This window comes from Balaenoptera musculus, chromosome 15, assembly GCF_009873245.2.
Source record: "Balaenoptera musculus isolate JJ_BM4_2016_0621 chromosome 15, mBalMus1.pri.v3, whole genome shotgun sequence".
Classification (NCBI taxonomy): Eukaryota; Metazoa; Chordata; class Mammalia; order Artiodactyla; family Balaenopteridae; genus Balaenoptera; species Balaenoptera musculus.
In genome coordinates this window covers 56961839-57033927 of record NC_045799.1, presented here as the reverse complement: position 1 = coordinate 57033927, position 72089 = coordinate 56961839, and the positions used below count along the sequence as shown (strand labels likewise).

The 72089-nt window shown below is 43.7% G+C and overlaps 2 protein-coding genes across 2 annotated transcripts; one reads left to right on the top strand and one right to left on the bottom strand.

The window, feature by feature from the left end:
• Window positions 1–17880: 17880 nt before the first annotated feature.
• Window positions 17881–45367, bottom strand: C15H16orf72 (chromosome 15 C16orf72 homolog). The gene is made up of 4 exons (XM_036825980.1): window positions 44401–45367; window positions 43708–43788; window positions 32952–33227; window positions 17881–20920 (listed from the first exon to the last, which is right to left on the bottom strand). Exons 1-4 carry the CDS (start codon window positions 44624–44626, stop codon window positions 20676–20678), a joined length of 828 nt encoding a protein of 275 aa, XP_036681875.1. The 5' UTR covers window positions 44627–45367; the 3' UTR covers window positions 17881–20675.
• Window positions 45368–70547: 25180 nt separating this feature from the next.
• On the top strand, window positions 70548–71038 carry LOC118881384 (40S ribosomal protein S14-like). The gene is given in 1 exon segment (XM_036826253.1): window positions 70548–71038. A coding segment is annotated over 1 exon segment (456 nt). The 5' UTR covers window positions 70548–70582.
• The last annotated feature ends 1051 nt before the right edge of the window (window positions 71039–72089 follow it).

Genomic DNA, 72089 nt, shown 5'->3' with positions numbered 1-72089 from the left:
CCTTCGTGAACACTCGCTGCTCGCCAGGCCCAGTGCTGAGCACCCTGTAAACGGCCCTTCTTTTTAAAAAAAAAAATTTTTTTTTAAATAGGATAATTATTTTATTTATTTATTTATTTATTTTGGCTGCACCGCATGGCATGTGGGATCCTAGTTCCCCAAACAGGGATGGAACCCGCGCCCCCTGCAGTGGAAGCGCAGAGTCTTAACCACTGGACCGCCAGGGAAGTCCCCAATATGGCCCTTCTTCTGATCCTCGTGATTGTGAGGAAACTGAGGCTCGGAGAGGTCATGCGACCTGCTCAAGGTCACGAAGCTAGCGAGTTCCACAGCGAGATTCCAGCTTAGGCAGGTGGCCCAAGGTTTTCCTTCACAACCTGTGGCTATGGGGCCTCCCAGGCAAAGCCTTTCCCCAGAGTCCTGTTCTGTCCCTGGACCGGGACCTTGGGCAGGTTCCTTGCCCTGGGCTGGCTCACCTGGAAAGGGGGCCGTCTGGATTCTTCAGAAATCCTTCAATGATTCCCACACTAGAGATTTCATAAGATTCACGTGCAGTTAGCAGCCCCCTTTCACATGGGTAAATACGGAGCTCTAGAGCGACGTGATGTGGAACGTGGAAAGTTAGAGAGAGCTGGGAGCTAGTCCCCGCTGGCCAGACATACACTGTGGGACCTCCCTTGAGGAGGGTGGATGCTTGGGCCCCCTCCCCAAAAGATGTCAAAGTCCTCACTTGCAGGACCTTGGAATGTGACCATATTTGAAGATATCAGATTAACTGAGATAATCAATTTTAAGAAAAGCATGGTTATCTCAATAAATGAAGCTAAAGTTTCTCCTGGACCCCAGAACTCGAACCATATTTATAGGTATATAATTCAGCTACCATTTAGTTTAAATGGGTCTGTTGGGCTAGCTTGGGAAATGTTATTATTTTACTATTTTCTACAGAGAAAATAGCTTCCAATTTACCTGTTGAACGATTGATGGGCTGTTAAAATACAACCCATTTAAAAATTGAGTTAACATATAAAATAGTGCTTTCTGCCATAATAAAAATATTAGTACTTACAGGTTTGTTTTAAATTATATCAATGTAGAGTAGTAATAGGCTTTATCCACCCCCCCCCCCCAAATGTTACATTAATATTGTTGATTTTGAAGGTTTTTTTAAACATTAAAGAGTAACCATCTTGGGCTTCCCTGGTGGTGGCAGTGGTTGAGAATCTGCCTGCTAATGCAGGGGACACGGGTTCGAGCCCTGGTCTGGGAAGATCCCACATGCCGCAGAGCAACTAGGCCGTGAGCCACAACTACTGAGCCTGCGCGTCTGGAGCCTGTGCTCCGCAACAAGAGAGGCCACGATAGTGAGAGGCCCGCGCACCGCGATGAAGAGTGGCCCCTGCTTGCCACAACTAGAGAAAAGCCCTCGCACAGAAACGAAGACCAACACAACCAAAAAAAATAATAATAATAAATTAATTAAAAAAAGAAAAGAATAGCTCTTTAAAAAAATTTAAAAAAAAGAGTAACCATCTTGATTTTTATCTTCTCTTTCCTTTCATCCATTGATAACAAACCTTGTAACAATTTTCTTCCTTCAGTTTTACTCTGCTTGTGCTTTATCCCTTGGGATTCCTTAGGAATCAAGGTTTGCATTCTAAAGACTCGCAGTATTTTGCAGAATCAAAATACTGAGAACGTGAGAGCTAAACGGGACCTTAGAAACAGCTGAGTCAAACAAATGTTAATTGGACACAGTAGATATCACTGAATATTTGATAAATAGACCACCCATGGTTACAAAGCGCAAAGCTGAACTGGGGCCATTGACTCTGGGAAAGCGTTCCAACGTGTTTTCTAAAACAGAGAAAGCCAAGGAGAAGAATGCACCTAAATTGTTTTGAAAGGCTGGGTTTCAAATGTGGAACAATGGAGCTATGTGTTTGTAAACACAGCTATTTAAAAGAATGTATGCTGCCTGCCAATGCAGGGGACATGGGTTCGAGCCCTGATCCGGGAAGATCCTGCATGCCGTGAAGCAACTAAGCCCATGCGCCACAACTACTGAAGCTTGCACCCCTAGAGCCTGTGCTCCGCAGCAAAAGAAGCCACCGAAGACCCAATGCAGCCAAAAATAAATAAATAAATAATAAAATTTTTAAAATAAAAGAATGTATGACTTATCTTGCAATTAAAATACCATGCAAACTTGGAAAGCTGAGCTTTGTCAGCTAAAACTAGTAAACAGAAGAGCGCAAATGAAATCATTTCTAACTGAATTCGTTGTTTATGAAGATGATACTGTTGGGGTTCTTTTTGGTTGTTTATTTTTTTTTGTTTTGTTTTTGGCCGTACCACGTGGCTTGCGGGGTCTTAGTTCCCCGACCAGGGATTGAACCCAGGCCCTTCGCAGTGAAAGCGCAGAGTCCTAACTACTAGACCGCCAGGGAATTCCCAGATATTATTTATTGTTTGGAACCAACACAGTCTTGATCATGTTTCTTTCTGGAAGGACTCCCCTCTAGAGCTCTCATTGGAGATGAGGGACAGCTATTATAATTAGATGCTAGAGAAGTTACAACAAGAAGCTAACATTTACTGAGTGTTGATAATGCGCTCGCTAGCTCTTGCAATAAGCAAGTTGTACATAGTCTCTCATTTAATCTTTCCAAGAACTCTATGCGGTCATGCATTTAATAGGCCTAAATTCAGTTACAAGTAACAGAGACCCAAAATGACAGTGGCCTAAATAAGATAGAAGTTTACTTTTCTGTGACATAAAAATCTGTTATGGAGTGGTCCAGGGCTGGTGTGGCAGCTCCACGGTATCAGAGAAACAACTTTCTTCTGTCTTGTCCATCTACTATGCATGCCCTCCACTCTCCATTCCTAAAACGACTTCACGTTCCAGACGGCTGCTCCATCTCCAGCCATTGCACCTGCAGTCCAGCTCAGGGGAAGGAGGAAAGGGGAGGAGAAGGGCAACAGCCCATCTCAGAAGTTCCCCACATCACTTACGCCCTATTGGTCAGAACTTGGTCACAAGGCTAAACGTAGCTGCAAAGGAAACTGAGAAATGTAGTCTTCATTTGGCATAGCCCTGGCTAAAATTCAGGGGGGAAAGGATCTTGGGGGAAAATGAGCAGTCTTTGCCACAGGTAAGATATTCTTGTTAATCCTCTTTCACAGATGAAAAACTTAGAAGTTAGTAGCTTGACCAAGGTCACAGCATTAATAGGTGATGAGCTAGGATTTGCAAAATCCTATTTTGTGACACTTTTTCTCATGTACCTGGCAATGGTAAGGTATTAGTTACTAACGCTACTATGTTGCTCAGAAGAGAGAAGTTATACAAATACAGTACATTTAGAATTTTACGCTATTACACTCAAATCACTGCTTATTTTATCAATCAGAAATTTTTAAAGTGCAGCTATCCCCATGACAGAGAATAGTGAACACACTAACAAAAAATAGGGTTTCCCCCTTCTCCAGGGTATGTGGGTGAAAGAGCCAGCCCCACTCATGCCCCAGAGGGTTTATGAGGAGCAGATCAGCGTTCTCTCTCTCCAGGGCTCACTGTGGCTATGGCTGTAGCATCTTACACCCTTCACAAAAATTAACCCAAAATGGATCATACACCTAAATGTAAAATGTAAAACTCTTTTTTTTTTCACACACACACACTATATTTTATTTTTACAAGAGATAAATAGACTGACACCAAGCATTGTAAATGGATGACCACAACAAAAGCAACAATGATTGCAATTACCCAACACGAAACACACTCATACTATGTCATAATATTGACATTCAGTCCAGTAATCCTCCACTGTAACAGCTCCTTTACTTTGCAGTGAAAATTGATTTGTATAGTAAAATGTAAAACTCTTAAAACTCCTAGAAGATAACACAGGAGAAAACCTAGATAGATAATCTTGGGCATAGTAATAACTTTTTAAATATAACACCAAAGGCACAATCCATGAAAGAAATAATTGATAAGCTGGACTTCATTAAAATTAAAAACTTCTGCTCTACAAAAGACAGTGTCAAGAGAATTAGAAGACAAACCACAGACTGGGAGAAACTGTTTGCAAATGACACATCTGATAAAGGTCTGTTATCCAAAATACACAAAGAATTCTTAAAACTCAGCAATAAGGGGCTTCCCTGGTGGCGCAGTGGTTGAGAATCTGCCTGCCAATGCAGGGGACACGGGTTCGAGCCCTGGTCTGGGAAGACCCCACATGCCGCGGAGCAACTAGGCCCGTGAGCCACGACTACTGAGCCTGCACGTCTGGAGCCTGTGCTCCTCAACAAGAGAGGCCGTGATAGTGAGAGGCACCGCGCACCGCGATTGAAGAGTGGCCCCCCGCTTGCCGCAACTAGAGAAAGCCCTCGCACAGAAACGAAGACCCAACACAGCCAAAAATAAATAAATAAATAAATAAATAATTTTTTAAATAAACAAATAAATAAATAAAACTCAGCAATAAGGAAATAAATAACCTTATTTAAAAATGGGCCAAAGACCTTAATAGACACCTCACCAAAGAAGAAACACAGATGGCAAATAAGCATATGAAAAAATGCTCCACATCATATGTCATCAGGGAAATGCAAATTACAACAACAGTGAATACCATTACATACTTACTTAAATGGCCAAGATCTGAAATATTGACAACACCAAACGCTGGCGAGGATGTGGAGCAACAGGAACTCTCATACATTGCTGGTGGGAATGCAAAATGGTACCGCTACTTTGGAAGACAGTCTGGTGGTTTCTTACAAAACTGAACATACTCTTACCATACAATATCCAGCAATCTTGCTCCTTGGTATTTACCCAAAGGAGCTAAACACTTAGATCCCCACAAAAACCTGCACGTGGATGTTTACAGTAGCTTTATTCGTAAGCTGTGGTACATCCGGACAATAGAATATTATTCAGCACTAAAAAGAAATGAGCTATCAAACCATGAAAAGATATGGAGAAATCTTTAATGCATATTATTAAGTGAAAGGAGCCAGTCTGAAAAGGCTATGTACTATATGATTCTAACTATATGACGTTCTGGAAAAAGCAAAATTAGGGAGACAGTAAAAAGATCAGTGTTTTCCAGGGGTTGTGGTGGAGGGAGGAAGAATAGGTGGACCACAGGGGATTTTGGGGGGCAGCAAAATACTCTGTACGATACTATAATGATGGATACCTGTCATTATTCTTATGTCCAAACCCATAGAATATACACCACCAGATGAACCCTAATGTAAACTATAGACTTTGGACAATTATGATGTGTCAGTCTAAGTTCATAAGATGTACCACTCTGTAGGGGATGTTGATAATGGGAAAGGCTACCTGGTGGTGGTGGGGGCTATAATATGGGAATCTCTGTACTTCCTCTCAATTTTGCTTACCTAAAACTGCTCTTTAAAAAGTCTTAAAATGGAGTCAAGAAACCTCCTAAAATATATCTATCTATATGTATGTTTCTAGGGTCAAAGGCTCTCTGCCAAGCTCTGACCCCCATTAAATTATAAAATATCAATGGCCTATCGATGGCTCTCAAACCTCAATGTGCCACAGACGTAGAGAATAAACGTATGGATACCAAGGGGGAAAGGGGCTGGCGGGATGAATTGGGAGATTGGGACTGACATATATACACTATTGATACTATGTATAAAATAGATAACTAATGAGAACCTACTGTATAGCACGGGGAACTCTACTCAGTGCTCTGTGGTGACCTAAATGGGAAGGAAATCCAAAAAGGAGGGGATATATGTATGCATATAGCTGATTTACTCTGCTGTACAGTAGAAACTAACACAACATTGTAAAGCAACTACACTCTAATAAAAATTAAAAACAAAAGCACACTTCAATGTGCATCAGAATCACCCAAGGAGCATGTTAAAATTCTAGCTATTCAGCAACCCTGCCCACCACCTCCCCCCAGCAAGGTCTGATTCAGGGGGATTGGGATGTACCCTGGATATTTACTATTAAGTCTCCCACCAGCTGACACAGATGCAGGTTCAAGGGCCACATTTTAAGACAACGACGGACCCCAAAGGCTTCCTTGATCCTGTAAGGATCTTGACTTAAGGGTCTCTTTCTAGCATTGACCAAGCAGACTTCCCATGGGGCGGGGTGCAGGGTTGACCGGGCCCTCTCCACCCCTGGCTGGAGCCCAGGGTCAGAGGGAGGGCTGCAAGGGACAGCTGCCCTGTGGGCCAGGGCCTCTAGATGGCAGTGCTCAGCCAGAACAGAGCCAGCTGATGGTCCAGGGACCGCCCCCCCCCAACAGGGGGAAGAGCCTGGGACCACTGCTCTACAAACCTTCCCCAAAGGCTCACACAGGGTGGACCAGGCAAGGAGCCGGAACACTGATACACGTGCAACTGAGCGATGAATGAATGATATGATCATTGGAGGGTTTGACATTATCAATAATGATAGTAGCTCACATTTACTGAAAACTAGCTGCCAGGCACTGTTCTAGCCAAATTAAGATCATGCTGCATACATTTCCCATTATATTATGAGCATTTCCCCATTTCTTGAAATAGTCAAGAGCATGCTTTATAAAGACTTCATAATTTTCCACCTAGTGAAACTAATAAGATGTGTTTATCAGTCCCCTATCACTAGGTTTTTATATTATTTCTTTGTGTCTTCTATTCCAAATAATACTACACTTCATATTGTTGCATAAGAAGCAGTTTCCACAACTCTGATTATTCCCCTCTTGGGGTAAATGTTTAGAAGTGGAATTATAGGATCAAAAGCTAGGACCAATTTTAAAGATCTTGATACAGATGGCCAACTAATTTTTTGGAATATTGGAAGTTTGCCTTCTCAGGAGCAGCATGTATGAAGGTACATCACCCCGGACTTCCCAGTGCTGAGTAGTATCCACTTATCATTTCAAAACTGTATTCAAAACGCAGTATCTCTTTTTAAAATTTGGATTTCACAAAGTAAGGATGAACTTTCTATTCACATATTGATTCGTCATTTGCATTTCTGCCTGTGAATTCCCTGTTCCTATTTTTCCTTTTTGGTGTATTACATGTCACAGTCCCATTTTCCTTTCAATTTTGTTCATATTGGTGATGAACAAGAGTTTAAATTTATGCTCACAATCAATTTTTTATTTTTAAAAAATATTGTCCATATTTTTATTTATTTATTATTACTTATTTAGTAAATAAGTAATAATATTTAGTAAAGTAAATATTTACTTATTTATTAAATATTTTTATATTTAAAAAATATGAAATGATGCTCTAACAATTTTTCCCCCAAATATTGTTTCCCCTGACACCACTTGTTGGCTAATCCATCCTTTCCATCATTTGTGCTATTTTCTGATGATTTCAAAATTTCCTTAGCTAATCTCAGCTGTGAATTCTTTCAGCTGAACTTAAATAGCAATATTTCTGATGCGTTTCCAAAAATCCCTTCAGACTTTTATGAGAACTATAAATTCAACTTTGTACCATAAATTCAAAGTTAATTTGGCAAGATTCAACCTTCAAGTGTGGAGACAATATGGGAAAATGGGTGCTTGCAGACATTGCTGGGGATAGTATAAACTGGGCTTTTAAAAAAATCTTTACTGGAGTATAATTGCTTTACAACGTTGTGTTAGTTTCTGCTGTATAACAAAGTGAATCAGCTAGACGTACACATATATCCCCATATCTCCTCCCTCTTGCATCTCCCTCCCACCCTCCCTATCCCACCCCTCTAGGTGGTCACAAAGCATCGAGCTGATCTCCCTGTGCTATGCAGCAGCTTCCCACTAGCCATCCATTTTACACTTGGTAGTGTATATATGTCAATGCTACTCTCTCACTTCATCCCAGCTTCCCCTTCCCCCCTGTGTCCTCAAGTCTGCTCTCTACGTTTGCGTCTATATTCCTGCCCTGCCCCTAGGTTCATCAGTACCATTTTTTTAGATTCCATATACATGCATTAGTATACGGTATTTGTTTTTCTCTTTCTGACTTACTTCACTCTGTATGACAGACTCTAGGTCCATCCACCTCATTACAAATAACTCAATTTTGTTCCTTTTTATGGCTGAGTAATATTCCACCGTATACACGTGCCACATCTTCTTTATCCATTCATCTGTTGATGGACACTTAGGTTGCTTCCATGTCCTGGCTATTGTAAATAATGCTGCAGTGAACACTGTGGTACATGTATCTTTTTGAATTATGGTAAACTGGCCTTTTGAGAAGAGGATTTGATAGTCTCCATCAAACTCTTAAACGTATGTATGCTTTGACCCAGAATTTCTATTTCTTGGTATCTAGAAATCTCACACATATACACAAAAGGATCACTGCAGCACTTTTTGCAATAGACTACAGGGAAATAAACTAAATGACATCACAGAGATGGGCTAATAAATTATGGGATGGCCAAACTCTGAAATACTAGCAGCAGGCTGGTCTGCGTGTGGAGAGATCTTTTTTTTTCCTTTTTTCTTTTTTTGGCCATGCCACGCGGCTTGAGGGATCTTAGTTCCCCAACCAGGGATTGAACCCAGGCCCTCTGCAGTGAATGCACCGAGTCCCAACCACTGGACCACCAGGGAATTCCCAAGGAGGTCCTTGATTTAATACTAAGTGAAGAAAAGCAAACTGCTAAACAAATGCCTACAATATAATTCCTTTTTTTTTTTTTTTTTTTTTAATGATAAATGGTCTAGAGCAGAGGTCAGCTTTCTGTAAAGGACCAGAGAGTAAACATTTTGGGCTTTGTGAACCACAAGGTCACAACTATTCAACTCTGCAAATGCAGCCCTAGACCATATATAAGCAAACGAATGTAAATAAAACTTTATTCACAAAACCAGGCGGGGGCAGAATTTGGCCCTTAGGCTACATACAGGCTGTAGTTACTGACTCCTGGTCCAGAAAGATAGGTACCAAAATAATGTCAAAACTATTGCCTCTGGGATAAAAGTGGGAGGGGGTGGAGGGGGGTTCTTAGGGAAAAAGAGAAGGACTGCAGGATCTGGTGGCAGACTCCCTGGACCCAAATCCTGACTCCAGGGTCCCTGGGTCCATTCATCAGCACCCACTCACCACCAGGAATCCCCAAGACAAGCCTGCCCTAGGGGTTTGAGGAACCAAGGGGGCTATTAACTCTATCTGTTATGGGTGAGGACCCTTCCTTTTTTGGGGGGGCTATGCCACACGGCTTGTGGGATCTTAGTTTCCCGCCCAGGAATCGAACCTGCCCCCACCCACCGCCCCCCCCCCGCCCCCCCCCCCGCCCCCCCGGCAGTGCTAATGTGAAGCCTCAACCACTGGACCGCCAGGGAATTCCCCCTTCCATAGTATATTTATCCATTCTATCACAGTAAAAAAAACCACTTCTACAGTGCTTACTAAATGGCAAATGCTACTATAAGAACTTTAGATTATTAAGTCATTAACTCCATTTAAGCCTCATAACAACAACTTATCCACATTTTAGATGAGGAAACTGAGGCACAGAGCAGTTAAGTGGGTTTGCTCAAGGTCACACAGCTCAGCAGTGGTGGAGCCAGGATATTCAAATCCTGTGTCCAGAGATCGTACATCAGCATTACTTTTTTTAGTCCTGCTGTGTTGTTCTGTTTCTTTAAATAGTGTGCCAGCCATTCTAATAAAGAATTCCATTTTTATACTAAAGAAAAGGCATGATTGAGTGGAAAAGAAGCTATTCTCTCTCTTTATGCTGAGACCACGAAACATCACCATTTAACTGGAGTGAATATAAAGCAAAGTTAAACACATAAAATGATCCCGAATGACACACTCCCCACCGGATCACAAGTTCCATGACAACAAGGATTGTGCCTTGATCAGGTAAAGGGAAGTCACACAGACAGAGTCTGGACTAGAGAAATGAAATTCCAAGTTTGAGTGCCAGCTGGGTATCCTCAGACAAGTCACTCAACCTTTCTGAGCAGCAGCTTCTCCATTGGCAAAACAGACACATACACATGCCTTAGGGTTGCAAATAACCTTGCAATGGGATTATATGCACGTAAAGCACCCAAGAGACAGTGGAGAAATGGGGTTACCAGCACAACTGGCCTTTCATCTCCCTGGAGGCACAGCACAAATTCCTGCAGGATTGGCGGACTTCCTGTTTGTTTTGGCCAAGAAGCCCAAACCTGCTTTGCCCACAGCCATGTGTTTGTCTCCTGCACAGGCTAATGGAAGGATTACAGCCACAGCTGGGACTAGGAAGGACTTCTGAGGCAAAGCCCTGGAGGGCAGACCTGAGGCACCACCAGAACCCTGGCACAGTCTGGGGATGGGAGGGAGTTTGCGGGGGCGGGGTGGCAGGGGGAGGCGGGTGGTCCAGGAGCAGTGACTAAACCCCGAGAATAAGTAAGTGCGAGTTACAGCTCATGGATTCCTGAGTATCCCAAGCCAGGACCCCAAATCCAGGGCCGGTGAGAGGGCCCATTTTAGAGGTGGGCAAGGTGAGGAGCCTGAAGGAGCCTGGAAAGGCATCCATCCATTCTCCCAGGTGCCCTGACCCAAGGGAGGCCAAAGCCAGCCCCACCCACAGAGGGTGCTCAGTTGGGCCAACAGCCTGTGTTGAACTCAAGCTTCCTTAAACCGTTGTGCACTCTGCAATTCACCTTCATCCTGGGGATGCCAGCTGCACTCATGGATCTGACCCCGTCAGCATCTGAATGGACCACCTCCAGCAAACAGGACTTCATGGAATTTTCACAGCCAGCCTAGGGTACTGTTACCCAGTTTGACAATGAAGGCCCAGACCAAAGTTCAACAGAATTAGGGAGTGAGGTCCTGGCAGTGTGGGTCCCTCCAAAATAGTCCAGCAGTTGGATTGGGCACTGGGAGGTGGTGCAGGGTGGGAGGGGGCTTGGGGCGGTGTCCTTAGGGGAAAAGAGGAGCACTGCGGGATCTGGCGGCAGGCTCCCTGGGCTCAAATCCTGACACCAGGGTCACTGGGCCCATTCATCAGCACCCACTCAGCACCAGGAATCCCCGGTACAAGCCCTGCCCTAGGAGGACTGTCCCTTTAAGGCTCTGGTGGGCGGGCCCAGCCATTTCCAAGGAGCTGACCCTGGCTGTTTTTCAACCTTCCAAACTCCAGGCCCAAACAGGAAGTGAGTCGCTGCAGGAGAATGCCAGCCTCCCGGCCTTAAGGGAGTATTCAAGGACGACCCTAGGTGCCCCCGGGGGAGGGGTGGGGGGCCAGGACTTTGCGGGGTGCAGGCTCTGTGGGTGAGGGGACACGATTTCAGCATCTGCTTGCATCACTGAATGGTGTGCGTCTGCAGGAAGTTCTCAAACTCAGTCCAAGTTCGTCCAGCTGACCAGGTCATGCAGCTCACATGGGCATCCTCCAGTCCCTGGCCAGGCCCCCAAAACACGAAGTTGTTGCCTACAACCCCAGGCGGTAGTTAACCAGTGTCATCCCTATTTTGCATGAGGAAACTGAGGCTCAGGTTAAGGTAACCTGCTCAAGGTCCCAACCCTCTTGAATGTGAACCCGAGCTTCAGCTGGAGAAGGAATGCTCACAAGTACATTCTAGACAGGGCGGAAGCAGACAGATATGGGTTCAGCTCCTGGTTTGGGCACCCCCTTAACCTTTCAGTGCCTCTGTCTTCTCATATGTAAAATGGGGATCCCCTCATCCCATCAAGTATGGTTAAGGACATCCACTCGGTGACAGGCACAATGACAGTGAGTAACATACATGGCTTCCAGGAAAGGCAGACACAACGCAAAAGTAAACCAGTAAATAAAACCACGACAGGATGAGAAAAAAGGGGCAGAGAGGATGATGGGGGAGGGGAGGGTCCTATGAGATGACATGGAAGATGAACCAAAAAGAATAAAGTCACAGCCTTCTCAACAGTGGGTGAAAGGGCACCCCAGGGGGCAGACATAAATCAAAAAAATTCCAGTATTTGCACAACTTTGAGCAAATGTTCACAAGGAGAGGCCTCTGGGGAAGGTTCCAGTGGGGTGGCCCCCGAGCCCTGCTAGGTCATGCCCAAGAAGGGAAACCCTCATCGCTGGCACCTGCTGAGAACACCAGCTGGGGTGACAGCTGACCCCAGCCTCTGACGAGGCCACCTCGGCGCCCAGGGCCTGGAAATAACTCCCTCGGCCTTCAAGCCCCCCACCCCTGCCTGCCGTGAGCCTGTACCGGCGGTGACCCCGCTGGTCGCCTACCCAAGCCGGGACATCTGGAGGGGAGCCCACTATGTGGGGTCGCGGGCAGCCGCCAGGTGCGCAGAGCCAGCCGATTTAAACCGGGTTTCATTGGGCAACTTACTCTCCCGGACGTCAGGTCCCAGGACGTCGAGTCCCAGGCGGGTCCGCAGAGCCCACCTGCCGCGCTCGTGCTGTCCTTGGGTGGAGGCCCAGGCCTTCCCTTCGGGGCGGGTCCGCGTCCCGGTGCCTCTCCCCGCCGACCTCGGCGGCTCCCTCCTCCCCCAGAGCGCCCTCCTCTGGCCTGGGGGCCTCAGCGTCCCCCGCTGTCACCACTTTCCAGCCTCAGGACAGCCGCTCTGGCTCCCCTGGAGAAATGGAGAATGCTCTCCTGCGGCCCCGGTGCCAGGATGAAAAACTCGGTGCTCACTGTGAGGCGGGTATCCTTCCATGTGAGGCATCACCCCATTTCATCCTCCCTTACAGACGGGGAGACCGAGGCAGAGTGGCCAACACTTGCCCAGGTGGGTGGGTGACTGTACCCACGAGGCTCCATGTCGTCCGAGCACAGTGGCCAGAGCAGCCCCGGACCCAGCCCTGCACAGGGCAGTGGCCACAATGCCAGGCACCCAAGCTCTACTCTCCTCATCCGGAAAATGGAGCTGGCGACCTGCCCCACGAGCTGGCAGGTATCTTCACCCTTTTTCATTATAATATTCATTACTAATACAAGGTACAGATCTGTTACAGGGCTGGCACGGGAAGAGGTCCAACTTATTTTTTTTATAAATTTATTTATGGCTGCATTGGGTCTTCGTTGCTGTGTGTGGGCTTCTCATTGCGGTGGCTTCTCTTGTTGCAGAGCACGGGCTCTAGGCGCGCGGCCCTCAGCAGTTGTGGCTTGCTGGTTCTAGAGCGCAGGCTCAGTAGTTGTGGCGCCTGGACTTAGTTGCTCCGCGGCATGTGGGATCTTCCGGGCCAGGATCAACCCATGTGCCCCTGCATTGGCAGGCAGATTCTTAACCATTGCGCCACCAGGGAAGCCCTCCAACTTATTTTAAACTGAAACTGAAAGTGCAGTTGAGAGTGTATGTGACCCCTTTTCGTATAGTTTTTCAGGAATACGTGTATTTAAGTACATGTACAGCAATTATTTTTAAAGTGCGCCAGTTAACTCTTGACAAGGTAGGGAGACCGGGGGTCTGCACAGAAAGAGTGTGGGATGCACCCCACCCTGATTCCTGCAACGGGGAACTGCTCCTTGAAACAGGATTCCAAGCTGAGTGAATGCAATGGCTGGCACACTCTGGACCAAGGTCCTTCATTTCCTGCTGTGCCCATGAGCCCCGGCCTTGGTCCAGCTTCCCTCAGTGGGCAGGAGGGCCGCACAACTCCAGGCTCACCTCCACACATGACAACATCCCGGAGGAGACACTCAGGAAGACTTTCTGTACTATTTTCCCAAGTGCAATGTGTTATCAATGAAATTTTTTAATTTGTAAAATGTAAACAGAAGTAACAGGTAGTAGGACTTAGGACCCACTCTTATTTTTTAATTTGCCTTCTTTTAAGAATAGAAACCCTGTCCCCCACCCCAGACCTTTGGATTCTGTGTGTAGTGGGGAGTCCAGGAATCTGTATTTTTTAACCTCTCCCAAGGTGACACAGCCCCGCCAGGTGCAGGAGAGTCATCTCCTGGGGCAAGGACTGCTGGGTCACTCCTGGTGAGTCATGATTCACAGCACCCTGGGGCCTTGTGGGTGCAGCACCCTGGGGCCTTGTGGGTGCAAACTTCCCCCTGCCACACCCAGTAAAACAGCCTGCCCCAGAAGAATGCGCTGGTCATGTCCAGACTTCCTGAAGGCCTAAGGGAACTGAAGGTGGCTGGGCAGGCAGCTAAGGGGAGGGGCGGGGTCCTCTGACAGGAGGACCAGCTGCCCTCAGCCTCAGGGCTGGCCTTAGAGCCCGGTGCCACTGGCCACCTGCCCAATAAGCAATCTGGAAAGGCCAAAGCACCATTCCCCTCTACATTCTCTGCAGAACGCACCAGAGGTCCTGCGACAGTTTGGTTCTCACTAGATGAGCTTGAAAAATGCTAGTGTGCGTGGGTCCCACCCCAAGGAGTCTCATCTAGTCTCATCTAGTCTGGGGTACACCTGACCATGGCTGATTCTAATGTGCAGGTAAGTTGAGAACCACGGAATTGGAGGGAAGAGAGAAATGCGAAAGGAGCTGGAGGCGAGCGGAGAACCCAGGGGAGACCCTTCTCACTCTCTGGAAGGGGATTTTATCCAGCCAGGTGGACAATGGAGTGCCCATATTGAGCGGCTCCTGGGTGTGCCTCCCACGGGCAGCTGTCATCCCAGGCAACTTCACCTCACCTCGGACAGGAGACAGCGCTCACCTCACTGACCACCATACCCTGGTTCTTGACAGACTGTGAAGGTCCACAGGGAAAAAGAGGGACTTTTCATGAAAACCTAGAAAACTTCAAGCCACCTTTATCTACTCACTCATTCAAGAAATGTCCAAGTTCCTACACTTTGTGCCAGGCGCTGATATCCAGAGCTCCCAGGTTTTCAAACTGGGTGGGAAATCAGTGTAGTAGTTCACAGACAGCATACTGTTTAGAGAAATAGCAAGAAACCATAAAGTCAAGTGCACCACACGCAAAACGGTAACAATTTTCTACTTGTTTCAGTTGGGGGGGGTGCGTGTGTGTGTGTGTGTGTGTGTGTGTGCGCGTGTGTGTCCACACTAGGTCTCGAAGGGAGAGGCGTTTCTTACTGTGGATCGCAGTCCAAACACTTGAGAAACACTGAGATGGGCAAGAGACAAGCCTTAACGTGCCCAATATAATTGTGTAAGCAAACACAGTTCTGTAGACATTTACGTTACCAAAGAAGCACCAAACGCACACGAGAACTTCGTGGTAGTTTACCAACTTGTAGAGTACACCTTGAAATCACACTGCCCTTGTGGTCGTAAGGCTCACTGTAGAAGAGATGGGTGAAAAGAGCAACCAGCCTCCTCCATGATTTGATGAATGTTCTCCTCTCCCCAGGAATTTCAGTCCAGCATCACCACCACCCCTAAGGAACAGGACACACAACGGTCTGAGAATCCTTCACAAATCCCAAAGGTACAGTGCACATACCTTAGGGACTTACGGGGGGCATCTGGATTAGGAGCCCACCGGGCCCGGGGGGCTGAAAAGCACCCCAGGGAAAACCAGTGGGGGCGGGCTGCCCCAGCACCCCCAGCCTTCTTCCTCAGCTGCACGCCTGCCGAGCCTTCCTCATTGCTGCAGCTGGATAAAGCCTAGGGCTCCTGGTGCTCTCGATGACAGCTCCATGAATGATCGGACCCTAAACACTTCAGGCAGCTCAAAGCACACACCCACCAGATCCACAGCAGAGGACTACCCCAGCCCTACCAAGCGCCGCTGTGCTGCAACCCACAACCGGGCCCTGCACTGAACGCAGAGCGGACACGCCCTCCCAGCACCCGGTCCCCTGGGTTCTGAAGGCCTGGCTCCCCAACTCGAGGATTAAGGACTCATAAAGGAAGGTCACCTGTACTTCTTGCTGGCCGGTGGCATCCTAGGTAGGCGTTCAACTTCATTCTTCAAAGTAGGATCTCGCGAACATGTGGACAAGCTTTTGCCCTAAAAACTAATCATTACACAGACCGCAAGCTTCACCTCGTGCTTGGTACCTACCCCTCTGGTCTCAAACTGTCCCAGGACACGGTGAAATCAGCCCATTTTCAAGCCTGGAGCTTCCACGTTCCAGTCTCTCACATCACTCAAGTGTGTGATCCAGCACTAACTCCTACACAGAGTCAGCCAGCACAGCTGAGTGGCCACACGCATGAAGGACTTACAAACCTACAGAAAATTGTTTGGAAGGTTACTCTCCAAAACTATCCAGGTTTTTACCTTTGGAGAGGGCTGAAAAAGGAACACAAGCTGAAAGGGCCTTTACGCTAATGTCTGACATTTAATTTTCTTTATAAAACGCATGTGTTAATCTTTTCAATGGCACATTAAAAAAAAAACAACTATCAGCCACATTCCAGAGTTAATAAGGGCTCCACTGATGGAAGGCAGATTATAAATGCAGATGTAAATGTATCCACAGAATTCAAGTCACTAGCTTCGCATCATTTTTTCTATTTCACAGATGATGAAACTGAGCCCAGAGAGGCAAACTTACCCAGGCTCCCACACCTAGTGAGTGGAGGGGTCAGCATTCAAATCCACATGATTTCAAGCAAAGTTCCTCCTTCATACAAGGGGCAAAAGGCAAATGGAAATCGTGAGATCATTTCTCTCTGCAAGTAGTACAGCTACCCAACACTGGCTAAGATGTAGGGGGAAAGGCACTCTTATAACCATGTTGATAGAAGTATTAGCCGATCCTCCTTCTTTGTTAGGACATATCAATATTTTAATATTGAATTTTAATATGAAATTTAAAATGAATTCCTTTGAACCAACAACTTTACCTGCAGAAATTTATCCCATAGGAACCTAAAAAAAACTTGACTGTTCACTGCTACTAACTATGGAAAAAACTGGGACCCACCATAAAGGCCCAGACATACCATGGAATTCTATTTAGTCACAAAATACCACCATATATATTCTTTCAGAAAGATCTGCATATACTATAAGCTGCTGTGTGGCTGGATTTCTGCAGTTTACAAAAATTTTTTTAAGCATTAACTCAACACAAATAAAATGAGGGGCCATCAGAAATTTGGAATAACATCAATGAAACTTCCCCGTTTTGCCGAGGGCCACAAAATTTGTGCTGGACTCTCAAAACCCTCTTGCATCACAGGCTACTCCGTGCTGGACTCCACAGAGAACATGCAGGTCCCATCACAGGAAGTAAAACCCTGTCAAGTGCATCAGTACAACACAGAGTGACCCCACTAAACATCACACACCCTCACAAACATTCCAGCGTGGGGTGTGGTCATCTGAATTGATCAAAGTTGTAACAGCTTCAAGGAGGGAGCAGGTACTATAACAACATCTGATCAGAATAATCTCCTAAACTTAACTAAATTAAACATATGAATCTTAAGTTTAAAATAAACAAGGGTTTCTTCTGGCGGAAGCTTGCACGTCACTGCACTCCAAGAGTCCAGACCTACCTATGAAAGATTCCCAGCCTCCTAACTAGACACCTAAATAATCAATCTAATGGATGAAGTGGCAGGTAGTAGGCAAGCTATACAAAATAAAATGTAATGAAATTAATCTAACAGTCACTATACCTCTCAAAAAGTTCAGGTAGTAATGGTGCCAAAAACTACTGATCCACTCATAATCATTTTCTGAAATTAACTATGCTGCCTGTGTCCCCAGCTAAAGGCCCATTTCCAAATCATCTCTTGGCATCTTCACCTTCACTGCACTGAGGCTAGCTCACCCTCTTGGCCAGGCCTTGGCGACCCAGCTTTCACTGCTGTATGGCAACCTTAAGGCCCAAAAGCCACCAGTGACTCAAGTTTAATGAGTTCCAGCAGCCCTTGGTGGAAAATATTTCGGCTAGTTATTTTTAAGCCTGAGCTTCATTTGATTATGTCAAAGTTGTTCAGATGTGATGACCAAAACAAAACTGCAGACAAGCCCAAAGTTTTTTGGTTTTTTAAATTATTTATTCATTGAATGATTTAAGGTGTGTACCACTACTCCAGTTGGGTAAACCACATTGAAGAATTTGACTGCAGGTCTTTAGATTCAGCCAAATGCTTTCCATTAATTTTGCTCTATAAAATACCAAACATTATATACTTAAGTTTTTAATGCTTCAGCCATGCTCAGAACACTGCAGTTTAAGGATAACTCAACCCACTCATGCCAAGTTAGGGTGACAGGAACAGAACTCATGAGCTATGACATCTAAAAGAATCAGAATCTAGCTTAAGATGAAAAGAGGTTCTGTTCCCCCAAAGTAAACTGTCAGCCTACACTGTTCTCAAGAGACTGAAAAAAAAAAAAACAACATTAAAAAGTATCACACAAATATGCAATCTTCCATGATTTGTTTTGCATCTAAAATGGCACAAAGAAAGGCTGCAAAAATCTAGCAGTCAGAACTAAGTTTTCCTAAGAGAAATCATTTCCCTTTCTGCTCCTAGGTCTCAGTTTATCCTGTGCTCGGGTGGCACAGGAGAGCAACGGGACGGAGATGGGGGGAAGAGTTACTGCTGGGTGACAGAGCATTTAGAATTAAATGCAGTGGAAAAAAGTTAACAAATGCTTAAGTTTTTAAGAAGTTTAATGGAGCCAATAAGATAATATAAATTGTGTTCTGGCAGACGTGAAGACCTGCTTTCTCTTACCAAAGAAAATGGCACATGTTCTATCAAAATTTGACAATCGAAGAGTAAAGGGTACTGAGATTAAGCTTCAGAGCACCAACTAAAACAAAAACCACCAAAAAAAAAATTTTTTTTTTTGTTATTAACTTGGAAAGAGGACCTAGAACCAAGGCATAAAGGGGAGATTAAATATGTGTTCCTCAGCCTCAAAATCCTTTAGGAAGAGGAGTTCTGGCTGCTTGTGAGCAACGCTTCACACCACCAAACCCAATTCCAGAATCTAAATTTACAATGATAGAAAAACAAAGATAACTCCAGATGCATTTCTTGATATATTCCAAAGGGAAGCCTGAAAGTATTCATAATACATAGGCTCACCCGTTTCCGGTAAAATGATACATTGCTATAATTCTTCCTATCATATTCAAACAAAAAAAATGATCCACTTTTGCAAAAATTTAGAAATGCCTCACTTTCATTCCTAGGTTTAGTATGGAATTGACTTTTTTTAAATAAGGGCTGTATCTATAGTGAATACAGAACTTCTTCAGTTCACACATTACATTCACATCCCACCCAGTCAATGAATATTATGGTTAACTTAGCAAAGTTTCTTCACAGAAAGATTATTAAATGGCTGAAGAAATAGCAAACTTTAACAAAGTGCTGTGAGTAATTACTGGAAAAACCCTTACACTGATTTGCAATGGTCTTTTAAGGATAAAAACAAAGTAACTGATACTGAGCTACAAGTTTGCAAGGAAACATTTTCACTGTCCTAACTTGATACATTTATAATAATATGATAGAATAAATTACAGTACCTGGCAGGCTGACATCAGTTCTTCATCTAAAAAAAGACTACCATTCAGTTCAAGATATTAAAAATGAAGATGAAACATGCTCTAAAACATTGTAGGTACAAGAGGTCTTATATTTACTCAAAAGAGGAATCTATTGAGAACTTTAAGTCTACCTAACATCTAGAGAACCTCCATGCGATTCCATCTTCCAGAATGAGATTCCAAACTGCACTTTATAGGAGAGGGATTGGAGAGTTGGGTTTTGCTATTTAAGGTGTGATCACATTATTAGCAGATAAAAGACCTTTATCTTCCACCCATTCCAATGGAAACTGCACAAAGTAGAACATTCATGAAAAATGTAAAACAGAATATAACAGACTAGAATACCTAACCCTCCCACCATCCATCTCGCTCTCACTAATACTGAACCAAAAAGGAAGCCCATAAAGTTCATGACCTCTCTACTTTAGGTCACCATGAATGCAGTCTACATGTTTACATTTACCATAAGGACAGTACCCTGCATGGGAAGTAGTACTTGTCTTAAAAATGAGTATTTTAATCCTACAAGGTTAATCTGGGGGGCAAATTAATAATAATATTGCTACTTTTAGAGCACTAACACACACAAAGTGAATCCAATAAAGTTCTGTGTATTGATTTGATATTAAGTATTAATTGCATGACCATCATAGCACCTCTTTACATCACACAATCACCAGAATTAGAAACTGCTTTGAAAACTAAAAATAGGGCACAGTTCAATAATCAGAAGTTGCACACTGTACTAGAGAGAAACCAGGTGCATGGTACAGTGCTGCTGCAAAAAATGGAAGCCTGGCGATTTGACGAGGAAGCCAAAATCACGTGTTTTAGACAATTTTAGGAACCTGTCAATACTGTTGAAGCAAAATACTCAACACAGCAGAAATGGACCCCCCCCCCCCAAAAAAGCAGTCTATAACCAAATAAACATCTGGATACTTCCTTTCTCCTTGAGAATAAATACAGTTAAGGTCACTTTAGCCTTGAAACAGATATATGTTTGCCTATGATGATCTTGCTAACAACTACACGATATCTGATGTCCTCGCTAGGACTATAGTTTTTAAGAAAGCCTAGTTTACAAGAGGCATCTACTGTAAATACCTAGAACTTCCTTTTATGGCAACCACTATAGAATTCACTTGTCTTAAACAGTGAACAAGGAAAGATGGCCTCATGTTTCCTTTGCAATAATAGTATATGTTGAGGATCAAGTGGCTTTCAAGCAGCATGGTGGGTGTGAAAATGTTTGCAGTTTAGATCATTCTGTTGCGTTTATGGGTTGGTGAGTCTGTAATGACATCGCCACACTGGGCTGAGGTACGCTTTCTAGTTCCACCATTGTCCAAGTGGAGTGCCATTTCTTCTGATATGAAAGTGTTCAAATCGACATCATGGAGTCCATTTCTCCTTCGACTAGCATTCGATCCACTGCTTACATGTGTAGGAGAGCCTGGGGTACTCGAACGCACGCTTATACTAGCCATTGCACCACTAAGACCTAGGAAGAAGAAAAAAGGTTTTAGAGTTGCTCGATTATTTAACCCCTTGAAAGCAACCCAACTTTACTTTCAACGTCGTCATAGTGTCAAAGGATGTCTGCCTATTTCCTTGCAAGGGATTCACCGGGGAGCAGTTTTTTCCTGGAAGAACGATCATCTGGCTTGACATAGGAGATGTTCACTGGTAATACTACCAATATTACAGTATCGGTTACTACCAATTACTGGAAGCTTTATTATGCGGCAGGCAACGTGCTAGGTGTTACACTCCATTATGAAATCCTGCCATCTACTCTACTAGGTATGGACTATATGTAACTTAGAGCTGAGGAAGGAGGTGCTTGCTTTAAACAGGAGAACATTTTGGTTATCCAAAGTCACTGTTCCAATAGATCCCTGTGCTGTGTGTGTGTGTGTGTGCAAACAGGGGAGCATGCAGTCACTTTCAAGCCTGAGTGGGCTTATTCTGACACTTCTATAGATAAGGAGACTTTTTAATTTAGCATCTAAAACAGTACGCTACTGAACATGAAAAAGGGTCACTATCAAGAATTGATCCTGGGACATCAAATACAAAGTGATTCTGCCCTGGACAAATCAGGCTATATGACCACCCCAGGTCTGGACTATACTATACTTGGTAGATACCCCTTAGGGCAGCCTCACTCAGCATCATCCCTAATCCTTCGGGGGGCGGGAGAACAAGGGTGGTATAAAAAATCCTGCTGCCTTGCCTTCAAGGTTAAGAGTTACTAAATCCAGAGTATTCCAGCACTCATGGTGGGACACTCATTCCTTAGACCCCTGAACAGTTAAAGGAGGCCAACGTACGTTCTGCTTCTAAATGTTCAGGATACACCTGTGAAAGGCATGAGAGGCCTGGAAACAAACCACAGCATTGAATTTAATAACCTGACATCACCGCCTGTGGATTTTCCTTCTTACGGATTCCCCCTTGGGCTATCCTAGCCTCATATATGGATTTTGTTAGTGCTTGACTAAACTAATATGATCTAGTATAATCAGTGTTTCCCAAGAATAGGACTTGTACCTTAAAGTAAGCTTCGAGGTTGGTTTCGTAGGGGCCCATTCTCATTTACTACTCCATAAATGTACTTTAAATTTTGAACACTAAGTTGAAAAAGGACTCCTCTGCTTCCTACCACACCGAAGCTATTAAATTCCGTTTGACATTGTTCTCACTCTGCAAATACTGTGAACATTCCCAAACCCTTGGCCTCAACCACCTCCCATATATGCTGATCAAGTTCTGTAGTCCACACCTCCTTTCTAAACTGCTCTCAACTCCCTACGCTAGGAATCACCAGTCCCTCACTGGTCCTCCCTGTAGAAGATGCATCCTCTCTCCCTTCCGCTGGTGGCCAGAGGAAATCTGATCTCACTCCTTTCCAAGGCTAGTGCCTATTAAAATAAAAGCACTAATACTGGAGTACTTCCTATGTCAGGGACTGTATTAATAAGCACTTTTTAATTTCACCCTCAAACTAAGCCTATGATATTTGTGTTATCTTTTTTGCAGATGAAAAGCCAAGGTTAAAAGGTTGAGTAAGCCACTCAAGGTCACAGAGCTAGTAAGCAAGAGCTGGGACCCAAAGACTCAACAGAATCTAAATTCCTACTCATGTTATGCTACCCACCACTTCGAGCCTGTATTATTTCAGCCTCAGGATCTAGGGCCCGGCCTGCCTCGCAGGTCTGTCTCTGAACAGCTAAAGCTAACTCTCCCTTCTGCCCTCTTCACTCCCATCCTAAGGCTTAATCATGCACTGCCAGTATCAACTCATCTGCAGTTCCTAAAAATGGCCCGGGCTGCACCTGCCTCCCAACATCTGTTCCCCACTGCCTGAGGCCCTAGTTCCTCCAGCACCGCCTCCCAGTCTGGGGCTACTTTCCTGGTTCTCCTCCCTCTCCTTTGAAACTCTCCTCTTTGCTCTTGTCCAGCCTGCCTGCTCCTTCCTCACTGGCCTTTGCAGGCTTCTCTTCTGCCCCCCACAGGCGGATGTCACCCAGGTGAGAGCCTTGGCATCTTAGCTTACCCACAGGCATCATTTTCCACATCCGTGCCACAGGAGCAGACATTTTTCCTGAGATCAAGGGCCCATCCATATTTCTAACTGCCTTTTGGCCCTCTGAAACCTAACATCTTCAGAAAAAAACCACGCTGCTTCTTCCCCAGCCCACACAACTTTATTAGAAGTTAAAAAGAAGGGAAAGAAACGCCTCGGGCTGATTTCACATAGCACAGCACCATTGCTCATCTCTTCCTATAGACACTGTGTCTTTACATCTGTATCTCATGAACACAGTGCCTGGCACATAACACAATGCTTCAGAGCCCTACCCGTCACTCTGAAATCCAAAGCTGTTGATGTTTATTCACCTCTCCAATGCCAGGAAATATACCCAGGTGGGCTCTCTTCACTTAAATCTTTGACATGAAGTTAAAACTCAATTATTCGCAACTTCCTGGGTTTGGTTTTTTCTTTTTCTGTTTTTAAGTTCTCCACCAAGACTGTAAACTCCTTGAGGGGAGAGCTGTGCCTTTTTTCCTAATCTCGCAGCCTGTAACATACTGAAAGGTGTCCGCGTACTTGAGACCACCTTTACATACCTGTTTCATAATGCAGGAGATTCTACGGTAATTATGCTGCAAAATATGGGCCCCTCAGCAATAAACTGGGCTACTTCAGTAATTAAACTCAGGATCCCCTAAGCATTTGATACCCAAAAAAGAACTCAACAAACCCTGCTCCAATGCCCCTCTTGTTAATGTAGGAGCCACGTAGCTGTATGTTTAACACCCAAGGCTCAAAACGCTCCATCAGAAGTGAAGAGGCACCTCAAGCAAATCCTTCAACTGCTATCCTCCATGAAAAAAGAAGAGAGATTAAACATCAATTTGGTCAATTTGAAAATTCCCCAGTAACTTCCAGAAAACCACAATCTTTTTTCTGTTGGGTGTATGACTCTGGGCTTAGTTTGACAGCTAAAGCAAAATCACAATGTGCAACATTACCTATTTATTATTATCTACTCTCAGCAGTGAAAATTCTTTTCAAAGTTTAACTGTCTAATCTTCCCCCAAAAGACTTTCCACAAGTGTCAAAAAAAAATTAAGATTAACAACCAAAAAATATATATTTTAAACAACCCAAATTTTATTTTATAAACCAATGACAGCTACTAGAAGATGCTTTAGGAAACCTTAGCTAAGCCACATGAACAATCAGGCCTATACAAGTACAGAGAATCTAAACATGCTTCAGAACTAAAAACTAAGTTGTATGGCCCAAGGGCATACAACTTAATTTCTACCAAAAACACACTTTTTCAAAAGGGCTATGGGAATATCAATTGACAAAAAGCAGTAGAACAAGTAGTACGATTAGACAGAAAAGTCTCCATTGCTTAATACAAGATAAACTTATCAGTTTTCAAAGTTTCTGCATTCATTTTAAAGGATTAGTGCAGGGGTGGAAAAAAGATCAGGAGGATTTAATCATACTTTGAAAAGAAAGCTCCCACATGAGCTAAAACAAAGTTACAGTCCAAGTTATAGGAATCTAGGTTACATGGCAAATCGTTAAAAAGTAGCACAGAACTATTATTTTCATACCAAGGTCATGCTCAGGGTCATAAGGAAATCCTGTTTTCAGAATTAATTACATGTAATTCCAGTTTACCAGCACATAGTTAGGTCACGCAGAAAGAGCAAACGCAGAGCCCAGCCAGCCTCCCTTCCTCCATCCGGCAGCCCTGGAAGAGGCCTAGAGGCCGCCTCTACCCTTTCTGCTGGCCTCCCAGCCCCCTTCAGCACCTGCGAGACTCGCCCTGGAGGAGACAAGGCAGACTGTTTACTGTGGTTCCACTCAGCACAGGTCCAGGACCCTCTGCAGGTCTGCGCCACCAGCTCTCTCATCTCCGGCAGAAGGGGGATGTGAAATCCCCGCAACTTGGACAAGGTGATTAACATTCTGACTGGGAACCCTAAGAAACAGGCATTCTTGCATTTGAAATGAATTGCACTATTCAAATGGACATACACTCCCTTTGCACAAAGTTGTATTCTGAAGTTTTAAGCACGCAAGCACTTGTGTGTAAATGTTGTGTTTTAAGCGCACCAGGGGAGGAGTTCAATCCTGGAAAAGTGAGTTCTACTAGGAAGATTTGGGTAATTTGAAGTAGATACCACTCCCCACCCCAATCTGTAAATTGTAATACTGAACTTTTATTGAAGTAAAGCACACTAAATCAAACCAATTACAAAGATACATGTGTCACACCAAGAAAACATTTTCAGTTATGCTGACAGCCCAAAATGCTTTCAATTTTTCAAAGACAGTTTTAATGCCATGGGAAAAATGCTCACGACGTTAAAATGAAAAAAGCAAGATACAGTACCATATACGCAGCATGATCTCAACTATGAAATAATTTTAATATTTATACATTGAAAAAAAAGACTGGAAGAAAATGCACCAAACATTTAACTGCAGTTATCTCTGTATAGTGGGAAAACAAGATACTGAATTTTTTACTTTTTGGAAATTTTCAAATTTTCCAAGAAATCAGTATTTATAAATCAGAAAACTAGTGAAAAAAAATAAAACTTAAATGTTAAACTACCAATGGATTATTAAGGAAGTACTAAGTGAGTAAACTGGCTTTGAGGCATGGCTACATGGACTTCACCTCAATGAAAAAAATGTCCAAGAAAATTTTACTGCAAATTCGTAACAGTTTTTTGTATTATTAATGTTGGAAGCTTTAGTTAAGTCCTACCCACAGAAACTTCAGTAGCTAATATCTAATCTTAATATACAGAAAATGCCAACTTTTCGTCAAAAATTTAATGCTATCTTAATTGCCTTAATTGTTCTTGTTCTCAGAGGCTGGTCTGAACAAAGGGTATAATTTAAAAATTCCAGCCTTCACAAGAGTTTCCATTAAAGAAGATTACTTGAAATAATCAATCTTAAGCAATTAAGAGATGAGATTTGCTTTTGGTGCATTAATCTCTTACATCTTAATTTCCAAATAAGTTTTTAAAACATTTTACTGTTAAATGACTATTGACAGTTCTGTTATTTCAAGAAGATGCAGAATGCAACATTCAACAAGCATTTATTAAGAATCTACTGTGTTCCACACATTGTGCTAGGAGTGTGGGCAAGAGGAGGAAAAGGGATTTTGAAAGGTGGTTGGAAATAAATCCCCCACAGGTCAGTTCTAATTAATTCTCTACAACAGAAAATTGTCAAGTTTCTTTCATACTGTACCATCGGTTTAAAAGCACTTAACCTAAGTATTTGTGTGGCTGTCAATGTTTGTTTCTATATATTTAGCTTTATCAACGGAAGGAATGAAGAGTGATAGAAAAGGGGAGAGAGACAGAACCAAGCATAAATAATCAAATTTCTTCTTAAATGTACAGATCTCAATTTTATCAGGAAGATTTGTTCTCACCAAAATTTGGTAACTTCTCTACTACACACAGGCCAAAAAATGTTCTGACAAAATAACAAAAGCTACAAAACCTGTGGCTCGAAGGAGCAAGAAAATCCTATTGGTCCATGCTGCCTAAAATCACAGCTTTCCAAAACTCTAGAAGAAGGGATCCATTTTATGACAAATTCGGAATCTGCCTTACATTTTTTTCTAAGTAAAAAATTCCTACCTGACCTTACACCCTTGAATATGGTATCAAATTAATGCATTTTTCTTATATGGCCCTATACCCAGTCTCTCTAGATCCAAGAATCTTGTCAAGCAATTTAATGATTTACGAGACTAAGGATCACCACATATGCCAGAAAAAGACTTTGTTAGACAAAAAAGAGAGGCCAGATATAGAGCCTATTAACTCCTAAAGTGATGGCACTGTGCCTCAATCTGATTGCCTGGGATTACGCGTCAAACTGTCTAATAATACAATTCTCTTAGGCTAAAAACTCCTTGAGAGATTATGTGATTCATCTTTGTATCACCTGCCCCTATCACTAGCCTCTAATAAATAGAATGCTTGGCTGTTTACTGTGTTCAGTAAATGTTGGGCAATAGGACAGGCTACAGAATAACAAGATACACCCGCATTTTTAAATGACCGCACCTTCCACAGAAGGATTTTAATTGCAGAAATCAGAACTCATAACACCACAGCCAGCCAAACACACACACACACACACACACACACACGTTTCCAGACTAAAAAGCTTCAGACTTTAATCCTCGCTAAAAAAACTATCTTTTAACACACACAGTGTTTTCTCAAAAACAGACAAACATAACAAAACCCTTTTCTTTTGTTACTTTCCTTTTTCGGGGGAAATTCTCCAATATCATATTAAAGGCTAGACTGCCTGCATTTGCCTAAGACTCTTTCAGTACTTACAAATGTAGTAGCCCACTCTCGTTTTTAAACTTTTGTTGTTTAAACACAAAAGGAACTTGAACTTGAGCAAGGAGGTATCTTAAAGCCAAATGCCAGTGACAGCAATGGCTCCCACCAGTGACTAGTTTAACACCCAGACCCTGTGTGAACTGATGAATTTTACAGAGGATCAACCCAGTCCCAATGGGGTTTTAGTTCCCTGTACTACAGTCAAGAATGCCATCAAAATGACTTTTAGAACTACTGATAAAACCAAGTGTCTCCAATTTTTATGGAACAGTCTGAACCAGGGCCAAAAACCTACAAAGTCCACCTATGAAATGACTGAGTGAGAACAGGTTTTTAATAAAGTTAGCAAATGAGTGAAGTCTGACTTGGCACCCGGCTTACTGTCCCATCCAGGTCTCTATCTTCCACATATGTGCCCCATTCTAGCTCTGGACCCTTTTTACCTAATCCCCATGATGACAAACACAACTCAAAATGAGGAAACCAGATTTCAATCTAAGGCTTTCTAGACACAGCACTAGCTTGGGCAAGTCAGCTCAGAATCTCTCCATCCAGTAGACAGAGAGAACATCACCAACTTCACCAGTTTATACCAACATAAAAGAAGCTCAAGATCTTAGCAAGTAATATAAGTAGGTAGTTAACACTAAGTTTTAAATTATCCCTTCCTCTGGAATGATTATCTGCAATTTAAAAAGCCACCCTTCCTGAAAAGGGAGAAAAAGTATCCTCAAAGGCCACCTGACCTCCAGGTCTGTTTTTGCAGTAATGCCATCCAGAGGCAAAGAGGGCACTCAGGACTTAGAACTAACCAGAAGTCCTCCTTCTCTCAAGGCAAAGAACACTTTGTTGAAAGGTGGGTACTTTGCTTCTCACTTTATGTATCTCCTTTTCACAGAGGAGACTGCCTTGGAGAGGTTAGCCATCTTGCCCAAGGTCATGCTGCGAATGCAGCCTATGTACAAGCCTAAATACTCTTCCTGCTAAAATGAACCAGAAATACAGGTCAAAAGCCATTCATCTTCAAGCCTACTTACCCAGATTCACTTATGGGGAAAAACCCCAGCAAGAAACCAAACTTATGTATATAGTCTGATGTCTTTAGGGAAGAAAAAATAAGCCTAGAGACCTCTCCCACGCCACCCGCCAGCCCTACTAAGGGGGGGAGGGAAAGAAACCCCAAATGTACACATGTAGAGGTACTGAATTTGGGAGCCAGACAAATCTGGAGTATCTGTTCTACCATTTACTGACCTGGTCTATTTTAGACAAATAAGCCTTCTTCACCAATAAAATGGCAATAATCCAGGGGAATTATTAGTTTTAAATGAGACCCTCCTCAGCAGGATGCTGACGTGAAGTAAACACTGAAAGAACCGCTCTAAAGGTACATCACCCTCAGGCCCCACTCCAAGACTCAGTTGTTCAGTGTGAAGAGCTGACTTTGCAGCACTAAGATATACCCGCTCTGTTCTCCATTCTCCTCACCCTCCTCATACTGCAGTCCCCTGGGGATCTATAAGCCTCAACTCTTTGGAAAGGTTCTCTGCCCCCACTGTGTTGACTTAGCAGACCTCTGAACCCCTGTGTTAAGCTCAGAACACGTCTATGCCTGGTTCTGTTAAAGCCAGAAGCTCCAAGACACGGCCCCTGCACCACTGGCCCCTGCACCAGTCTATGGGAAGGGATAGCTATGGAAGCAAAGCAAAAGGGGAGAGCAGACACCCAGCTCAGGGAAGGTTGGAGAAAATGGGGAGAACTGAAGGAAAGCTTCATCACAGATGTTCGATCAGTCTGAAGGGATGAACAGGCAGAAGGAAAAGCTTAGAAAAGAGTATGAAGGTGTTCAAAAGACTACACAGTATGGCTAAGATATCTGACCCAAGGTCAGATCAAATCACAAGGGCCTTACAATGTTGTGCTCAGTTCAGACTTCACCCTAGAGGACACAGGGAAACAAAGGTTATTTTTCAGTGAAGCAACAAGATCAAAAAGATCACTCCAGTGGTCCCAGAAAAGATGGACTGGTGAATGGGTCAACTCAGGACTGGGAAGCAAGAGCATTGAAGATTATTCCAAGCGCCCAGAACTCACCTCCTCCAGAATAGCCTTCTCTGAACCCATGGCCAGGCCACACTGTGAAATGTCCTTTTCTGACCCCAGAACACCTTACATATGACATCTAAATAAATTATCCAAGTATGCATTGGCCTCAACAGAAAAGGAAGCACCCTATTCAATCATATATTCCCTGGAAACTGCACAGAATCTGCCACGTACGCATCTGCCGAGTGGTAAGGTGAAGAAAAGACCTGTTTTTGCTGTTGTTGAGCCTGGAGGGATGAGTCCCTCTGAACGCCTGCAGGACGCCCTGGTGGAGATGTCCGCCAGGGGACAATGGGGCATACGTGTTTCGCAGTCAGGAGAGAGGGTCTAAACATAAGGACCAATTTTGGAAATCAAGACTGAAATGGCCCTTAAAGGGATTGCAGGAGAAGGTGGCTAAGGGCTAAATCCTGGGGAATATAACCTAAGTCACTGAAAAGTCAGAGGTCAAAGTAGCTTAAATAGAAGACAAGAAAAGTCTCTAGAAGAGAAAAGATGACTAAGAGAGGAATAATCAGAAAGGCAGGCAGGGAACCACAAAATGGTCCAGATGATTTTTGGTCAATCTGAAATTTGTTTACATAAAAACAAGGTGCCAGCTATTAATCCAGTTCTCAGTAAATTTTCGATAATGTTCTTATTTTAAGACAAGGATGAATAAGAAAAGGACAGAAATCAATCTAGCACATGCATATGCATTTCTTTGATTTCTCTGTTGAGCTTAGCATCCAGATAAGGAGATACCATGGTACACAAAAAATAAACAACATATGTTGCAAACAAGTGCCAAAATAGAGCACTGGATTATATTCCTTAAACCTCCATAACCATTAGTTGACAGTTTTGATTGAAACTGTTTGATAATCATTAATTGATGTACTTTTAATTGCAATACTTAAGTCAAAGGCTCATGAGGGTACTGATCGAAGGATCTTATCATCAAACCCTCACTGTCTACATGAAAAACTCTACAATTATCTTATATCTTGGCCATCTGTCTTCTTATAAAGAACATATTTTAAGCACATATGGGTGGCATTTGGTGGAAGTGAGAATTTAGGAGCCGATAAAGAAAAAAAGAAAAAATTACAGGGGTAACAGTCCTCTCTTTTAAGGACATGAGGTTGTTTATGGATAAGAATAAATCAATGTGACTCCTACACTAATGTTTGCTTTGATTATAAACTTAAGTCAGCCTCAGTATACCAATTCTTTTCCTGTCTCCCCCTGGCATCCCAAAACTTCATGAATTTAGACTCTCCCTCCAGCATAGAACCCCAAGAACTTCAATTTGACCTCACAGTTCATAGATCTGGCTAAACAAATTCTATGCAAAACCAAATTCTGACCAGTAAGCACCCTAATTAAGATGAATTTCCAAATATATTTCAAAAGATCTGAACAGTTTTGACTTCAATTTACAGCTATTCAATAAATCAGATCATGAGGACACCTGGTTACAAAGTTAGTCATTAATCTGCTTTACAATTTAGTTAACAATGCCCTATTATTAGAAATCATTCAAATTACTAAAAATACTCAAGTCAGACTAGCATTCCCAATACAGCTATGTCCTCTAAAACCAACAGAACACAAAACTCAGTATATAATTTGTTTCTGTGTACTCTTTTCAAGGGGCCCTATTACTGCATATCAACTTCATGTTTTAACTACATGAATTCAGTTTACGAACCCTAAGAATCCAATGTATTCTGGATTGGCACTACTTCGTAAGTTTATTGAAAGGAAAGGTTATTTTTCTATAGCTTTATAATTGAACTTTAAACCCTCACAATTTAAACATAAGTCAAAATTATAAATAGTACCTTCCTAAATCTACATCACCACTAAAACTCCCAAAGTTCAGTAAAATAATAAATCATAAGTTGAATAAACTCAATTTAAAAAAATGTAATGGGATTTGGAGAATATAGTAGTTGCGGGGGGGAGGGCTGCTGGCTTGCCCTTTTTACAATGTGTACAACTGCATTAAGATTTTATAACAAGAGTGGCATTTATGTTTCTTAAAACTACCTTCTATAGTATAATACAGAAAAAAAGACATTTTAACAAGAGAAATATGGAATGAATCATAAATCCACTTGATGACAAAGGAAATCAAAATGCTTAAGGAAAACAAAACTACATCAAATACTACCATGCACTAAAATTAATCTGACAAACTATGTACACTTCTAGTAATTTTTTTCAAACAATGGTAAAAGATGTGAAACTCTAATTCAGTAGGAACAGATCAATCTCTATTTTGCCTGAGTTTCAAACTTTCTGACAGCATCAACTATTCCACTATATTAGAAACAGCAAGCAGTCTTAAGTACTGCATCCATACATCATGGACTTTGTTGAAATAAAATGTTTTTGTGTTTTTAACTTATCGTAAACAAACTCACAATCAGGAGGGGAAAAAAAACACTTTTTCCAACTCCACGTTCTGAATGGGGTTTTAGATAAAGAATCAATGTTTGCCAAAGAGAACAAGAATCTCTGTAAGCATTAAAGCTTCGATGATATAGAAGCCCTTTGTATACATCCCAGTTTTTATTACCAGGTTATTTCATCTTAGATGACCTACACTATGGCTCAGAAATGTGTTAACTTTTAACAGGACTCATGACCTAACTCACTAATTACTTCTATCTGCTTAGTCACTTGTACAATCCACGTTTTCATCTTGGCTTCAACCAAGTCTTATTATTTTGTTGTTTTATTTTTACAGCAGTGTTGAATGTCCTATAAGTACCTCTCCCAGTTCTATCTGGAAGCCTGTATTAGAGAACAAGCAACAACAAACTTACTGACTACATACCCCAGGCTTCTCCAATAATACTTAAACCCCTCAGCCAAGAATGTCTTTTTATGGCAGGTCTGGCCTGGGGAGACGGTGATGGACCTGCTCTCACAGTCCTGACTATCAAAGCAAGGCCCTAAGGGACAATAGACATAAGGAAAGTCAATTTAATTATTCTTACATCTGTCCACTCCCTCTTGGGTCATCAACGCTCAGGTTCTACAGGCACACTCAATAACCCAAGGTGTCAAAGGGAGTTCCCATGAGAACTAGCCCAACAGTTATCTGCCTTACTTGCCTGTCACTGACTAGGCTCTCCAGGTAATTACAGATGCAATAGAATTCTTAACACACAAGAACTTCCTCTTTGACTCAGAAGAGTAAGGAAACATGTAAAATATAAGTGTGTAAAGCAATAAATTCTAATCAATGTTGCAAAAAATGCTGTTATTGTAACACCAATCAGCTCAAACTAACTTTCTAAAAACATTTTTTTTAGGATAGGCTGGCTAACATTCAAAAATTGCCCATGTAAGTTCTTAGCTTACATTCTATTTAAACATTTCTAGAGCAAGTAGTAACTAGAATAGACAAAAAACAGACAATATATCTGGACCTAAACCTAAATGTGAAATTGGGTCCACAGGCACACTCTTAACCATTTTTCCAAAGAAATATGTTTAAACGGCTTTACCATGCAGAGCTATGGCTTCCCGGAAGGGTTGCAAATCAGTCTCTACAGATGAGCTAGTTTCCGTTGAAGTAGCTCGGTTAGGGGACACTACAGTCAGTCTTGGGGGAGCTCTAGAGTTTCGCGGTGGAGGAACTTTTCCACACAGGAAGCTGATCAAATCTTCTCTACGAATAGTTCTTCTGCGCTTTTTAACCCAAGCCAACACATCCTTATTGCGTCGCTGATAGCCAATCTGAATTCCAATATCAAAACTTCGCTGATGGGTATCCACGCTTTCTGTTAGGAAACAAGAATAAGAAAAAGATACATGATGATCAGTAGAGCCAAGCTGCATTCTCTCCTAAAGAAAACCACCATTTTACAAGTTCACCAAAATGAATGTCATGAAGTATGGGGCTCTTTAAGTCTATCAGTAATCTATAAACTGAACTTCATTCATGTTTAAAATATCATACCTGACACCTAATCATAATGTTCTAAATTCAGTAAACACATCACATAATCCTAGAGCTTCTGCCTTGTTCTTTAAAAAAAAAACTAGATAAAAACAGAGGAACTACTTGTCAACCGAATTACCATTTTAATAGAGCTATTTCCTTAAAAAAAAGCTTACTTAATCTAATCAAGCTAGTTTATTTAGTAATGCTAACAGTAAGTGAATTATTAAAGGCTTATTGGTACTATACCCAGCTTCACCTGAAAAAAAAGGTACACGAATACCTTGAGAGCAGTACTACTGTCCCCTCACCGCAACTGGGCAAACAGACACTGAGTAACTCTACCACAGTATTCAAGAGCTGGAATTTTTGTTCCAGAGTCTGTGGTTCTTAACCACAAAGCTTTGAGAAAAGACAATTCTCAGGAGTTCTAAACAGGAGCGTTCACATCATTCAACAGATGACTAAACACCGCAACAAGTCACTCAGGCAGTGCTCACCTTGCATGTACCATGTCATTTCGGAGGTGTACTCCTAACTGACAGGTTCAGCACCAAGAACTGGAAACACACTAAAAGCAGTAGCAAACATTTTAGAAATAACAAGGGAAAATTAATTCTGATTGACTGCTCAACAAAGCCAAACAGCACTGTGGAAACAAGAAGCTTCATTCATTTCCCAGGAACGTTTTCAATCTGCTTCCAGTTCCCAACAGTTTTCTGTAACTTATAACCATTCCCAAAAGACCCTGTCTTAAAATCTCTCAGACTGGTCTCCTATTCTCCCTGTAGATACTGCCCCCTCTACATATTGAACCCAGATTTTCAATAAAATGATGCCTGCCCCTTTAGTGGCTTTACACAATTGAAAACAATATCAATACTTAGAAATTTAAGTCACTGCAATTTATTTTTAGTTGAGCTGCTGTGCTAGCAGGAAAATCACCAATATATCTTCATTCCTCTATTACTTTTCCTGACCTGGATTTTAATTCTGTCTGCGACATCTAAAGTAGATGCTGAAAGGATAAGCAAACCAGCGAATGAAGACCTGTGTCCCAGAAAAACAATAATCCAGACATCACAGAGGCTCACACAGGCTCCCAAGCTGCATGAATTTGCATTATTAAAAAAGATGGCAAGAGGGCAGCACAAACAGAACTTTATAACAAGGCCTCTTCCTTAGATGATCAGTTCTTATTGCTAAAAAGTTAAAAAGAAAAATGAAAGAAGTTACCCACAGAAGTACTCTTAAATATTAAACTCCATCACAACTTTCTAATTTTACAGATACAAAAAAAGCTACTCGTGGGACTTCCCCTGGTGGTGCAGTGGTTAATAAGACTCCGCCTTCCAATGCAGGGGGCCCGGGTTTGATCCCTGATCAGGGAACTAGATCCCACGTGCATGCCTCAACTAAGAGTTCGCATGCCACAGCTAAGACCCGGTGCAACCAAGATAAATTAAATAAATAAATAAAAAATAAATGAGTCTAAAAGAAAAAGCTACTCATGAATGAAGTAATTTCTCCAGTGTCTCACTACTAGAATGCCCAAGTTACAGTGTGAATCAATGTGTTCTGATTTCTCATTTCATCATAAACAAAACAAGCACGAACCCCATTTCAAAGGTAAAATAGCATTTAGGAAGCTAATACAGCACTTCCCCATCTCTTAGTCTTAAAGACTTAGATGAAGCCAACCTTAAAGGATGCATAATCCCTAAGATGACCTTGTAAAGTTGTATGTAGACCTTAAGTGATTCTGAAAGAGCTAGAAGCATTTTAAGAGAAATCAAGTCATTGAGTAAACTAAGCCCATCCCATGGGACCACAGAAAGGAGGATAGATAACCATCCACTGTTATGGATCTACAAGCAACTAGGTTTCTACAAAGCTGCCCTACCTAACAGAGTTGTTACAACCAAGCTCTTAACCAGAGAAGTTTGTTTCCAAGAAGAATGACTCAGGAAATCTTATGTTTCGAGAACCAAATGGAGGCAGGTCCAGAATTGGAAGTATAGAGGAACAAAAAGTTGAAAGGGGTACAAGAAACAAGTTTGAAGCTAGCATGGATAGTGCAAAGTAAGATGAAGCAGGCATGTAAAAATGTACACCTAGCACCACACAGCAAATAAGAAAAGCTGAACTTGATACAAAACTCAAGAGCCAAAGGGAAGGAACCAGATGAAGCAGTTCAAAAAACAAAAACAAAACAAAAAAAACCCTGACAATCCTGGGAGGAAAGAGCTTTGTTTTGACTGAGGACACAAGGAAAGCCCAAAAGTCAGATCGGCAACAGGCTGATGCTTTAATCACAGAGTTGAACAAAGTTGGAAAACTCAATATTCATACTTTTGAAGGAAGGCAGTTATGTAAGTAGTTGTGAATCTCTTTTAAAATATATGCAGCTGGGCTTTTCTGGTGGCGCAGTGGTTGAGAATCTGCCTGCCAATGCAGGGGACACGGGTTCTAGCCCTGGTCTGGGAAGATCCCACATGCCACGGAGCAACTGGGCCCGGGAACCACAATTACTGAGCCTGCGCGTCTGGAGCCTGTGCTCCGCAACAAGAGAGGCTGCGATACGCGCACCGTGATGAGGAGTGGCCCCCACTTGCCACAACTAGAGAAAGCCCTCGCACAAAAACGAAGACCCAACACAGCCATAAACAAATAAATAAATAAAAACATCTGATTGTCTTTAAAAAAAAAAAATGTATGCAACTGACCAATCATTTCACCTCAAAAATTCTGCACAAGTCTCAACAACACAACCAACCAAGAACACGCTAAAAATCAAGTATTTTGTAAACAGACTTTTACAGACTAAGAAGTACAGGAGGAGAAAAGCTGATTTAACATTTAAGGACTTTGGGTACATACATGCTTTTGCACTGTCTGGGCATAATTTGGTCTTATACCATTAACATATCCTGAAAGCCAAATCCAATTACTTTACCACCCAGATTAATCCAATCTCAGTTATTTCCTTAAACAGAGAATCTCATATTGACACTAAAACATAGTTTAAAATACAGTTCGTATGTTTGAGAACTTTAAAGAGTTACTTGGTTGAAAATAAAACCCTCCTATCACATCTTGCACTAAGTAGAAGAGATCTAAATGCTTATTGGAGAATCTTAGGAATGACCAGACTAGATTTTAATCACTGCTTAATTTAGTGTCCAGTAAAATAATAAACGTACACACAAAGATGGCCTCCAGATGGCTCTCAGCCAAAGATTGCTTTGAATACTCCTGAACCTTGACAATTAGACACCCAAATTCTAGAAATGCACAGCACAGAAAACTGTGGGGACAGTCTTGTGTCCAACACTTTTACTGATGCCAAAGCCACTGTGGAAAACGGCCATGATCTCGAAGGTTAGGCAAAGCCCAAGGGCATCAAAATGTCAATCTAACCTTTAATCACAACACATTCATTTCCTTATTCAAGAAACAAACTGGGGCTTCCCTGGTGGCGCAGTGGTTGAGAATCTGCCTGCCAATGCAGGGGACACAGGTTCGAGCCCTGGTCTGGGAAGATCCCACATGCCGCGGATCAACTAGGCCTGTGAGACACAACTGCTGAGCGTGCGCGTCTAGAGCCTGTGCTCTGCAACAAGAGAGGCCGCGACAGTGAGAGGCCCGTGCACCGCGATGAAGAGTGGCCCCCGCTTGCCACAACTAGAGAAAGCCCTCGCACAGAAACAAAGACCCAACACAGCCAAAAATTAATTAATTAATTTAAAAAACAAAAACGCAGTGCCCCCAAATCAGGGCCAGGGTACCCCCATAGGATTGACTCTACAAAACTAAAAAAAAAAAAACAAAACAAGGGCTTCCCTGGTGGCGCAGTGGTTGAGAATCTGCCTGCCAATGCAGGGGACACAGGTTCGAGCCCTGGTCTGGGAAGATCCCACATACCGCAGAGCAACGAGGCCCGTGAGCCACAACTACTGAGCCTGCACTCCGCAACAAGAGAGACCGCGACAGTGAGAGGCCCGTGCACCGCGATGAAGAGTGACCCCCGCTTGCCGTAACTAGAGAAAGCCCTCACACAGAAACGAAGACCCAACACAGCCAAAAATAAATATAAATAAATAAATAAATAAAACAAAAAAAAACTGATTCATACAAGTCATGGTAGACATCTTTGTTTCATATTTTTTAAAAGTGTTTTTATATAAATAGGTGAAATTGAATTCAAGGGATTTTTATTAGTCTTCATTTTCCCACTGCTGGCAAGGGGCAGTAGGCAAAGAATCATACTGATTTCTGAAATGAAGACCAAATGCAGAACTTTCTTACATGAAACATAAACACAATCAGATTTCACTATCTATAGTTCTTTGATACTCACAAACCTTATGTGAGTTAGCCAAAGCAGATATCTCAATTTCATAAACAAGGAATTGGAACTGAGGCTCAAAGGGCCTTGCCCTAAAAAGTTACTAAATAGCAAAAGTTCTTTCTACAATCGATTTCTTCCTCAACAATAGAGAAGTCATCTCCCATTCTCCTTAGAGGATCTACAAACCAGAAAATCACACTGCTAGATCAGAGTACATTTCCAAGGAATACTAGTAACTACAAAACATTTGAACTTAGAACTCAATCTGCATTAACCAACTAGTCTGCTGCAGGAGAAAATATGTATTTTAACTGTTTCATTAGAAACAAATATCTAGGGACTTCCCTGGTGGCGCAGTGGTTAAGAATCGGCCTGCCAATGCAGGAGACACGGGTTCGAGCCCTGGTCCGGGAAAATCCCACATGTCGCAGAGCAACTAAGCCCGTCTGCCACAACTACTGAGCCCACGTGCCACAACTACTGAAGCCCATGCGCCTAGAGCCTGTGCTCCGCGACGAGAAGCCACCACAATGAGAAGCCCACGCACCGCAATGAAGAGTGGCCCCCGCTCGCTGCAACCAGAGAACGCCTGCACACAGCAACGAAGACCCAACGCAGCCAAAAGTAAATAATATTTTTTTTTAAAAAGGAAAAGGTATCTGAGTCATGACCAAAATAAAACTGCCTTTCAATTGTTTTGTTTTTTTAAATATTTACTTATCTATTTATATTTTATTTGGCCGTGACAAATCTTAGTTGAGGCACGTGGGATCTTCACTGTGGCATGCGGGATCTTTAGTTGCAGCATGCTAACTCTTAGTTGCCGCACGTGGGATCTAATTCCCTGACCAGGTGATTGAACCAGGACCCCCTGCATTGGGAGTGCAGTCTTAGCCACTGGACCACCAGGGAAGCCCATTTTTCAACTGATTTGAGGAAATAATTTCTATCTTCCCTAACAAAGTGGTATCCAAAAATAAACACGAACTTCTAGGTAACTTACATACTGACTTACATCTTCACCCAGCACGTACAAACAGCAGGAACCAGGGAAGGGTCAGAGTGGCCACGGTTCCCTACCATCCAGTCCTCGTCCTCCCTTTCCTAAACGTACTCCCAAGTTTTTGTTTGGATAGTTCTGAAGAAAAGCTTCCTTCACATTTGCTCAAGTGGTGAAACTTGTGGTTTAGTCCCAAACAAATCTGCAGAACCCCGAAACTGTGGCTATGATACTGGTTCTGAATAACCATGTGACCCAATTCTGGCCAAGAGACAGAAGTCATTTACTCCTGGGAAAGAAGCTTCTGGGCTCTTCTAACCTTCTGTGAGTGACCCTAAGATGTGAGGTGTGAGCTGCCAACACACTGAAACTAGCCTAACGACAAAGCTGGTATGTGCAGGCCCACACATGGAGTACAGAGAGCTGCAGAGCAGGGAGGCCTGAGCCACTGGATTCAATCAATCCCACCCTGAGGCTTCAACGCAGAGAGCAGCCAATCCATGTCCAGCTTGACTTGTGTTTTCTGCTATTTGCAGCCAAAACATCCTTTTACAGAGAAGTTACACATCAGAAACTGACCGTCTTCTATAAAAATTCACAAAAAATCTACAAATAGTATTAGTAATGATGAGGCTGCTGCTTAGTAAAATAAAACTGAGGGTATTCAACTGTAATCCATACTAAGGTGTTTTGAACACTCTCAAAGTGCAATCGTTTTCTGTAACAGGAGTCACAAACCAACTCCACAAAGTCAAAACATAAGCTGAAATTTCATTATCTGCCTCCAGGTAGAACATGCTTTCTCTGACCAGTTGTTTATATACCAATCACTCATCCACAAATTTTCAGTATCTTCCGTTCACTTTCAGTTCACATAGAAGCCCAAGAAGGCCACAATGAAGTGACTACACACCATAAGAAGGATCTGGCATCAAGATGTCTCAAAAATAAGGACTTTAAAGGGCATCATACTATTTTTCTCCTGTCAATTCTATTTACTTTCAGCCCTTTCAGGGAAAAATGAAGACACACCACAAAGGTTATTCCGACAGAAATTTTAAAAAGACAAAAAATAATAAGAATTTCTTCCCTTCATCTTAAGCACTGCCCATAGCCAAATACACCATCTGAAAAACAGAACCTGACCACCAACACAGTCCATGCTTGACGACTCATTGCATGACACACTAAGAGCCTGCACTCTAAGTTGTGGGTACTTACTCCTACTTACAATTGAGAAAATGAAGGCTTACAATAGTGAAATATTTTTTGTTCCATTATCTGTCTCCAGGACCATACAACTAAGTAAAAGTAACAGTCTAAAATCTGAACTAGAACAATCTAGCAGAAGACTCCATGATAATGATGCTGCTGGCCTTCTCCAAGTACTTACTGCTAGAGTCACACCTTGGGGCAAATGCTGTTCAAGGAGAAAACCAGAAACATCTTTAACATAAACAGTATCAAGAGAAAGCTCTTAACATATGTGGGAGAAGTCGGTATGCAACTAAAGTTTCAGACAGTTTTAAAATGCAGAGGAGCTTAACATAAAACAAAAAGAAATGGAGCTTAACATAAAACAAAAATCAAAAAAGAAAAATATTACAAAGTTGAGAGAAATGACAATGAGAGAAGCAGTGAGAAGTGGCTCTGGGGGATGTGGGTGAGCACTGGCTCCCAGGCAGCTGCTGCAGAGCAAGCAGGGCCCCAGCGCCCACCTCCGCTGACCACGAGGCTCCAAAGGACGGCTCTGTCCTCGAGAACAGCCACAGGCGTAGCCTCTACTGAGCAAGTAACCCCCACACTGTAGAAGGAATTCAGAATTCATTATTTTCCTAATGAGGAGTCAGGAGAGAGGTTGAAACCAGTCACCCAAGGAAATGGGAGGTGGATTTAAGAGGCAGAAAGAGATGAGCTTGACAAAGCATTTCTCAGATAAGCATCAACCAGGCAAGTTAAAACCACCTCAGTAACTTCACTCCCTTTTGCTGCAGACATCAAAAACCGTACTAAGCCAGGGGACACACCACCACTGAATATTTAACAAACATTACTTCCTTTAGATTTATCAAAGCAAAGTAAAAACAAAAACCAGCCATCAGAATTTTCTTCCCTTCCAAAAAAGGATGCCAATGTCTGACTCAACTTACTACGTGGAGTAGAAGGAACTCCATTTTGCTGAATTCTGTCCACACTGAGGACACCCCAATTCACTCTCCTCCAAGTCTCCAGCCACATTCAACCAAACCAACTGCATCGTTCAATGTTTCAAGACGCCACAGGCAATCAAAAGGGGCCCTCTGCTAGACTTTTACCTCAATTCTGACCTTCCTATGTGCTCATCTTAGATGTTATCAGGAAGCTGGTAAAAGTACCAACCTCTCCCCAGGCTGGGTGAGGGAAAATGAGCCATCTTTGGCTTGTCAGATAAGCGCTTAATCATACAAACTGCCAGAGCATTGCCCATTTACAAGGATCCTCCAAAATCTCCCCCCATCCCCGCCCCCATAAATTACATTTAGATACTGAATCAGAACTGTGAACACTCTAAATTTACCACTACTTACAGCTGCATGCACTGTGACACTACCTTGCTAATTTTACTGGTTCTATTTAAGGTGCCCAATTATTCCTACAGCTGCATTCTTGTTCTCTAAAGACCACACCCTGAAAAGAAAGAAGAATGTGAGGATCTGCAGAGCTTATCCACACTTTCCTCGAGTCAGCTAGGAACAGAATAATGTTGCTATACTACCAAATTCCACAAACCACAATTAACCATTCCTCAGGTAAAAGGGGATATATTTCATTTTACAGAAATAGGATACAAAATAAAACTAAGATTGGACAATCCAGCATTTGCCATAATGCAAAAACTTCATGTTTATTTAAAAAGAAATTTTATGTCTTTCGTTACGTTTTCTGAACAAAGAAAACTAATACATTATAAGAAGCATTTCCAAATCAAGAAATCAAATTAGGGATTATTTCAGAGTTCAGCTTCTGAGCCCACTTTTTTATATGAAGAATTAACACTAAAGAAAACCGTCAGCTACAGTCCTAAAGAGATGCATTCCAGGAGCGCACAACAGCACCAAAAACTGAGAAGTCAGAGGACATTCATATTTTTCTACGGCCTAGTCGAAGAGCTGGGCACACAGACGAACTAAAAATATGTGTTGCCTTCCCCTTAAAGCAAAAAATAATTGCAAAACCTGAATGGATAAACCGTGATACCTCCACACACCAGAACACTACTCAGAAAAAAAAAAAGCACTGAACTATTTATTAATACCTGCAATGTGAACTGAATGGATCAATCTCAGAAACATGAAAAGTGAATAGAAGAACCCAAACACAAAAGGCTACCTACTATAAGGTTCTATTTATTACATTATGGAAACACAAAAACCATACACACAGCAGTCAGATCAGCGGTTGCTGGGGTGGGGACGGGGACCGGGGGACGGGGGGGGAATAAATATATTCCATTTACTAACAATGCATGTTTGTCAAATTCACGCCATACAACTTAAAACAGTGATTTTACTATATGTAAATTATAGTCCAAGAAAGCGGAGTTTCCCAAAAATATGAGTTTCAAGTATTATTTCAAAATTCCCTGTCTGGGTGAAACCAAGAGCCATTCCAGAGAATGTTAAAAACCCTCAAGCAGTAATGAATGTTAGAGTCAAAATTTAAGGAACTCAGCTATATAAAATCAAAGTTGACCACTGGGGCACCATTTTATTAGGTTTCCCTTTTCTCAGTAAACCTAGACTATTAGTTCCTCATTCCCTGAAATTAACATTCTATTCACCAGGTTTAGTTTACGTTCTCAAATTACCATCCCAAAAAACTGCAAGGTCTACCAAGGAAATCCAAAATAAGGGACTTTTTTCCCTGAAGAAAGCTATCTTAATTTGCTCATTCATATGCAGATAAGAATCTGAGAATCAAGTCACTCCACAGCCTGTTTCAACCTATTTAGATAATTCTCAAAAACACAAAGCTCTACTGCAATTATCAACAGCTTCTAGCAGTTTAAAAGCATTTATTTTAATTACATTTTTACTAAAATTAACACTCAAATTCAAATCCTTTTCCCACAGAAACCTTGCCAAAAATCAAACCCAAATTTCCCAATCTTCAAAACAAAGCACAAAATCTAAACCCACTGTTGCTGAGAGAACACGATGGGCAAGAACATTTACTCACACATCTTCACGTGGGGGGCGGGGATTAACTGCAGAAAAGCACTGCCATGAAACACGAATCTTGATATCAACTCAAACTGATCAGATTTCCTGCCAACAATGTACGGTCAGGCAGAAAGCAGCTTGGAAGGCAAATATTTGACGGAGTTGCTAGGGAAGACCAAGTCCATCAAATATCTGCATCTTAATGTGCATACAGATTATTCCAATTAGCTAGCTTTCGACGCACTTAAATCATGCTGTGCCACCATCATGCTCGAAATTGCCTAACTCAAGAAAAACTACTCCAAGAGGTGCTTTTCCACAAACCAGTTGTCCCTCCCACCTGTGTGTGAGACACACTTGTCTTCCCTGGGTGCCTAAAAAGCACATCCCACGGTCTGGAGCTCTGGGCCTCTCAACCTCGGCACTACCGCCGTTTGGGGGTGGGGAGGCTGCCTCGTGCACCGAGGACGGTTAGCGGTCTCCTCTCAGTGATGACACTCTGGAGTGCCCCAGACGTTGTCAAAGATCGCTATGGGGTGAGGGGACCAAACGCCCCCGGCTGAGAACCCGTTATCTAGGTATGACATCACACCGCCGGAATTCTCAAGTTGCAAGGTACTGAGAGTTAGTGGCTGGATTCAGGGACAGAAAACACTCCGGCGATTCCTCCAGGTCAAGGTGGTCAATGCACTAAGGAACGCAGGACTTAAACCCCGATGCAGGCCGCCCTTCCCCTTAGCCGGCAATGCAGCAAGGTTGTCCTTACCTTTGTAGAGATTGGTGACGGCAGTGGCTGCGTTTTGGAAGGGAACCCAGAGAGAAAGTCCTGGCTGCTGACACACTCGGTCTGAAAAACGACGAAAGGAAGGGGGAAAAACAAAAAAAGAAAAAGAAACACACAAAGACAAAAAAAGAAAAAGAAAAAACCATGTTATTTGGGCGTCAATCACTCCGGAACGGCCATATTAGGTTTCGCCATTTTGTTCAAGGGTTCCGGGATCCCGCGCTAGGTGGGGGGCGGGCAAGAAGGGGGTCGCGGCGGAGCGGGAGGGGGAGCCGCGGGGACCCCGGGCGCAGCCCGGGCAGAGGCGCGGCAGAGGGAGGCACCCCTTCGCAGTCCCCGCCCCGAGGCCGGCTCCGGCACAATAGGGCCCCCGGGCCGCCTCCCTTCGCCATTTTGTGACCGGGGGCTCCTCCCCTGCCTTCCCCGGCCCAGGGGCGCCCAGCGGCCCGGCCCCAGGAGCGGGAGGGCCCCCCGGCGGCCCCAAGCCCGGCCCGCCCCCCGCGCCGGCCCCCGGCCGCCTCCGAGGGCCCGCCTCCCGCGGCGCCATCTTGCGGGGAGGGGGCGGCGAGGCCGCGGCGCGAACCGCCGGAGCCCAGCCAACCGCCCCCCGGCTCTCCGCCGACGGCCGGGCCCGAGGCGGGGGCGGCGGAGCAAAATGGCGGCGGCGGCCCTCACCTTTGTAGAGCTGGGCCACGGCGGTGGCCGAGTTCTGGAAGAGGTGCCACAGCTTCTGCTGCTTGTGCTCGGGCTGCGCGGCGGCCGCCGCCTCCTCCTGCAGCTCGGGGGGCAATTGCTCGTCCTGCTCGGCCTCGGCCAGGCACTGCCGCTCCCACTTGGAGAACCAGTGCTCGGGCCCGTGCTCCTGGATCTCGGCCTCGCCCTCCTCCTTCCGCTCCTCCATCCTCCGCGGCCTCCCGCGGCCTCGCAGCCGCCGCGGCCGCGTCCTCCTCAGGCGGGGCCCCGGCGGGAGCGTCGTCCGTCGAGCGGCCCGGCGGCGGGGCCCAGCGGGCCTGCGGCGGCTCCTCGCGGGCGGCCCAGGCCTCCTGCACCCCGACGGCCTGCGAAGCCCCGCCCCCGCGGCCCCGCGCCAGCCCGCGACGACCCCCGCCCCGGTCCTCCCCACCCCCGGCCCCTGCCGAAAGGCGCTGCGGACCGGATGAACACCGCCGCCTCTCGCCTCGCCGGCCTGAGCACGTCTACCGCCCCGCCATGGCGCCGCGGCCTCCCTAGGGCCACCGCCGCCTCAGACCGCCGACCGCTCCGTACAGCCCTGCCGGCGCCGCCGAGCCTACCCCGAAGACTGAGGAACGTCGTCGTCGCTGCCGCCGTCGTCGACGCCTCTGCGGCTGCTGGTCCCCGCCCACATGCTGACGGGGAAGCACCGCCCACTCGGCCCCGGCTCCCCTGCCCGGTTGGGGCGCGCCGGATCCGAGGGCTCCTATTGGTCCAATCCGACCAGTTCCGCTTGCCGGCCTCTAAACACAGCGCCGTGATTGGCTCATCGGCGTGTCCGCCTGACGTAACCAAAAGGGCGAGGGGAAGGGAGTGAATGTCAGGAAGGGTGAAGACGGGGAAGGAGGGGGAGGAGCTGACAGTGGTTGCATCCGAGCCAACCTAAGGAGGGAGGGGGGGGAGAGAGAGAGAGAGAGACAGAGAGAGAGACAGAGGGGAAGGCAGGGGGACGCAGGGAGAGAAAGAGGGGGAGAGAAGGAGAGAAAGAGGGGGAGGGAGGGGAAGGGAGAGGGGAGGGAGGGGGAGAGAGGAAGGGAGGGAGAGAGAGGGAGAGGTAAAGAGAGAGGGAGGGGGAGGGAGAGGGAAAGAGAGAGGGGGAGAGAGAGGGAGGGAGGGAGAGGAGAGAGAGAATTGCGCATGCGCACTTGCTCGCTGGCCAGAGGCAGCGGGCGGGAGTCACGTGACCCGGGGCTCCGAGACCGCACCCCACAGGAGGCTGTTCCGGTGCTTCCAGGCCGCAGGGGACGCAAAATCAACTCCCGTGACCACTCTGCAGGGACGGAAGGGTGTGGTGGGTGGCCTCCCGCTACTCCAGCCCCTTGGGCTTCCAAAGGGAGGAGGGAATTGAAGAAAGTGAATTAAACGCCCAACTTGAATCCAAGTTTGCAAAGTGCTTCGCCAGCTGTTTATTTCAGAGACCCATTTCTTAGATGGGCAAGTTGAGCCTCAGAGTCCAAGAAAAACTTCCGAGATGCGAGCCCGGGGCTCCCACCAGCCTTCTGGGCAGGACAGCAGGCACGCGGCTCGCTGCGCGTTGCGCGTGGGGGACCCCTCTGGCCCGCCCCCTGAAGACGCCCTGGCGCTCAGAGGACACCGTCCCTTGACCAGACCGCAGCGGCCCGCGAAACTGAAAATAAAACCTGAGTGGGAGACGGGGTGCCGAGGCCCGGCTGCGTCTGCGCCTTCTCGAACTTGGCGGCCCCCGCACCTGTCCCGAAAATCACACTCCTGGGCCACGTGCGGCCGCCTGCCTCACGTTCCAGCCCCCGCCCCCCCGTCCTACGGCCGGAATCCGCGTGGCTGCGCCGAGTGGGAGGCCCCGCTTCCAGGGGGAAAGTTCTGCGCCGACTTCTTGTTCAGTCGCCCTGCGCAATCGCCTGGTCAGCCTCCGCCGACCCGGGCTGCGCGACTGCTGTGGGCCAGGCGCGGGGCTGCGCGCTGCGGTCACCCAGCCAGGGGCGTCCCCAGGGGCTCAGGGTCTGAGGAGGAAGCCGCCACTTAAAGGGGCGATGACCGCACAGAGGCAAACTGGCCCTCACAGGCTGGCGGCGGAGGCATGAGCCACTGGGGCTTGGAGAAGTCCCACGAGCTGCAAGAAAACCCTTCTACAAAGCAATTTGGCTGTAAAGCCATCACCTTGGGAATAAAATCTGACCTCCTCTCTGTGGGCTACAAGTCCCTGCAGGACCTGGCTCCGCCTCCTCTGTGTCATCTCAACGCCAGTCTCTGCTTGGCTTGGGCTGCCCAGCCAAACTGGCCTTCTTTCTGTTTCCTCGGAAACTGCCTTTGCCCTCGCAGTTCGCTCTCTCTCTGGAATCTTTTCCTTTTCGTCTTCATTCCTCAAGGTTCCTCTCAAATGGCCCGCGAGCAGAGAGAGCCTTTGTCAGACCAGCCTCGTTAAAGCACCACCCTCCACACTCTCCTATTGCCTGGTTTTGTTTTTTCATAGCCTGTATCAGTATCTGAAATGATTACTTATGTGTCTCCTTTCACCAAAAAGTAAGTTCTTAGAGGGCAGGGGTCTTGGCAGTCTTGTTCCTGGTTGAATATTAAAAGATAAGGTTTAGAAAGAAAGGGGGATGGAGGCCATGGCAGGAAGGACATGCCAGGCAAAAGTAGGGCTTATAGAGGAATCCCAAGTTCTTTGGGTCGACCAGAATGGGAGGGAGCAGGAGGCAGGGCGCTTGTCCACTCAGTATTAGAGGAACACAGCCTAGGGTCTGTTTTGTACAGGCACTACAAAAACAATTTATTGATTCTATAATATGAAAATGGGGCTTCCCTGGTGGCGCAGTGGTTGAAAATCTGCCTGTCAATGCAGGGGACACGGGTTCGAGCCCTGGTCTGGGAAGATCCCACATGCCGCGGAGCAGCTAGGCCCGTGAGCCACAATTACTGCGCCTGCGCGTCTGGAGCCTGTGCTCCGCAACAAGAGAGGCCGCGATAGTGAGAGGCCCGAGCACAGCGATGAAGAGTAGCCCCCACTTGGCGCAACTAGAGAAAGCCCTCGCACAGAAATGAAGACCCAACACAGCCATAAATTAATTAATTAATATAATATGAAAATGTTTTTTCAATACAATAGGAAAAATCTTCAGTTATTTTTACAGCAAATAATTATCGTCATCATCATCATCTGAATGCATTGTAACGTTTTCTGTGATAAGTGAGATTTTTCTGGGAGCTACCAAGGTCTTAAGTGAATCTCTCTCTCTCTTTTTTCTCTGTCCCACACAAACACAAACACACACATACACACAAAATGACTGGAGACCAGGCTACTGGCTACTGGCAAATTAGTTTTTTTTTTTTTCATTCTAAACTGCCTTTTTTAAAACCTAAGCAACATTATTACACATCAACACCTGGTGGGTGCTCATAGCCAACCTGCAAAAGCTGTGGGGTGAGTCTCACAAGTGGCCACTGTGAAAAGCAGCATGTGCCAAATGCTATTTCCCAGTGATGAGAATCAGGGAAGGCTTCCTGGGGGAGGAAGCATTGTAGCTAAGCTATGGAGCACAGGCAAGGCTCCCTGAAGGGAGAGGCCCCTCAGAGTGGAGGGACCCATAGATTCAAAGGCACAGAAGTAGAAAGGGCTCCAGGAACCAGGAATGATCTGGTTTGACTTGAACTACATTCTCTTTCTGATGATGGTGAGATGGTGCCATCTCATTTGGCTTTCTAAATAATTGTACAGGCACTTCCTAGCTGAGTGTCCTTGGGCTAATTACTAAGTCTCTCTGAGCATAATAAATGGAGATGATGTTAGAAAGTCATAGGGTTAAAAAAGGGGTTAAAAGGCTCAGGATTAAATGATAAAAAGTGAGGAAAGAACCAACTCCTACAATCCCAGCACACAAAATCACTCAACAAAGACTAGCACTCAAGGGGCCTGGGAAAATGCTCCTGGATTAGCCTCCAGCCTTGGAATTGGGAGGCTGTATGAGCCACAGTGAATATGACACCTTTCAGCTAAGATCTGGAAACTTCAATCCATTTAAAGTAACCAGAAGGAATTCCCTGGCGGTCCAGTGGTTAGGACTCGGTGCTTTCACTGCTGAGGGTCTGGGTTCAATCCCTGGTCGGGGAACTAAGATCGTGCAAGCCTCACGGTGTGGCCAAAAAAAAATTTTTTTTAATAAATAAAGCTTCTGAGTTTTGCATCAAGCTTAAAAAGGCCTTCCCCACTCCAAGATTGTTAATGTGATTGAATTAAAACCACAATGGCAGCCCATCTTTTTCCTCACCTATTTGACTACCGAGCAGAAATGTCAAGAGAATAAAGGATACCAATAGCTTTACAGGAACAGGAGGTGAGTGTTCCAGCAAGTAGGGAAGGAAGGTGGAAGAGGTGTGTTCTGATTCCCCTTTTTGATGCCTTTCTGAGAGCAGAAATGGCATGTTCATGATTGGATCCAGTTACAACCCACTTACCTCATTTGGTAAACTGAAGGTAAACTCTTGTTTTAAACAGTAGCACAGATTGAAAACAAAGATAAGTTTTAAAGAAAGAAATTTTTAACAGAAATTGGAAGCCTTATATGTTCTCCTCCCCTTGTTATGAAATACAGCTAACCTAGGGCAAGTAAATTCTACCTGCCTTAACAAACAATAGAAAATAGTGCTGCTAGTCTGTTATCTATGAGACAAAAAAACTTTTACCCAGACGCGTCACAGAATCTCAGACCTCATGGGGGAAATGGTGGATTTTTCTAAGGATCTCTCAAAACTGAGCACAGGATGGGGTAATATATATAACAGGGTCTGCTAGCTCCCTTCCCAATTATCATTCCACAGTTGTTCTTTGCTAACAGAGCCTAAATTTTATTCAAGTGGGCAATGTGCCCTTTTTTTTCTTTTTTTCAGGTATGAAAACACAACATTTTATTGGGATAATGGTTCAGATGGCTCCTTTTGAGGCATTATAATGTCCAAGGCCATTTTATTTTGGAGGAGAGCTTTTTTTATTAGAGACATTCCAGTGTTCAAGAAGAACGGGCTTTGTTGGCCATCATTGAAGCTTTTTTGGGTGAATTTAGCAAGGGCTATCATGTCCTCCAGGCCAATGGAGGGAACAAAGATGGCAACCAAATGATCGTACCTGTGGGAAACCGAACGTGCCCAGCTGGCCTTGAAGAGAAGAAGGTTGGCAGCTTTAGGAACTCAATGTGTCCATCTTAAGAACTACATTTCCCAGCATCCCTTGCAACTAAGGGAGGATGATGAAATAATAAGAGGAAGTCATTGGGTGGGGCTTCCAGGAAAGCTATTTAGAGGGAACTGACTTAACTTGCCAACTTGCTACTTCCTTCTTCCTTCTATCTGGAACACAAACAAGATTGCAAGGGCTGCAGCAGCCATCTTTGACCATGAGGTAACCTTAAGGAAGGAAGCTATATGCCAAGGATGGTGGAACAGAAAGGAGGAAGTCACTGATGAATTTGTGGATGTCCCTGGGCTATCTCTAGACATTTTTTTAAATAAATTTATTTATTTATTTATTTTACTTTTTGGCTGCGTTGGGCCTTCGTTGTTGCACGCCGGGCTCTCTCTAGTTGTGGCAGGCAGGAGCTACTCTTCATTGTGGTGTGCGGGCTTCTCACTGCAGTGGCTTCTGTTGCGGAGCATGGGCTCTAGGCGTGCGGGCTTCAGTAGTTGTGGCACGTGGGCTCTGTAGTTGTGGCTCGTGGGCTCTAGAGCACAGGCTCGGTAGTTGTGGCGCACGGGCTTAGTTGCTCCGCGGCATGTGGGATCTTCCCGGACCAGGGCTCGAACCCGTGTCCCCTGCATTGGCAGGCGGATTCTTTTTTTTTTTTTTTTTTTAATTTTTATTTATTTATTTATTTATTTATGGCTATGTTGGGTCTTCATTTCTGTGCGAGGGCTTTCTCTAGTTGCGGCAAGTGGGGGCCACTCTTCATCGCGGTGCGCGGGCCTCTCACTATCGCGGCCTCTCTTGTTGCGGAGCACAGGCTCCAGACGCGCAGGCTTAGTAGTTGTGGCTCACGGGCCTAGTTGCTCCGCGGCATGTGGGATCTTACCAGACCACGGCTCGAACCCGTGTCCCCTGCATTGGCAGGCAGATTGTCAACCACCGCGCCACCAGGGAAGCCCCTACATACAGTTTTGAAAAACTGCAAGCTAATCTATAGTCACAGAAAACAGATCAAAGGTTGCTGGGGACGTGGAGGGGGGAGGGGTATGACAGGAGGGCTTACAGCGGGGGGATCCCATTGTAATCTCCTTTGGGAAAGGAAACAGTTTGGGGATGATTATGTTAATTAACTCCCCGTGGGGCAACTCGAGACCTGGCAGCTGGTTTCTTTCAGCGGAGGGAGAGAGAGAAGGAGGGTGCTGTTCAAGACTTTTGATAGAGCTGAAATCCCCAGCTCCCCTCCACCCCTTCCTGGAGGTCGGCGGTTGGGTGCTAAGAGTGCTAACCCTCCAGCCACTTGGTCTTTCTGGTGAGCAGCCCCATCCTGAGCCTGTCTAGGGGCCCCACCCTAAGCCGCCTCGTTAGCCTAAACTCAGGTGTGATTGAAAAGGGCTTCTTGTGAATAATAGAAGCCACCCCTCTCACTCAGGAAATTCCAAGGGTTTTAGAAGCTCTGTGCCAGGAAGCAAGGATGAAGACCAAATATATTTCTTATTATACTACAGAGGTTAAACAGCTCAAACAAGCTCCCGTGGCCCTTGGCTGGCTGTCCTCTGGCCACTCTTCCAGGTCCACTCTGCACATTCTTCCCTCGGCTCCCAGCACAGGAAGGCTGACCTGTGTAGCCCATGTCTACAAACTGGGATACGCCCTCTCATCTCCAGTAGCCTAGACGACGGGAGCCCAAAAAGAGAGCAGAGGGAGGGACATGAGTCAGGGTACTTATTCCCCCAGCTCCTTACCAGTGGTGGGGGGCAGCAGGCTGGTCTGCCACCTCCCTAGGGCTACCCATTCTGACTACTGGTGACCACTCCCTCTCCTTGCCTTTCCAGCACAGGAGAGGTAACTCAGCTGTCATTGGCCTCCAAGTACAACATGATCCCCTGTACTGCTCTCTCCTCAAATCACCTGATTTGAGCGGCCACCTCTCTGGTGCAGGGACCCTGGCTGATACAGAAAATAAGCAGTAGGGACTTCCCTGGCGGTCCAGTGGTTAAGACTCCGCGCTTCCACTGGGTGGAGACCGGGGCGTGGGGTTTTGATCCCTGGTCCCAGGTCATGGAACTAAGAACTAAGATCCTGTATGCCTTGGGGTGTGGAAAAAAGAAAAAAGCAGTAGAGCTGGGATTGGCCTAGTGTGATGATATAATTATTTGTCAGGTTCCTTTCTAAAGTGCACTTTGATGGCTAAATACATAGAAATCACATTATTCAATGTAGTAAATAAAAAATAACTTTAAAAATTAAAACTAATTTTTTCTCATCACAAAATCAAAACATAGTCATTGTAGGGAAATGTAAAAATACAAATAAATGGAAAGAAACCAAACTCTTGGCCCACAACTCAAAGAACAAATGTAATATTTTCATACATATCCTTCCATTATTTTTTCTATGCATATACATACATATGTTTTACAAAATTAGAATTTTCCTATGAGCGCTGTTTTTCATCTTCTTTTCCCTGCCATAAATTGTGATTAGCTACTCACCCCTTTACATCCTTTTAAATGGTTGGTTGGCATTGGATTGTGGGGTTATGTCACCGATTTTAAAGCTAATTTTCTATTTGGGGCACTTAGGTTATTTTCGATTTTTGGTTCCTACAAATATACCGTACTAAGCTGGATTGAGGGGTTTTTTTTTGTTTTTTTTTTTTGTTTTTTGGTCAAATCTTGGCATACGTATTTATTTTCTTCATATAAATTTCTAAACATAGAACTGATGGATTCAGGTGGCACATTTTAAGACTTTGGGTGCGAAATGTCAAACTTCCTCCCCATCTCGACCTGAACTCCAGACGGCCTATGAAATGTCTGTTTCTCTACATCTCCACCAACACTACATATTAAATATTTGCTTAAAAATCTCTGCAAATCATTTCAGTGTGATATTTTAATGTAATTAAATGTCTTCTATCTGAAAAAAATAAAAGGTCTCTCTTTAAAGCATGTATTCAACTCAAATAAGTTAAAACCAGCCTTCCTTTGAATAGATCTATGCAGCAAAAATTAATGTCAGAATTACAACCACGCAGCCAAAGAGGAAATTGATGCAACAGTCTATTAAAATTAGGGCATATTACAGTGTGGAAATCTGACAGACACCATCTCCGCCAGGTGATCAAAGTTCACATCAAAAGTGAGAAATCATACCGGTAGCATACACCTTCGATGTGGGCAATGAGAAGGTACTTTACCTCCATGGTTTTCCTTCCCAGAACCCATAACAGTAGCATCGTCATGAGAAACACGTGAAGGACATTCTACAAAATACCTAAGCAGTACTCCTTAAAGTTATTAAGGAAAGTCATAGCAGCCAAAAGTATGTCCATCATTGATAAATGGATAACCCAAATGTGCTATATCCCTTCAGTGGAATATTATTCAGTCATGAAAAAGGAACAAAGGGTTAATACCTGCTACCACACAGATGAACCTTGAAGACATCATTCTTAGTGAAAGAAGCCAGACACAAAAGGCCACCTGTTGTATGATTCCACTTATATGAAATTTCCAGAATAGGTAAATCCATAGAGACAGAAAGTAGATTAGTGGTTGCTGGGAGCTGGGGGCTGGGGCCATGCGGAGTGAGTGCTGCGTGGGTGTGTGTTTTCTTACAGAGGTGAAGAAAATGTTCAGGGACTAGTAGTGATGACTGCACAATTTTTGAAGATACTAAAACCCACTGAAGCGTACACTTTGAAAGAATGGATATTGTAGTATATGAATTACATCTCAAATGGAAAAAACAAAAAAACAAGAAAGTCTGAGAAACTGTCACAACCAAGAGGCATCTAGGGAGCCATGATGGCTCCATGTAATTACGTGTGTCCTGTGTGGGATTCTGGACCAGAAAAAGTGCATTTGGTAAAAACTAAGGAAATCTGAACACAGTATAGACTTCAGTAAAAATGTATCAATATTGGGTCATTAACTGTAGCATATATATGGGAATAATGTAAGACGTTTATAATGCAGGAAAATCATAGAGGAAAGTGGGCATGGGTTATACGGGAAATCTCTACTATCTTTGCAACTTTGCTATAAATCTAAAAGCGTTGTAACTTTAAAAGTTTATTAAAAAAAAAACAGTCATGGTGATAATTTGGGCCACTTTAAAAAAACACAAGGGTTCTTACCTCTGGCTTTGAGGACTCAGTATATTCTGATTTTGTCGTCAGGAAAACTGCCCATTTGGTAACTGAACCCAGCGTTAGCACATCAGGTCACCAGGGAAGCTGTTGGCTGAGCTAAGGATAAACACCAGCAATTCTATTCTCAGTAAGTGGTTCTCACCACTAACCATCTTTCCTTCCCCTTCGGTTTGTCTGTATCATGTCCGGGCCTGAATTATCCTGTCAGGGTAAGTCCTGATTCTGGTGATTTTTGGTTTGAAAAATATTGGGAGATTTCAGTGGATTTGCCTAAAAATAAAATCTTACTTTTTAAAAAAAAAAACAGGTGGCTAACTTCAACATTAATGCCAATGCTAATGACCAAGGAAATCAGATGGTGCAAAGCTAAGCAGAATTTTCAAATGACATGAGACTCTAGATGACATCCAGGACACTGGTTTGCAAGGGTGCACTGGTGCACAGCCCTGAGAAGCAAGCTACTCTTGCAGAAACACCCAGGATATTGAAATATTAAATAGAAAATAATCACCCCAAACTTGGAAGTTAGGGTCTTGTAAAAGTTTATATTAGGAGAAATTGTACTCGAAGAGCTTAAAAGTCTATGGAAAAACAGGGTTGTGGACTTCACATCTGTGAACATTCTGAGAAATCACTTAAATTCACTAAAATTATTATTTGAACAACAATAAAAATAGTCCTGGGTAACATTTTCTGCACATGCAGCAATGCTATGTTTGTTCCCTTTTTAAAAGAAATCCTGTGACCTCTCTCTCCACAAAACCAAGTATTGAGGCTGAGGCCTGAATCATTCTGGATACACCCCTTGGAGAAGCTTGACCCAAACCAATTCAAAAAAAGAAAGCGCCAAAGAGCCAAATTCTTGGCTTTTATGAGTTCCTAAGCAGGCTTTTGAAATTCATGGCAGAGACAATAATCTTGAAAGCCAAGGCTTTTGATTTGCAGGATTTGTAAAAGAGAGGCTTTTTTTTTTTTAAAGGTCTCTAAACTTTCGTTTTGAGTATCAAAACTTTGGATTCAAAAGCAAATCCCTGATGAAATTTTGGAATAAAGTTTATGCCATAACAAACAATACGTTTGCAGAGGAATTGATGAAAAGTCAGATTATCCTGTCCTTGAGGCTGAAATTCTTCAAAAAAAAAAAAAGAAAAAAGAAATCCTGGAGAGGAGGAATTAAAAATCCCAGGGGTCTGGGGAGTGGGTAAAACTGGATTGGTCATAAGCTGATTAGCTGATTGTTGTTGAAATTATGTTCATTATTTTCTTCTCTCTACTTTTGTCTATTTTTTGAAATTTTTCCATAATAAAAATTTTGCTCTTGTGAGTTTTAATGTGGAAGCTGGGAGACCAGCCAGCAGTTTATTGATACACGTGAAACTAACACAACACTGTTAATCAACTATACTCCAATATAAAATAAAAAAAAATTTTAAACCAAAAAATAAAAAATTAATTAAGTAATTAAAAAAAAAAAAGGAGGGACTTCCCTGGCGGTCCAGTGGTTAAGACTGGGCGTTTCCACTGCAGGGGGCACGGGTTTGATCCAAGTTGGGGGACTAAGATCCCACATGCTGCCCGGTGCAGCCAAAAAAAATTTTTTTAATTAAAATAAATTAAATTTAAGAGAAGAAGAAGTTTATTTAAATTATGCAGGCAGGGCTTCCCTAGTGGCTCAGTGGTTAAGAATCTGCCTGCCAATGCAGGGCACATGGGTTTGAGCCCTGGGCCGGGAAGATCCCACATGCCTCGGAGCAACTAAGCCTGTGCGCCACAACTACTGAGCCCGCGTGCCACAACTACTGAAGTCCATGCGCCTAGAGCCTGTGCTCTGCAACAAGAGAAGCCACCGCAATGAGAAGTCCGTGCACCGCAATGCAGAGTAAGCCGCGCTCTCTTGCAACTACAGAAAAACCCGTGCGCAGCAATGAAGGCCCAATGCAGCCAAAAATAAACAAACAAACAAACAAATAAATAATGCAGGCAAGAGGTGGTGGTGCCTGGACTAGGGCAGCCGTGATCGAGAGGAGAAAAGAGGCTGGAGAGAGGCGTTTGGATTCAAAATATATCTGGTGGGATCACACTAGATTATTGCAACATCTCACGCCCTAAATCCCCATGCATTTTCCCTCCTTCTTCATGTTGAGAGCTTACTGTCCCAGGCACTTGACTTTGGGGCGAGAAGATGGGTTGCGAGAAAAACAATATGGATGGGTTTAGCCCCTGGGCTGGGTTCCTGAGAAGGGTCTCTGCCCTGGACACCATCTACAGCCTGCGGGACTTTAGAAACATCCAGATGCCTGTGGGCTTTAGTCTAGGAGCTGTGGGAACCTCAAAGTGTCTTCAGTAGGCTGTGGCCTGAGCTGATTTTAAAAGTCCTCGACCCCAGCTACTGCATGGAGCAGTTTGGAGTGGGCTGTCTGTGGAAATGGACCAGTTATGAAAAGCTGAAACATTCCGAGTACTTTACATAAAGATGCTCTTTCACTCCTCCGAGCAACCTTGTGAAATGGGGATCATTATCCTCATTTGAACACAGGAAATCTGAGATCAGAGAGATTGAGTGAGTACTCACGGTCACAAAGCAATTACCTGTAAGGTTGCCAGATAAAATACAACAAAACCTGGCATGGAACATAGTGATACTAAAAAATTATTCACTGTTTATCTGAAATTTAAATTTGACTGGGTGACCTATATTTTTATTTGCTAAATCAGGCAACCTTAATTACTGACCAAGCCAGGATTTGAGTCCAGGATCTGGCTCCAAAATCCTGGTCCTTCCCCCAAACTACCCAGATTCTATGGCAAGAGTTTACTCTGGTTCATCTCCATACCCTGCTCATGGCCTCACTGGGGCCTTGCCAACAGACAGAGGTCCCTACAAATGTTTACTGAGTGAATATATAGAAGGACATGCAATGTCAGAGAACTTGGGGGTTTTTCTGGACAATCAAAAATTCCAGTATAGTGAGTCTCCTATAGTGGGTAAGAGCGTAGGTTCTGATATCAACTCCCTGGGTTCAGATCCTGCTACCATTATTTACCCACCAGCAGTGTGATTTAGGACAAATCACTTAAGCCCTGGGCCTCAGTTTCCTCATTTGTAAAATGGGGATGATAAAAATAGCACTAATAATAGTATTTTGCTCAGAGGATTAAATTAAATTAAATAGTATTTTGCTTTGAGGATTAAATTAGCAATGCCAATGCTATGCTTCACAGAGAGTAAGACCTCGGGAAATGTTGGCTATGAGTAGAGGTCAAGAGGAAGATAAAGAAGTAAGTTAAATGCTGCAAACCCTCCTCACACTGCCAGAAATACTCAGTGTTTTCTTTCAGGATGGGAACTCTGTTTCCTTCCCCATCTTCCCCACTGTGGTCACAGAGCCCTGCTCCTGGTAGGGGGCGCAGTAAATACTGATTCAATCAATAAATGAGCCAGGAGTGGAGTTTGTAAGGGGATCAGAATTGACCTCTAAAAATAACCCCAAACTGCACAGGGAACAATATTCAATATCTTGTAATAACCTATAATGGAAAAGAATCTGAAAAAGAATATATATATATATATACACACACACATATGTGTGTGTGTATAACAGAATCACTTTGCTGTACACCTGAAACATTGCAAATAAACCAGACTTCAATTTAAAAAGTTTTTTTAAAATTCAAAAACAACAACAACAAAACAAACAAACACACAAAAAAAATCCAAAAACAAAAAGAAAAAACAAAAAACTATATTAGAGGAAGTAATTTGAGAGACAATTCCAGAATGTGACAGTGAGTGAGTCAAAGCATCTATTATTGAAAAGTTTGTATTTAGACAGAAACATTTTGATCGCTCAGAAAGCAAAAAAACAGTTTGGGGGTGGCAAGCCACAACTAATCCTGTCATTAAAGCAAAATTAGTAAAGATCTTAAATTCCAAGGGTTATAAAACAGCCTGGCTGAGGACATTTATGCCTAAATAATTGTGTCTAACAATTACCTTGACTAATTAGAGCAAAGGTTTTGGAGTACATTTCTATTTCCAGACATTGAGTCATCAGTGACCCAGAATAAATCATTTCGCTCTATTTGCGTCTTGGATCATCCACATGGAAGCACCCTCGGCCAACCCCTCATGGAAATTCCAAAGGCTTCATTAATTAATATTTGGAAACAGTATAATTTGTATATGTCAGGAGTATAGAAATATGACATCAGTATGTTTTGTACGATGGGTTCATTTATTTAATTACTCAGCTCTTATTAGCCTCCTGTTCTGAGCCATGCCCTGAGGTAGGAACTGGGAGTGCAATAGTGAACAAGACAGATGGACTCCTGTCCTCATGAAGCTGAGAGTCTAGTGGTGGAGACAGATGATAAATCAGTAAAGCAACAAATAAAATAATTACAAACTGTTAAGTGCTATGAGGAAAGCTAATAGAATTCTGCCATAGATAGCAGCAGGAGGGGTCTACTTTTGATGGATGGTCATGGAAGGCTTCTTAGAGGAGGTGATCCCAAGCTGAGACCAGCCAGGTCGAGTTGGTGCTCAGTAAGTATGGAAGGCACGAAAGGAAGCAAAACAGATTGGGCAAGAGTAGTAAGTTGGTCGTGACAAGCATAGGACTTTCCTGGGTTTGAATCCTGCACTGCTAGGACTTGCTGTGTCGTCTTGTGCAAGATGTTTGCCGTCCTCCCATTGCCTCAGTTTCTCCATCTGTAAAATGGGGGTGGACAGCAACACTTGCTTCATGGGCTGTCATGAGGAATCCGTGAATTGATATTTATAAGGCACGTGCATGTTTGCCCAGCCTGAATCAAGCATCAAGCACGTAAGGGTCCCAGAGGCTGTTGACTCTCGTTACATCCTCTCCTTCACCTGAGCTCTAACCTGCATCTCTCCTCTTCTCTACCTCAGGGCGCTCTCCAACTCAACCCAACACAGGCTCACCCTGGAAACGTGGAGGGAGTTAAAGTCCTGAGGGCTTCCCTCAGGAAGTGGATAAATGCCTCAGGCTCTCTGCCCTCCATTGGAGTCACAGTGACCTGCACCCCACACAGGCTCTCAGGAGACCCCCAGGGAAACAGGCCCTGTTGTCCAACATGGTACCCTGCCCATTAACGCACCCTTTATTGGTTCTTCTCCCTTCCCTGTCTCACTTCTCTCCCTCTCGGTGCTTCCTGGAATCAGCTCCCAGGGCTGGGATGGGGCATGCGATGTGTCTAGAGGGTAAAGCATAAGGATGCAGTTCAACTGATGAAGGGATAAACACATATGGTCTATCCCTATGATGGAACAATATTCTGCCATAAAAAGGAATGAAGTTCTGATGCATGCCACAATGTGGATGAACCTCAAAAACATCACAATAAGTGAAAGAAGCCAGACACAAAGGGTCACATATTGTATGCTTCCATTTATATGAAATGTCTGGAAGAGGTAAATCTATAGACAGAAGGCAGACTAGTGGTTTTCAGGGGTTTGGGAGGAGGAGAAATGAGGAGTGAGTGCTTAGTGGGTACAGGGATTCTTTGGGGTGCTGAAAATGTCTTGAAACTAGATAGAGGTGATGGTTGTACAACACTGTGAATGTATTAAACGTCACTGAATTGGGACTTCCCTGGTGGCACAGTGGTTGGGACTCCACGCTCCCGATGCAGGGGGCCCGGGTTCGATCCCTGGTTGGGGAACTAGATCCCACATGCATGCCGAAACTAAGAGTTCGCATGCCATAACTAAGGAGCCTGTGAGCCACAACTAAGGAGCCTGCTGGCCGCAACTAAGGAGCACACGTGCCACAACAAAAGGAGCCGGCAAGCCACAACTAAGGAGCCTGCCTGCCGCAACTAAGACCCAGTGCAACCAAATAAATAAATTAAATAAAAAATAAATAAAATAAATATTAAGAAAAAATAAAGTCACTGAATTGTTGGGACTTCCCTGGTGCTCCAGTGGGTAAGACTCTGTGCTCCCAATGCAGGGGGGATCTAGATCCTGCATGCATGACACAACTAAGACCCAGCAAAGCCAAAATAAATAAATTAATAATAATAAATAAATATTTTTTTTAAAAAAGAGTTACTTTCTATTCAAAAAAAAGTCCCTGAATTTTTCACTGTTTCTTTTTTTTAATTGGCTGAGATGCATGCCGGATCTTAAGTTCCATGTCCCCTGCAATGGAAGCGCAGATTCCTAACCACTGGACCACCAGGGAATTCCCTGAACTGTTCACTTTTAAATGGTTAATGTTAACTTTATGTTGTATGAACTTCACCTCAATTAAAAAATATATTAAACACACACACACGCACACCCTGAACAGCTTTCCCCTCCACTCCTCTGGGGCGGGGAATCCTCAGCCAGTCCTGGGACCCTGTGTGGGAATTGTCACCTGGCATCTCCTCCAGGGAGGGGAAGCCTCTTCAGTGCTGAAAACCATGTGGTCCTTCCTTCCTACAACTGCAAGAAGGGGAATTCATATTTCTTCACTGAGGCTCTACTATGTGCAGGCCCTGTGCTGGACACTGGAAACTGTTTCCATCAACCCTCTTTTTTTTTTTTTTTCTTCAATTTGGCTGCATCGGGTCCTAGTTGTGGTACGTGGGATCTTCGTTGCAGCATGCGGGATCCTTCACTGCGGCGTGCGGACTTCTCTCTAGTTGTGGCGTGCGGGCTTCTCTCTAGTTGTGGCATGCGGGCTCAGTAGTTGCAGCACGCGGGCTTAGTTGCCCCGTGGCATGTGGGATCTTAGCTCCCCGACCAGGGATCCAACCCGCGTCCCCTGCATTGGAAGGTGGATTCTTAACTACTGGACCACCAGGGAAGTACTCCTTCAACCCTCTTGACCCTCTCTTGCCTCATCCACTTAATTTTTCTTATCACCAACTGACATTACATTATATATACATGTTTTCTCCCACTAGGACGTAAGTTTCACAGGTGCCAGTAGGTTGTCTGTCTTGTTTATTACCATATCCCTCTCACCTGGCACATAGTAGGTGCTCAGTAAATACTGATCAGGTGAAGGAACCTAGCAAGATAGGCATTAGCATCTCCAGTTTACAGGTGGGGAAATGCAGGCTCAGTGATTTGTCAAAATCCCATGACTAGTAAGTAGCAGAGACTGAATTTGAACTCAACGCCATCTGGGGGCACAGCCCATGTGGCAGGGAGCGTTCCTTCATCAGCTTCCTATGCGTGGCTGGGATGAGTTAGAACTCTGAAAATTAAAGGCGTCAAGGTGATGACTCATCTCTTAGGCAAAGAAGCGGGGGAATGGTGACCCGGAGCTGAGTCACTGTTTCTGCTTCCCTTTGTGCTGACTTGCTCAAACCTCCAGTTCTTGGCCGCCCTGAGCTCTTGGCGGGGATGAGGCCAGGGGCTCAACATAGCCTGGGCCTCCATTCTCATCTTGCCTCTGCCCTCTTGGCTGGGACCGTCTGACCCAGATGAAACCACAGATGTGGGCCCAGGCCAGCAGTCCCTATACAGTTATGGCAAGCTCTGAATGCTGGCAGTGATGAAATCTTGAAGACATTCCTGCTATGAGGTTTTCTTGGATGGATGGCACCAGCTGTAACCCCTTCCATACGTGACTTATTTAAAACACTTATTTAATCTAACTGTTAAAAAAGAAAAGAAGCCTTAACATCAGAAAGAGATGGGTTTGAAGCCCAGATCTGTCATTTATTAGCTGTGTGACCTAGGGCTCACTACTTGACCACTCTGTTCTTCAATGTTCTCATCTGGAAAATGAGGTAATAATAGTATCTGCTTCCAAGTGTTGGCAGGAGGATGGAACAGGACTTTTTTGAGTGGGGGTGATTTGTACAGCCTAAAGAAGGAGGAAAAGGTGCTGAAGACTGAACCCCACGGTAGGGCTAGGAGTGGGGTGGGGTTGGAGGTGATCAGGGTTCTGGGTGTGGGCCCCAGGATGACCAGTTAGTCAAAGGTTGAGACTGGCCAAGTGGCTTAATTCCTGGCAACTTCCCCTTCTCCAATTATACAAGAGTCGGGGATGGATTATGCTAAGCCCTGCCCTGTGCCACACAGAATTAGAATACGAGCTCACACAGAATGAGAACATCCCACAAAAGGAAGAATGTTAATCAAGCTCATGGTTGGGGATTTCAGGGTGAGGGATATTAAAACTATTACCCTGGTAACCCTTGAATGTATTTTCGTTGTGAAAGATTCTAACACTCCAGATCTATATAGAGCAAACTATGAAGTCCCTCTTCATCCGTTTCCACTATCAACAGTTTGGAACACACTCTTGCTGTCTTTTTTCTTTGCATTTATGTAGATAACGTGCACAGGGCTAATAGCTAACACTAACTGGGCACTTACCACATATCGGGCACTACCCCAAGCAATCTACATAGTTTAATGTATTTAATCTTCACAACAGCCACATGAGGCAAATTCTTTTATCATGTCTCTTTTACAGAGGGGGAAACTCAGACCCAGAGAGGTGAAGTAACTTCCCCAAAGTCACACAGCTTCGGAGAGGAGGAGTTGGGATTCAAACTCAGGCAGCCTGGCCCCAGGGTCTATAAGCCTGGCCCCAGGCTCTATACATGTAACCATGGCATTCTGTTGTCTCTCATATATTTTCTTTTTTCCAGAAACGGGGTCATACCTTGTGCATCTTCTGCATCTTGTTTTTTACACTTGATGTATTTTAGAGAACATCCCATGTCAGTTCACATAGGACTGCTCCTCTCACTTTAATGGTGGCAAAGAACTGCATGGTATTCCACAGACAAAGATGCTATAATATATTTGTTGATTCCTTGTTGATGGACTGTTAGGGTGTTTCCACTCTCTCATTTTTACAAACAACCCTTTCACCGTCATCACTTGAACATGTATCTTTGGATCTTTGGGAACTCATAGCTATTTCTAGAGATTTCTAGAAGTGAGGATTTAAATCTTCAGAAAATATTGTTAGATTGCCTTCCCAAAAGGAAGCCCCAGGGCTTCCCTGGTGGCGCAGTGGTTGAGAATCTGCCTGCCAATGCAGGGGACACGGGTTCGAGCCCTGGTCTGGGAAGATCCCACATGCCGCGGAGCGACTGGGCCCGTGAGCCACAATTACTGAGCCTGCGCGTCTGGAGCCTGTGCTCCACAACAAGAGAGGCCGCGATAGTGAGAGGCCCGCGCACTGCGATGAAGAATGGCCCCCACTTGCTGCAACTGGAGAGAGCCCTCACACAGAAACGAAGACCCAACACAGCCATAAATACATAAATAAATAAATAAAATATTTAAAAAAAAAAAAAAAAAAAAGGAAGCCCCAGTTTACACCCCATCATCAGTGTATAAGTCCCTGATCCCCACACTCTTGCCAACACTGGATGGATATAGCTTTCATTTATTTTGTCACTGGATGGGCGAGATGGGAAAGTCATGTCTCGCTGGATGTTTTCCTTTGCATTTCCCAGATTACCAGTGAGCTCAGCATCTTTTCTTGCTTTTTGTTTTTTGATTGAAGTATAGTTGATTTACAATGTTGTGTTAATTTCTGCTGTACAGCAAAGTGACTCAGTTATACACATATATACATTCATATATATACATACATACATATACATACATATATATATATATATGTATATGTATATATATATTCTTTTCCATTATGGTTTATCCCAGGAGATTGGATATAGTTCCCTGCACTATACAGTAGGACCTTGTTGTTTTCAGCATCTTTTCAAATGTGTATAATGACCATTTCTGTATTACCTTCTGTGAATGCCCTGACAGAGTTAATAGAGCTGTGGATATTTAACGTTTCTTTCTCTGTGTACCCCAACTCCACCCTGTAGTGGCCGTTTATGGCTATCCACATCCTCTCCTCTTTCCTGTGATAACAGTCCCTGTGTCCCCCTTTTCACCAATCTCCTGTGTGGTCAAATTCACAGCCTTTGACCCAAAGGGAGCCAACAGGTCCATCCCCAGGTCATGGTGATTGGTTCAGGGCAGAGCTCATGACCCAAGAAGGGCCAACCAGAGAAAACAAGGCTCCAACCTTGACTTCTTTTCCAGCTCTTGGACAGAGAAACTCTGTCTTCCTCTGCATTTGGATCAGTGACATGAGGAATCCAAAGTTGCCAGGGAACCCCAAGAGAAGCAGGAAAATGAAGAAACCACAGAGAAGGCAAAGTGAAGGAAGGCAGAGATTCTGAGTCTGGATGGTATTATTATCTGAGCCCCTGGATCCAGCTTCATCCAAAGTCAAACCATGCCTGAACTTCCCCATTATGTAAGGGAATGGATTTCTTTGTTTTAATTATTATTATTTTTTAAAACAGCTTAGGTTGAGATTGTTGGGTTTTTTGGTTTTGGTGTTTTTCATTTTCACCTTGCAGTGAGTACTAATTGATCCCCATGTCCAGAAGAAAGAAAACACAGATTTGTATTGAAATGGAGCAGGACCCTATGGTCCTTCCCCCCGGTCCCATGTCTTCAGCCTGTCTTTTGTCTGTGGAAAAACTTTAGCCAAAGAATAAGTTTAATCAGAGAAGTAAGAAAACGCAGAAACAAAGGAAAACAGTACAACAAGACTAAATAATAATAGTTTAGCCATTAAGCACAGTCAAGGACCTTTAGTTCCTTCTCAAGAGCTATAGATAATATTCCGAGCCATATCCTGTGAGCTATCTTACAGATACTGAAACCCCCACCAGGTGGAGAAGTTAACCAAATGATGACCAGCCATGACATAATCTGCCACAATTCTGAGAACTGGCCTCAAGAAATGGAAACAGGGATAGCCTCATCCACCAGAGGGCAGACAGCAGAAGCAAGAAGAACTACAATTCTGCAGCTTGTGGAAGGAAAACCACATTCACAGAAAGATAGACAAAATGAAAAGGCAGAGGACTTTGTACCAGATGAAAGAACAAGATAAAACCCCAGAAAAACAACTAAATGAAGTGGAGATAAGCAACCTTCCAGAAAAAGAATTCAGAATAATGATAGTGAAGATGATCCAGGACCTCAGAAAAATAATGGAGGCAAAGATTGAGAAGATGCAAGAAATGTTTAACAAAGACCTAGAAGAATTAAAGAATAAACAAACAGAGATGACCAATACAATAACTGAAATGAAAAATACACTAGAAGGAATCAATAGCAGAATAACTGAGGCAGAAGAACAGATAAGTGACCTGGAAGACAGAATGGTGGAATTTATTGCCATGGAAAAGAATAAAGAAAAAAGAATGAAAACAAATGAAGACAGCCTAAGAGACCTCTGGGACAACATTGAACACAACAACATTCGCATTATAGGGGTCCCAGAAGGAGGAGAGAGAGAGAAAGGACCCGAGAAAATATTTGAAGAGCTTATAGTCAAAAACTTCCCTAACATGGGAAAGGAAATAGCCACCCAAGTCCAGGAAGTGCAGAGAGTCCCAGGCAGGATAAACCCAAGGAGAAACATGCCGATACACATAGTAATCAAATTGGCAAAAATTAAAGACAAAGAAAAATTATTGAAAGCAACAAGGGAAAAACGACAGGTAACATACAAGGGAACTCCCATAAGGTTAACAGCTGATTTCTCAGCAGAAACTCTACAAGCCAGAAGGGAGTGGCATGATATATTTAAAGTGATGAAAGAGAAGAACCTGCAACCAAGATTACTCTACCTGGCAAGGATCTCATTCAGATTCAATGGAGAAATCAAAAGCTTTACAGACAAGCAAAAGCTAAGAGAATTCAGCACCCCCAAACCAGCTCTACAACAAATGCTAAAGGAACTTCTCTAAGTGGGAAACACAAGAGAAGAAAAGGACCTACAAAAACAAACCCATAACAATTAAGAAAATGGTAATAGGAACATATATATTGATAATTACCTTAAACATGAATGGATTAAATGCTCCAACCAAAAGACACAGGCTCCCTGATTGGATACAAAAACAAGACCCATATATATGCTGTCTACAAGAAACCCACTTCAGACCTAGGGATACATACAGACTGAAAGTGAGGGGTTGGAAAAAGATATTCCATGCAAATGGAAAGCAAAAGAAAGCTGGAGTAGCAATACTCATATCAGATAAAATAGAATTTAAAATAAAGAATGTTACAAGAGACAAGGAACTACATAATGATCAAGGGATCAATCCAAGAAGATATAACAATTATAAATTATGTGCACCCAACACAGGAGCACCTCAATACATAAGGCAACTGCTAACAGCTATAAAAGAGAAAATCGACAGTAACACAATAATAGTGGGGGACTTTAACACCTCACTTACACCAATGGACAGATCATCCAGACAGAAAATTAATAAGGAAACACAAGCTTCAAATGACACAATAGACCAGATAGATTTAATTGATATTTTTAGGACATTCCATCCAAAAACAGCAGATTACACTCCCTTCTCAAGTGCACATGGAACATTCTCCAGGATAGATCACATCTTGGGTCACAAATCAAGCCTCGGTAAATTTAAGAAAATTGAAATCATATCAAGCGTGTTTTCCGACCACAACGCTATGAGATAAGAAATCAATTACAGGGAAAAAAACGTAAAAAACACAAGCACATGGAGGCTACACAATACGTTACTAAATAACCAAGAGATCACTGAAGAAATCAAAGAGGAAATTTAAAAATACCTAGACACATATTACAATGAAAACACGACGATCCAAAACCTATGGGGTGCAGCAAAAGCAGTTCTAAGACAGAAGTTTATAGCAATACAAGCCTACCTCAAAAAACAAGAAAAATCTCAAATAAACAATCTAACCTTACACCTAAAGCAATTAGAGAAAGAAGAACAAAAAAAAAAACCAACTTTAGCAGAAGGAAAGAAATCAGAAATATCAGATCAGAAATAAATGAAAAAGAAATGAAGGAAACAATAGCAAAGATCAATAAAACTAAAAGCTTGTTCTTTGAGAAGATAAACAAAATTGATAAACCGTTAGCCAGACTTATCAAGAAAAAAAGGGAGAAGACTCAAATCAACAGAATTAGAAATGAAAAAGGAGAAATAACAACTGACACTGCAGAAATACAAATGATCATGAGCGATTACTACAAGCAACTATATGCCAATAAAGTGGACAACCCGGAAGAAATGGACAAATGCTTAGAAAAGCACAACCTTCTGAGACTGAACCAGGAAGAAATAGAAAATATGAACAGACTAATCACAAGTAATGAAATTGAAACTGTGATTAAAAATCTTCCAACAAACAAAGGTCCAGGACCAGATGGCTTCACAGGTGAATTCTATCAAACATTTAGAGAAGAGCTAATACCCATCCTTCTCAAACTCTTCCAAAAAATTGCAGGGGAAGGAACACTCCCAAACTCATTCTATGAGGTCACCATCACCCTGATACCAAAACCAAAGATACTACAAAAAAAAAGAAAATTACAGATCAGTATCACTGATGAATATAGATGCAAAAATCCTCAACAAAATACTAGCAAACAGAATCCAACAACACATTAAAAGGATCATACACCACAATCAAGTGGGATCTATCCCAGGGATGCAAGGATTCTTCAATATATGCAAATCAATCCACGTGATACACCATATTAACAAATTGAAGAATAAAAACCATATGATCATCTCAGTAGATGCAGAAAAAGGTTTTGACAAAATCCAACACCGATTTATGATAAAAACTCTCCAAAAAGTGGGCATAGAGGGAACCTACCTCAACATAATAAAGGCCATATATGAGAAACCCACAGCAAACATCATTCTCAATGGTGAAAAACTGAAAACATTTCCTCTAAGATCAGGCACAAGACAAGGATGTCCACTCTCGCCACTATTATTCAACATAGTTTTGGAAGTCCTAGCCATGGCAATCAGAGAAGAAAAAGAAATAAAAGGAATACAAATTGGAAAAGAAGAAGTAAAACTGTCACTGTTTGCAGATGACGTGATACTATACATAGAGAATCCTAAAGATGCCACTGTTAGATCTGTTAGATTTCATCAATGAATTGTTGATCTGTTAGATCTGTTAGATCTCATCAATGAATTGTTGAACTGTTAGATCTCATCAATGAATTTGGTAAAGTTGCAGGATACAAAATTAATGCACAGATATCTCTTGCATTCTTATACACTAGCAACGAAAGATCAGAAACAGTAATTAAGGAAACAATCCCATTCATCACTGCAACAAAAAGAATAAAATATCTAGGAATAAACCTACCTAAGGAGGTAAAAGACCTGTACTCAGAAAACTATAAGACACTGATGAAAGAAATCAAAGAGGACACAAACAGACGGAGAGATACACCATGTTCTTGGATTGGAAGAATCAATATTGTGAAAATGACTATACTACCCAAAGCAATCTACAGATTCAATGCAATCCCTATCAAATTACCAGTGGCATTTTTTACAGAACTAGAACAAAAAAATCCTAAAATTTGTATGGAGACACAAAAGACCCTGAATAACCAAAGCAGTCTTGAGGGAGAAAAACGGAGCTGGAGGAATCAACTCCCTGACTTCAGACTATACTACAAAGCTACAGTAATCAAGACAATATGGTACTGGCACAAAAACAGAAGCATAGATCAATGGAACAGGATAGAAAGCCCAGAGATAAACCCACACACCTATGGTCAACTAATCTATGACAAGGGAGGCAAGGATATACAATGGAGAAAAGACAGTCTCTTCAATAAGTGGTGCTGGGAAAACCAGACAGCTACATGTAAAAGAATGAAGTTAGAACACTCCCTAACACCATACACAAAAATAAACTCAAAATGGATTAGAGACCTAAATGTAAGACCGGACACTATAAAACTCTTAGAGGAAAACATAGGAAAAACATTCTTTGACATAAATCACAGCAAGATTTTTTTTTGATCCACCTCCTAGAGTAATGGAAATAAAAACAAAAATAAACAAATGGGACCTAATGAAACTTAAAAGCTTTTGCAAAGCAAAGGAAACTACAAACAAAACGAAAAGACAACCCTCAGAATGGGAGAAAATATTTGCAAACGAATCAATGTACAAAGGACTAATCTCCAAAATATATAAACAGCTCATGCAGTTCAATATTAAAAAAACAAACAACCCAATCCAAAAATGGGCAGAAGACCTAAATAGACATTTCTCCAGAGAAGACATACAGATGGCCAAGAAGCACATGAAAAGCTGCTGAACATCACTAACTATTAGAGAAATGCAAATCAAAACTACAATGAGGTATCACCTCACACCAGTTAGAATGGGCATCATCAGAAAATCTACAAACAACAAATGCTGGAGAGAGTGTGGAGAAAAGGGAACCCTCCTGCACTGTTGGTGGGAATGTAAATTGGTACAGCCACTATGGAGAACAATATGGAGGTTCCTTAAAAAACTAAAAATAGAACTACCATATGACCCAGCAATCCCACTCCTGGGCATATACCCAGAGAAAACCATAATTCAAAAAGACACATGCGGGACTTCCCTGGAGGCGCAGTGGTTAAGAATCCGCCTGCCAATACAGGGGACATGGGTTCGAGCCCTGGTCCAGGAAGATCCCACATGCTGTGGAGCAACTAAGCCTGTGCGCCACAACTACTGAGCCTGCGCTCTGGAGCCCGTGAGCCACAACGACTGAGCCCGCATGCCACAACTACTGAAGCCCACGTGCCTAGAGTCCATGCTCCACAACAAGAGAAGCCACCGCAATGAGAAGCCCGCACACTGCAATGAAGAGTAGTCCCCACTCGCTGCAACTAGAGAAAGCCCGTGCACAGCAACAAAGACCCTACACAGCCAAAAATAAAATAAATAAAATAAATAATAATAATAAAACTTAATTAAAAAAAAAAAAAGACACATGCACCCCAATGTTCATTGCAACACTATTTACAATAGCCAGGTCATGGAAGCAACCTAAATGCCCATCGACAGACGAATGGATGAAGAAGATGTGGTACATATATACAATGGAATATTACTCAGCCATAAAAAGGAACGAATTTGGGTCATTTGTAGAGACGTGGATGGATCTAGAGACTGTCATACAGAGTGAAGTAAGTCAGAAAGAGGAAAACAAATATCGTGTATTAATGCATATATGTGGAACCTAGAAAAATGTTACAGATGAACCTGTTTGCAGGGCAGAAATAGAGACACAGATGTAGAGAACAAACCTATGGACACCAAGGGGGGAATGTGGGGGGGCGGGGATGAACTGGGAGATTGGGATTGACATATACACTAATATGTATAAAATAGATAACTAATAAGAACCTGCTGTATAAAAAATAAATAAAATAAAATTCAAAAATTCAGAAGAAAAGAAATGGAAACAAATCAACCCTGGAACTGAAGATTAACTGTACTTATAACAATCAAGATGACACTGGTCAGACCACCGAAGACCAATTTCAAGATGACTGTCAGAGCTGACTGTGCTGTTTCTCCATGTAGCCCCCTCCCTTCACCTATGAAAGCTCTTACCCCCAGAGTGTCACAGGAGGGGGATGGGGGAGGAGTTGGCCTTTGGACAGGCATCCACTGCCCCCACCCCCAGTTGCCGGCATCCAAAATAAAGCAAACTTTCCTTTCCACCAACCTTGCCTTTTTATTGTCTTTTGGGCAACGAGCAGCCTGACCCCACTTTTGGTTACAATATTCAGCCAAACTTGGCTCTCAAGCCTGAAGGCCCATAGATGTGCTTCTAGACCTGCTCAGGTGTTAAGTATGATTTTTTTTTTAATGCTAAAGCAGACGGGCTTGAGCCGTCGCCCCGCCCTCTCCCCCTCTCTCTTTCTGGTGGTGGATTCTGGAGAAGATGCGCAGAAATGGCGCCTCGCAAGGGGAAAGAAAAGAAGGAAGAACAGGTCATCAGCCTTGGCCCTCAGGTGGCTGAGGGAGAAAATGTATTTGGTGTGTGCCACATTTTTGCATCCTTCAATGACACTTTTGTCCATGTCACCGACCTTTCTGGCAAGGAAACTATCTGCCGTGTAACTGGTGGGATGAAGGTGAATGCTGACTGAGATGAGTCATCTCCATATGCTGCCATGTTGGCTGCCCAGGATGTAGCCCAGAGATGCAAGGAGCTGGGCATCACCGCCCTCCACATCAAACTCCGGGCCACAGGAGGAAATAGGACCAAGACTCCTGGACCGGGGGCCCAGTCAGCCCTCAGAGCCCTCGCCCGCTCAGGAACAAAGATTGGGCAGACTGAAGATGTCACCCCCATCCCCTCCGACAGCACCCGCAGAAAGGGGGGTCGCCGTGGTCACTCTCTGTGAGAAGGACTCCTCAAATTATTGTTTTCTGTTAATAAATTGCCTTGATGTAAGCTCAAAAAAAGAAAATGCTAAAGCAAACGGAAGGCATAAGTCCCACTGTTTTGGAAGGAAGCAAGGTAGGCACAGAAAAGACAATGCCTGGCCCTCAGATCCTTGGAGACTTTATTTTAAAAGAAGAAGAAGGAGGAGAAGGAGGAGAAGGAGGAGGAGGAGGAGGAGGAGCAGCCTTTGTGATCTGAGCAAACGGCATGGGCGGCAGGAAGGAACAGACGGTCTCATTACTTTTTGTTTGACTCAGGTTTTCTTGCATGGGGGGGGGGTGCGCGCTGGCAGGGGTGATAAGTGGGCTGGTGGCTCTCCTTTGTGGAAGGAACCACAGCTGTCACCGAGAGAGGCTTTTACGCACTCTGTGAACAATTGCCTTTGAATTCTAATTTTTATTTTCTAAATAAAAATAACTGCTCTTGAGATTAGTCAGAGGTCCCCAGACTGGGAGAGAGGAGGCTGCTAGCCACTGGTAACGCTGGAGTTTCACCAGATAGCGAGAGCGGGGAAGGGTGGAGGGTGAGTGAAAAGAGGTTGGGACTCCCAATGTCAAACCCTGACTCTCCCACTTACCAGCTGCTCTGGTTGCTATGACTGCAACACAAAGTACCCCCCAAACTTAGTGCCATAAAACAATCATTTATTTGCTTACAGATGCCATGGATCAGGAATTCGGGCAGAGCACATCAGTCAGGATGGCTTGTCTCTGCTCATCCTTATCTGGGGCCTCAGCTGGAAGATCCAAAGTTCAGAAGCTGGATCATCTGAAGGCTCCCTCCCTCACACATGGGGAGGTTCATGCTGCTTGTAGGCTGGGCCTCTCCAAGTGGTTGGCTTGGGCTTCCTCACAGCATGGCCGCTGGGTTCCAGGACCAAGCATCCTCAAAGAGAGAGGCAGCTGGAAGTTGTATCGCCATTCACGACCTAGTTTTGGGAGTTACCTAGAGTCACTTCCCCCATATCCTATTCACTGAGGCAGTCACAAGGTCCTGCCCAAATTCAGATA

What these genes read in the sequence shown, in the direction of transcription:
- C15H16orf72 (XM_036825980.1), bottom strand. Translation starts at nt 44,626, where the DNA reads ATGGAGGAGCGGAAGGAGGAGGGCGAGGCCGAGATCCAGGAGCACGGG. An exon ending in CGTCACCAATCTCTACAAAG is followed by an intron (nt 33,228 to 43,707) that starts GTAAGGACAACC and finishes GTTTCCTAACAG; the next exon opens with AAAGCGTGGATACCCATCAG. An exon ending in GGAAGCCATAGCTCTGCATG is followed by an intron (nt 20,921 to 32,951) that starts GTAAAGCCGTTT and finishes TCTTCTTCCTAG; the next exon opens with GTCTTAGTGGTGCAATGGCT.